The 60948-nt window shown below is 38.5% G+C and overlaps 5 protein-coding genes across 12 annotated transcripts; 3 read left to right on the top strand and 2 right to left on the bottom strand.

Annotated features, from left to right (window-relative positions):
• Window positions 1-1666: 1666 nt before the first annotated feature.
• Chro (chromodomain-containing protein chromator) lies at window positions 1667-16743 on the top strand. 8 transcript variants are annotated; one of them, XM_028305585.1, is made up of 21 exons: window positions 1667-1770; window positions 2176-2279; window positions 2658-2791; window positions 2876-3070; window positions 3164-3259; window positions 3334-3426; window positions 4228-4421; window positions 6833-6968; window positions 7588-7667; window positions 7747-7889; window positions 8336-8485; window positions 8643-8761; window positions 8845-9054; window positions 9722-9868; window positions 10492-10719; window positions 10945-11034; window positions 11446-11580; window positions 12595-12729; window positions 13130-13216; window positions 14248-14404; window positions 15135-16743. In XM_028305585.1, the coding sequence occupies exons 2-21, from the start codon at window positions 2180-2182 to the stop codon at window positions 15242-15244; spliced, it is 2739 nt and encodes a 912-aa protein (XP_028161386.1). In that variant the 5' UTR covers window positions 1667-1770; window positions 2176-2179; the 3' UTR covers window positions 15245-16743. The 8 variants fall into 8 exon arrangements, with proteins under 8 accessions (XP_028161386.1, XP_028161393.1, XP_028161372.1 ...); XM_028305592.1 differs by having other exon boundaries at window positions 8842-9054; window positions 11449-11580; XM_028305571.1 differs by having other exon boundaries at window positions 8842-9054.
• Window positions 16744-18928: 2185 nt separating this feature from the next.
• Bet1 (blocked early in transport 1) lies at window positions 18929-19624 on the top strand. The gene has a single exon (XM_028305635.1). It carries the CDS (start codon window positions 19186-19188, stop codon window positions 19522-19524), a length of 339 nt encoding a protein of 112 aa, XP_028161436.1. The 5' UTR covers window positions 18929-19185; the 3' UTR covers window positions 19525-19624.
• Window positions 19625-30275: 10651 nt separating this feature from the next.
• LOC114353582 (zinc finger protein 628-like) lies at window positions 30276-38494 on the bottom strand. The gene is made up of 8 exons (XM_028305643.1): window positions 38442-38494; window positions 38153-38287; window positions 37280-37353; window positions 36834-36971; window positions 35705-35812; window positions 33252-33367; window positions 32650-32886; window positions 30276-32097 (listed from the first exon to the last, which is right to left on the bottom strand). Exons 1-8 carry the CDS (start codon window positions 38492-38494, stop codon window positions 31861-31863), a joined length of 1098 nt encoding a protein of 365 aa, XP_028161444.1. The 3' UTR covers window positions 30276-31860.
• A 3031-nt stretch (window positions 38495-41525) lies between these two features.
• Window positions 41526-43219, top strand: LOC114353916 (uncharacterized). The gene is made up of 6 exons (XM_028306095.1): window positions 41526-41779; window positions 41862-41971; window positions 42045-42270; window positions 42372-42510; window positions 42600-42693; window positions 42776-43219. The coding sequence occupies exons 1-6, from the start codon at window positions 41729-41731 to the stop codon at window positions 42942-42944; spliced, it is 789 nt and encodes a 262-aa protein (XP_028161896.1). The 5' UTR covers window positions 41526-41728; the 3' UTR covers window positions 42945-43219.
• A 103-nt stretch (window positions 43220-43322) lies between these two features.
• On the bottom strand, window positions 43323-46240 carry LOC114353911 (putative nuclease HARBI1). Its single transcript, XM_028306081.1, has 4 exons — window positions 45753-46240; window positions 45085-45117; window positions 44718-44999; window positions 43323-44268 (listed from the first exon to the last, which is right to left on the bottom strand). The coding sequence occupies exons 1-4, from the start codon at window positions 45981-45983 to the stop codon at window positions 43759-43761; spliced, it is 1056 nt and encodes a 351-aa protein (XP_028161882.1). The 5' UTR covers window positions 45984-46240; the 3' UTR covers window positions 43323-43758.
• Window positions 46241-60948: the final 14708 nt, after the last annotated feature.

Here is a 60948-nt window from a genome sequence, read left to right as displayed (position 1 = left end):
ACAGGAATTTGGTAAAATGGTCCCTCATGACTTAAAGGTTAAGAACCACTGCTTTAAAAGAATTGATTGATGATTATTTAAAATTGTCGAGAAAACAACTAATTAGCAGTTGTTATACCATGTCATAAGAGGTTAACTGGTGGTAAAACGCCGTATTGGCTTTTTTAACAGTTTTAAATACATAAAACAGTCCTCCCCACCTCATGCTGAGTTTGTTGAGGCGGAGCTGCGGACGAATGTCCAACTAGGACAATAACTCGCGGCTCCGTTTCTTTGGGCTCTGGTGGAAACCGTCGGGTTTTAGTGGGTAGGTCCCGCCTGGCCGTCCCCCCCATAGACCAGTGGGATGCGCAAAGCATTTCCCGACGAAAAAAAAAAGGACTGTATTCCATGAAGCTAATATCTTTAGCATAGATCTTCATGCTGTATTCGCTGTGTCGCTCGCTCGCTTGGTGTAAGTTTAAACCGGTTAACCGGTTAGGTCGCGGGTTCGATATACTAAAGTGCTAAATATTATTTTATGTGCATGATGAACATTACATAAATTAAATTAATCGTAAGATTTGTTTGGCAATAAATTGCGCAGTGTAAAATTTCCAAGAAAATCAATTAAATAAAAAATCCAAGTTTCAGTCTTTTATCTTTCATGTAGACAGCGATCTATTAGTTTAGATAGATTTTATATAATATCATTGGCCTATACGATATTCTGAGTTATAATAAACAATAATACTGTAAAGTTTCATCAAAATCCGTTCAGTAGTTTTTGCGTTAAAGAGTAACAAACATGTTTACATCCAGACATCCATACCATACAAACTTTCGCATTTATAATATTAGTAGGATTAGTAGGACAACCAAAACAAAATTTACGTAGAGATGGTAGGGATTGTTTTACGGGATAAAGTAAAGGTATTAGATTAGTTATGTTATAATGTCTGTTGTATCGATGATGGGTTTTTTTGTAAAATAGCATCTATTACAGCATTTACAGCTAAATAATACAACAGTGTTTAGCTTGATACGTCATCTGTACATCTTTTATCTTTGTAGGTAGGACTTAACCCTTTATAGGGCACTGAATGTTAAAAATGGTTTACATTGCTTTTCGACCTTATCACAAGTCGATAAGGTTCAAAGTTAAGTGGCCTTATGTGCCAAATATGGCGAATGACGTTAATTGTTTCTGTTTGTACATTCTGTGCTCAGACCAATATTTTAGGTATTTATCAGTAGTAAATTTAATAGCAAGAGCTAGTTAGCTAGCTAGCTTTTCATCGGTCGTCAAAATTCCTTCCATTGAAAATTATCGTTACCTCTATTCATCTATTGTAGAAATAAATATATTCTTTAATTGCTTTATAGCTGCCTGAAATTCAAAGCAAAAAGTCAAAAGAAAAAACATTATCCTCTTTTATGCAGTCAGTCAGTAGCCATTTTTACAATAATTGGAATGTCGGTGTAATTTGACGGCCTAGGTATATTTGTCGGTATAAATTGACGCCGAATTAAACACAGCAAGTCTGTTACGTTATGCCACAATTTTGCTTAATCGTGATTGGTCGAGCGGTTGCTCAGGCTCCATTCTTATTGGCGCATAGAAAAAATATTGACAACGAGAACTAGAAATGTCGGCAAACGCCAGGAGATGGTGAACGCATGTCGGTGACGCGTTTTTTTTCGTCATAAAATATTCGATTCTTCAAGTGATTTGTTCCGTTTTGAGTACCATTCTGAGATATAAAATTACAGAAAAAAAATATTGTTTTGGTAAGTGACATTGTCTTCATTTATCATCAAATAGATCGAATAAATTGGTGAATTTGTTAATTAATTATGTTTGATTAAACCAGTCTTGTGGTATTATTGCGGTAACGACAACCAAACCGAGCAAGCAAAGCTGTGAACTTAGTTCCATTCAATCTGTGTGACTTCTGAGTTCTGACGATTATTACCAAGTTTATAAATAACACGTATATTCAGTGAATAAAAAAGAAATAATGCTAATAACAATGCACTAAAAATCCCATGCATTTCTAACACGTAAGTCATTTCTAGCTATGTGGTATTGGTGATCATTGAGTTGGCGGGAAGACGCCGGCCTACTTAAAGGTTATGATTTTGGTCATACGATGAAAAGAAATTGATTACCAGTTTAGTGTCTGTTTATTTTAGATAGATGACCATGACTTCCATGGAAGAAGATGGGGTGTCACCGGCGGAAGAGGTACCAGCTGGTAACCCTGAAGAACTGGCTAAAAATCCTACAGCACTAAAAGGTTGGAATAAATGCTAAAATAATAATAATAATTTATCATCATGGTGATATTAGTTTAGTACTATGCAACATAACAACAAAATCTAACTAATTAAAGTCGGCCGTTTGGTGTAGTGGTTCTAAAACGGACTACTATGCCGAGAGGTCCCGGGTTCGATTCCCGGCCGGGCAGAAATTGAAATGATGAATTTTAATTTCTGTGACGGGTCTGGGTGTTACTATGTATAATATGTATGTATTTAAAAAGTATATAATATGTAGTATATCCGTTAAACTAGCACCCATAACACAAGCATATTAATTGCTTACTTTGGGGCTAGATAGCGCTGTGTGAAATTGTCGAAAGATATTTATTTATTTATTAATTAATTCTCCTCAGAGGCTCATGAACAAATGGCAACTCTTGATGTTCTGGTTTGTGGCCAGTGTCATTCAGCGTTTCACTTCGTAGAAGAGTTCAAAGAACACAAAAGTGCAAACAATTGTACTGGGAAATCACCAGTACGGGATAGTGTAAGTATTTTTACATTGTGATTAAGATTTTGTTTTTGTGAATTGTGATTACACTTAGTATTTGGTAATTATTTCCCAATCTAGAATGAAAGCAAAGCACAAGTGTGGGCATTCCTCCTTTGGAAGTGTTCCTCAGTACGAGATGGATCCGTGATATCTTCCGATAATAGTTGGAAGCTGTACCAACAATGGTGCCGTATGGCAGAATCGCAACGGACTGCTTGGATTACTGCAGGATCTAATGTTCAGTCCTTATCCAAGTTCTCTCATGCTAAAGTGGTAAGTTATTTACTACATTTCTTTTTTTAATACTCCTTTCAATGGATTTATACAATATATTTCTCCTCTTTACATTAAAATGAATATTTTTAGATGGAAGTTAAGACTGATGATCAGCTTGTACCTGTCCAAACTCCTGTATTACAAGAAACTAGGAGAAGAGGAAGGCCAAGAAAACAAGTTAAAATTGTAAGCATAATTTGTACAGGATTTATATCTTATTAACTGATGAATTTGTTGACAATGATTGAATTAATTTGTAGGAAGATGAAACACAGCCCTCTGGTGAAGAAAGTGATGGTATGGCTAAACAAAAAGTGATTATCAACAAGACACCTCTTCAAAATGTTAAAAAGGTATGCTTCATACATTTCATTTGCATTGCATTTGGTGCAATGAATGGTGGTATACCACCGGGGTATTTTTGCCACATTCAACATTACTGCATACTTTCCATATTTTTGGTAAGGTGCAAATAAGTAGGACTTGATGTGCTAAATAGATGGATTTTCGAAGTTTTGGTATTTGCTAATTCTTCTTAAACTTAGGCAATGGAGACTATGATGGAGGTATAAATGTTCAGCAATGGACATCCTGTAGCTGAACTGAAATGATGATTTTTTCATTTTTTTTTATTGCATATCACATTACAAATACTGATTTTATAATAAAGAGTAGTTACTAGCAAGAACCTAGTATCTAACTCTAGAACCATAACGCTCAAGAGCGCGTTCCGCCTGAGGAGCGCATCACACGGCGCACGGAGCGCGAGGGTGCCGACTAATTAGATGCTTAAAACATAAGAGTAGACGCACACCGTTGATTTTTCGTCGGCCGATAGTTTAGTCCGGCAGTTAATCAGTATGGGCATGTATGGGAGTGCGCACACTACGCCGATTCGATTTGGCCGATTCTTCATACAAATTAAAATCGGGCACAACTATCGGCCAACTAAAAATCAACGGTGTCCGCCTACTCTAAGCAATGGAAATGAGCATATAACATCATCCCGATTTACTATTCTATTCTGTATAAAATAACTTACAAGAACCTAGTATCTAACTCAACCAAGCATATAAGTTGCTTACTTTGGGGCTAGCTGGCGCTGTGTGAAATCGTCCAAAGATTTATTTATTTATTTTTATCTGCATCCATAGGACCTGGACAAGGAGTCGGTCCGCAACGCGCAGGAGCGCGTGCCGCCCGAGGAGCGCATCGCGCGGCGCACGGAGCGCGAGGGCGCCGACCCGGCCGAGGCGGGCGAGTACGTGGTGGAGAAGATCCTCGCCAAGCGGTTCAACCCGCGCCGCAAGCAGTACGAGTACTTACTCAAGTGGGAGGGATATCCGCAGTAAGTGTTCCGTGCTGTAGAATTAGAATTATTTATTTGATAAAAAAGGTTCTAGCATAGTTCTAGCCCATAACACAGTGACTGAGGTATTGGAGCAGCACGGGAAAGTGGTTTTTGTTACGTCAAATGTCAGTGAGACTTATGATTTTGTATGATTGAAGACTGTCATAATATTATGTCAAAATCAGCCCTCCTGTGCCGCTTCCGTACCTCAGGCACTACTAGATACTACTACTGATACTAGACCTTTAGTATCATAAATTCGAAAGTAACTGGTACCTTTGTATGTTTGTTACTTTTTCAGTCTTAAACCACGGAACTCATTAAAACGAAAAGTTTTAAATGTATGAGGTCTATCTAAAGCCTGGTCCGTGAGCACGTAGAATCCCGTCCAATGACCCCAAGCTACCCATCCCTATCGCTCGCGCGTAATTATGTTGCTGTCGCGACTGTGCGACGGGCGCCCGCAGTGAGTGTGCGAACGCTCGCACACTCACTGCGGGCATTGGGGTCATTGGACGGGATTCTACGTGCTCACAGACCAGGCTTTATACTTTTAACTGAACTATCTCTACTACACCAAATGTTGATACTTTCGCCAGAATAGTACCTATAACTGACACAATAAATGCTTTATTGATTGATTGATTGTGCGAAGTCGATATTTTTCTTTATTTCGAGCTCCAATATCGCGATTTTATGTAGGCCGCCTTGTAAAAATAGGTGGCCACAATTTCTGTCTGTTCCTTGCACAACATGTTTAAATATTTTTCCAGTCCGCCTGCCTCAATTTTATCAGTCACATAACTAATATCAGAAACTTGATAATAAATGGCGTAAATTCCGATATGTTTAATTCAACAGCCAAATGGTAGCAAAATATCTTGGACTGAGATTCCATTATGCAACAGGAATGCATTACTATTGAGAGGTTCATCAATTCAGCTGCTTAGGATACAGTAACAAATGTTTACACACTGCTTCAGTAGGGTAAACGAACCATTGTTACTACTACATTCCCAATATTTAGTTCAACATATCCTTGGGCAGTTTTTCTTATTTATGTTATTATAATTGGCCAAAAAGATATTAATTAGTGATGGGCCGACTATGGTCTTTGCCGACTAACCGACTAGCCGACTAATCGGTTTTCAAATTGCCGATTAGTCGGCCGACTAATCGGCAATGCCGATCATTGTAATACCTACTTGTCCGGAGAATAATATCTAGATTTCTCAAAGAGAAATATAATATACATAATAATATAATAGAAAAATTTCTTGAGAAATAAGATTTCTTTAATAGAGAAAAAATAAAAAGCAACATTACAATCACCTAACAGTACCTAAGGTAGATGTCATAATTTTCGACGACAGAGGGGTCAGGGGAGGTGACAATATGATCGCCTCCTGCTGGGCTAGGATATTCTTATCGACGTCAAAATGTATGGGAAAAATTTACAAAATGTAGTGAGAACAGCTTATCGCGGCGCGCATCCTAGGCCCACTGATTCCTCTCCACCCTCCACGGTGATGGTCAGCGAGCTGAGGGCGTGGGAGTAGGTACCCCCGCCTGCATTGCACGGACTACCACCACCGTCGGGTAGGCAGGGCCCGCCATACAGGTGGGAAATTGCCGGTACGGACTGTGATAGTTGATGGCTTTGTCCGGATTCCCATAGTTCTTCACACTAAGGCGATCGACGGAACTCAGGGATTATATGTGGGTATTCCTCATCCTTCCGATGAGATGAGCCCCACATAATCTACCACTTCCCCGCAGGATAGGTATGCAATTCCTTGCATTTTTTCCCCGAAAAAAAAAGTGTCATAATTTTTATATGGACAAATTGCATAAACTTTACACATTTGTGATGATGTCCTGGTATTTTTAACATCTTAACTTTGTATGAATTTAGACCGATTGCCAAAATTTTAAATCAGGTGAAACCACTTTTTACTGATTTTTGCAGTCGAAAGTGGTTTAGATAAACGCCCTTGATCTACCTCATAATCATCTTGGTGATTATGAGTTTTATTTCATTCACTTATTTAATATTGTAATGCGCCGATTATAATCGGCATATTTTGCCGAATAGTCGTCACTAGTCGGCCGACTACAAATGATGCCGAATAGTCGGCTTTCCCGACTAGTCGGCGACTAGTCGGCCCATCTCTAATATTAATTGCTTACAAGATATACTTAAAAGTTTATTCACAAAAGTGTTAAAACTTCTAAAGATATTCACCGGCATTCTTTTAAGGGGCCAACATCAGTGACTTTACCCTACTATGGCCTGAAAAACAAGAATTTCATATGGGCTGCTACATTACAGTCTAGAAGTCTGAAAGGATAAGTCTTGTTCACAATAGTCTTAAAAAATTGCTTATAAATATGTTTGACTTTGACAGTGAGCAAAACACTTGGGAGCCGGTGGAGAACATGGAGACGTGCAAACATCTGTTGGAGGCGTTCGAGAAGCAGCTGGCGCGCCAGAAGGAGCTCAAGGCCTTGCGAGCGCAGCAGCAGCAGCAGCACCCGGTGCAGGTTTGTTGCAAAATAGATCCTATTACAACCACATAAGAATTTTCAATGGAGGGAAGTCAACCCTTACGCCCGTATTCACAAACATTACTATGAGGTCTCACAGTGCGCGTGGACGCACAGGGTGACGCACGAACCAATCACAGAGCTCTATTCAACGCTATGTGTTTAATTTGCTGCTTCACTTAAGCAAGCACCGTTTGTGAATACGGGCGTTAATTTCGAATTCCTCCTATGTTCTCCTGATTAATTTTGTTGCGGGTCCAATGATAGTTTAACTTTCCCCTGGGACAAACTTGACCTTCATTGGTTGGGTTTTTATGACGTTCAAGCTGTAGATCCTGGCTACACAGGAGTGTAGCGGTGGGAACGAGAGGTGGGAATAGTCCCGTAACCACATAAGAATCCATAGCGTTTATCGTGATTATGCTGTCTGTACATAGCAACTAATAAGCGCTCATTACGTCTCTGATAAAATGATGACAAAGTGTAGTTATTAGCAATAATTATCAATATTATTGTTGTAGGATAGGTAACAAAATTTAGAAATAAATTGACTTTCGTACAGATATCTTAAAAACAACAATTAATTACACAATTAACTTGTTTTTATACTTTTTAGGTGAAACAAATCAGCACACCTATTCCGCAAGTTGTGAAGCAAATTAAGAAACCTGAGAGCCCAGCATTGACGCCAACCGGGTGAGATTAAAATTTAACTACATTAGCAGAATATTTTTGTACCAAAAACCATTATTACAATGATTATTGTGTATCGTAGACGCCTCCAACGCACTAGTAAAGTGCGCGCTCTAGATCAAGTCAAGGCGTGGTGCGGCGCAGAGGACGAGCCAGCAGCCAAGAAAGTCAAGAAGGAAGTCTCTTCGGAAGATGAGGACTACTCAGATCCTGAAATACCTAAGAGTAAGTTTTTTTTATCTAATATAATTGCAGTTTCCATAATCTGCTAGTGCAGTTTGAACACACGCAATGTTATTTTTCTATTTTGTGTACTCATGGACAATTACCAATTCAATTAATGAAGTCGATAGAAACAAATTAATGAATTAAAAGACCAACAAACGCTTTTAGTCGCTATCAAACTTTCGACAAATATTTTGTGGATGGACTCGGACTTACGCGTCTACACTTCAATTGTTCCGTTCTCGGCTCCTCTGTTCAAATTACCAATTCAATTAAATGAAGTCGATAGAAACAAATTAATAAATTAAAAGACCAACAAACGCTTTTAGTCGCTATCAAACTTTCGACAAATATTTTGTGGATGGACTCGGACTTACGCGTCTACACTTCAATTGTTACGTTCTCGGCTCCTCTGTTCAGTTGCTCATCAGTAGTCCTAATTTCAGCCGAGAAGAAAATGCTGAACGGTCAGTCGTCACCCAAGTCGGCGCTTGACCCTGAGCTGGTCAAGTCGCTCGGCCTCAGCGGGAAAGGGATGCCGAACATCAAGGGCGTCATTAAAGTCGATCCTAAGCACATGCCGAATCTCTCCACCGGTAAATGTCCATTTTTGCTGGTAGATGTATTTTTATTGCTAATGTAAAATTCCGAAATAACTTCTTAAATTCCTTTACATGTTTGAGTGTGTTTTGTTTGCAATGCGTAGATGAAAGTTCGTATCGATGATAACCATTGTGTATTGTTTTGTTGTAGGGGTATACATAATGTCCAAGAGCTCAGGAATAATGAAGATTGACTCGCCAGGAAAATTAGGCCCCGGATTAAATATAGACCAAGATGTGATCAGGAAACAAATTTTAGCTGCTAAACAGGTATGTGATCTACTGTATCATGACTAAATAATAACATGACTAATTCAAATTACCAATAATAACACACTACTTTGTTTTAGCAGAAGACTGAAGAAGTTAAGAAGTCGCCAGTTCGCACTCCAAACACGCCACAAATGAGGAAAACTTACGGCTCGGCTGGACAGCAAGTCACTGAGAAGACAATAATCACGCCTTCGGGACAGAAGATCATTCAGCGCACAATACAGAGACCCTCCGCCGTGAGCCAAACGTCGGCAGACAAGTCGCCTGTTACCATATTAAACAAGAAACTGGTAAGTGTTTATTTTTTAAATATTTCCAAAGCTTTTATTGTCTATATATGATTTGTATATTGAATTGACATTCGCAAATGGGTTAGAAATTACGTTTGACAGTATAAATATTATTCCTCGCGCTCACGAGACCAAGATCGATGGTTCCACTTTCGAAGTGCGTATTTTGTATTCATGATCATCAATAGCCTGCCACTTTTGCAATTTCCATAACTTGTGCAAACCAAAGCTATTTGTGTTGTCGTTATCAATGTCAATGAATGTCGTTACTGATTTGATAGGTATATGAATGTAATTTTGCTTCATAATGCAAGTATGTTGGGCTTAGTTTGTCCCATGTGGTCTCTAACAAAATAATGGAAATAAAAAAAGAACTGGTTTTTTCATCACTTCAGCATTCTCGTGTCTCTTTAAAAATTCGACATTGGCGTAACCACCATTGAGGCCATTAAAAAAGAATAACGCCCGTATTCACAAACGATGCTTGCTTAAGTGAAGCAGCAAATCGAACGCACAGCGTTGAATAGAGCTCTGCTTCGTTCGTGTGTGACCCTGTTCGTTCCAGAGCACTGTAAGACCTCATAGTAATGTTTGTGAATATGGGCGTAATTAGGTTTTCCACCCAACTTTTTGAAATTCATTAGTATGTCTGTTATCGTTACCCCAGCAAAGCCAGAGCGGCGACAGTTTACTCCGGCGCGGCGGCTCAGTGCGCGGTCGCGGGCGCGGCGGCTTCGCGTCCGTGTCCACGGCCGCTGGCAACATCGTGCGCATCCGCGACAAGACGCCGCAGCAGCTGCTGGACTTCGACCAGGTCAGCCGCGCGCTGCAACACTCCCCGCGGACTACAGGCTTTTAGTCGCCCGATAGTTGGGCCCGATTCTAACTTGTACGAAGAATCGGTGTAATGTGCCCACTTTCATACATCTCCACACTGATTGACAGCCTGATCCAACTATCGGCCAACTAAAAGTCGGTGGTTGCGCCTAGGCTTACACATACCCCATGATGATGTATCACGGCGAAGGCGCGAGCGTTTATACCCGGACATGGACGTTTATTGTATATTCATTTTGGTTGCGGACCTGCGTCATTGACATTTATGTTTTGCTGGTTTTGTTTAGTTCGGAGCTAGGTAATTAGAGTGATCGATCATTTTATGTTTATGTTTCGCTCAGTTGTAAAGATAGATAATTTATTATTTTGAAGAAGCTTTTTTCTCATTCTTCATTCACTATCGTATATCATAAACGTCAACGCATACGGGAAGGTAAAAGCTTTGCGGTACACTCCTATTGCCGCGTGGCGGGCGGGGAACGCGTCATCCGTAACACACAAAGCGACGTGTCGAAAAAACAAACGACGACGTGCCTCGCGCGCCCCGCGTCGATTCGAGCGTACCTCCAACCGCCGCTACAGTTTGATACATCATCACAGTCGGACGCGTCGTCGGAGACGTCGGACGGCATCGAGGACCCGTTCCCGCGGGACCTGGGCCCCATCCCGCCCACGTCGCCCGAGCGGCCGCTGTCGCTGTGCCCGCTGACCGGCAAGCGCCTGGCGCGCGCCGAGGGCGAGCCCACGCCGCCGCCCACGCCCAGCCCGCCGCCCACGCCGCCGCCCGCGCCCACGCCGCCGCCGCACCAGGGCACCATGCTCATGAAGGTACTATTCTCTTTTTATTAGTCTTTGGCGCACTTCACAATCGACAAAAGACACAAGAGGACTATGCTGAAAAATGTCTCCGTTAGTGAGACCCTACAGTTTCAGGACCGGTTTCGACTTTTTTTCTCTCAAAGCTACACAATGTATGAACATTAAACGTTCTATTGGTATACTCGGTATAGAAGTCCGACTTTAAAGTTCAGCGTTTCTTTTTGTCACATTTAGGTGGAGATGTCACCGGGTGGCACCACCGGCATGCTCGTGCAGGGTGACGGAGCGCAGCCGTCGTTGCCGGTGCTGACGGATGACGATGGAGTAAGTAAATAGATGGAAAAAATTAATATTGCATGACACCATACAAGTTGGGTTCTATACACACTTGGAAAGTATATCTTCTATCTTCACCTAATCTGGAAATAAATGTGTCAAACTCAAATCAAATCTAAGCTATAATAGAGTTCTTCATCGCACCTTGCGCTAAGAGGGAATCACGCACAATCGAGTTATCAGACTGCAGACTACAGCAAACCGCAAGAAGATGATTAATGGCAGCGTGACATTTCATCTTTAACACTATTCATACTAACAAAGTTCGTGTACGCATTTTTCATACGAAGAGTGTGCACGCGTTAAGCCATTCCAGCGCGTGTTTTGCCCTACACAACAAAAGCGTAGCGTAAGCAAAACACGCGCTAGAGACTTAATACTTACGAGACTTTTGAACAGCAGGAGGTGAAGGTGGAAGCGAGCACCGTGAAGCAATTACTGGAGGAGGGCGGCGACGAGGGCGAGGAGGTGGGGCTGCTGCACGCCGCGCACCCGCCCATCATGATCCGCGGCGAGGACGGCGTGCTCTACCAGGTGCGCACACGCCTTTACTTTCATCATCATCATCATTTCAGCCACAGGACGTCCACTGCTGAACATAGGCCTCCCCCAATGACTTCCACATCGCACGGTTGGTAGCGGCCTGTATCCAGCGCCTTCCCGCTACCTTGATCAGGTCGTCGGTCCACCTTGTGGGTGGACGTCCCACGCTGCGTTTTCCGGTACGTGGCCTCCATTCCAGAACCTTGCTGCCCCATCGGCCGTCAGTTCTGCGTACTATGTGCCCAGCCCACTGCCACTTCAGCTTGCCTTGCCTTGCCTTTACTTTGACTTTCGTTTATTCTTTATTGATGTTGGCAATACACGTCGAGGTTGACTTGATTTGTGCCATTTTCAAGTTATAAATGAGACGTTACAAAATGGGACCAAATGGGATTGGGTTAATGATATAATGAAGGATGATAGATGATACCCCTTCCCACCCTTTGAGTCTCAGTAAAGTTGTGGTGCTTTACTGAGACATCATATGGACTACTTGAGAGAATCCGAAGAATCACGCTGCACTGTTTTGTTTCATTTGCCCACACTCATGCACGTTCACGAACACTAAATGGTTAATAATCCACATTAATAGTCGCCCAAACACGAATTTTATAAAATAAAACAAAACTGCTAACATGACGCTTCACATTCCCGCTAAGAAGTCAGACTTTCGTTTTATTAGGCTACACAAATGCAGCGTAGGACGTCCACCCGCAAGGCGGACCGACGACCTCATAAAGGTAGCAGGTAGGCGTTGGATGCAGGCCGCTACCGGCCGATCATTATGGAAATCATTAGGACAATGTTCAGTGGACGTCCTATGTGATTATGAGGCTATACATTATAAACAGAGCCGGGCGGTAAAATCGAATAGATACTAGCTAGCTTTTTTTANTTTTTTTACCAATAATACTTGCCGACGATTGACACAAAATTATCGAGCTGTATCGGTTGCTAGCGTGGTATTATTATTATAATCACCAACAATGTATTATGTATTCATAGGTTGCGGGTGAAAACGAGGCCGGCCAGACGCTGCTAGTGGCCGCGGAGGGCATGGAAGGCGCGGTGGAGGGCGTCGAGGGCGCCGTGGAGGGCGAGGGCGACGGCGTCATGTACGTCACCAGGGACGACGGACAGGTAAACTACATTTTCACGCGCCGCTGTGTGTTACTACCAGGTTTTTGTGCCACGAGAGATGCGCCCACTTATAGTGGACCGGTTTTGACATTCCTCCCTCAATAACATGCATAGATTCCACCCACTGATTAATATTAGTTTTGTAGTGACACTAATAACGCGAGCCCATTCCAATTAAGCCACGTCTGGAGAGCTGGAAATGTTTTCATCTCACTCAGTGTGCCTCATCCACAGTAGTGCACAAGTTGCGATGCTCGTTTCGGCACTCGAATCATTGGACACTTTATTTGAAATTTATTGTATTCAAAATTGTATTGCATTTCGCTTCGCAACTTGTGAAAACATTTCGCGATTCGAATGCGTCCTGGAGGACGAGGCTTAACGTTAGAGACGATCGCAGACGCTGCTGGTGGCGGCGGAGGGCGCGGAGGGCGCCGTGGAGGGCGAGGGCGACGGCGTCATGTACGTCACGCGGGAGGACGGACAGGTATGACACGTTATATTAGCATCTGATCCGCTAGTGATCTTGGTATGTCAAAGTTTACAGCATGATGATCCTGATTAAGTTTTTTATGTCGATTATTTGGTCACAAAAATGTAACTTAGCATTCAATGTAATTTATAGTAGTTTTTCAAGGCCTGCTTTATGCGAATGTGAAATTATTTTTATTTATAAATTGGTGTATTTATGTATTTGGGTTCTATGAGAAATGCACGAGGCTTCACAAGATTATATGGGTTAAGTTTTAAAGATGTTTGAGGAATCTTTTGGATAGCAATATAAAGGATTAATAACAAATTGAGGAGATTAAATACATACATAATAACAATTAAATCGCATGAAATGTCAAATGAGTAAATTAATGATACAGGTTAATTTCAATGTACCGTTCATGCAACCGTTTCTGTTATGGGGGTAGTTCACTGTTTGTTTGCGCTGGTGTCTACCTCACCTCTTTGCTTTTAAGTTCATGTTGGTGAAGGTATGATGGTCAACAAGGGACTGATCCCAAAATCAAAAATCCAAAAGTAAAGAAAAAATATTTTTCTTATTGTTCTATGAGGTAAAAAAATATGGTAGTATGTCATTAATCAGACCTCGCAACTCTAGATTGTTATAATGTTTGGTCTAATCCAGATCAAAAGTGTGCATGTAATCAATTCTATTCATAAAAAATGTTGTTATCTCGTACTTGTACCCATTTGTCGAATGAATATTGAAGTCGTATTCCGGTACACGGTATTTTTTGCATCAAAAAGTAAATTTTTGACATTAAAGCTAAGCGTCCACATGTCGGTATCGTACGCATCGGACGTATCGCACGCAACGGATCGTAGTATTATTTATATGTAAACTCATATAAGTGCGTCCACCTGTCCGCATCGTACGCATCGCACATCCGATACGATGTGTTTCGTACGATGCGTCCGTTGCGTACGATACCGACAAGTGGACGCTTAGCTTTACCGTACAGCTGTATCATTGTCAGTGTCATTGAACCGTGCCGTTTGCCGCAGGACGTGCTGGCCATCGACCCGTCGCAGCTGGCGCAGCTCATGCCGGGCGGCGCGGCGCCGGCGCTGCAGCAGGTGGCCGTGCAGGTGGAGGGCGAGCCGGGCGAGGACGCCACGCAGGTCATCGCGCAGCTGCTGCAGGCCGACCTGCCCTCGCCGGGTACGATACAAATAGAGATATAGACAGAAGCCAACTAATGCGCTGAGCTAGAAATGAGGGTTTTCGCGATTGGAAAATCCGCCAGATGGCAATACGTAGACGCGAGGTCCAAATGCTGCATGATTGGTTATTTTTGACATGACATTGACAGATATGTCAAAATCCACCAATCACGCAACATCTGGCGGATTTTTCAATCGCGAAAACCCTCATTCATACACAAAGAAATCAAAATATGTGCTCATTATCCACTGTGGTATCAGTACTGAACGTTCCAATAATCTTTAGTACTACGCAAGCAATGTTAACTGTTTGCATTATGACGTCGCTGCTGTCATCATTGCTTTCACGGGCAATGTGTTCTGTTTTTGGGCATATTGCTGCGATCCGACCCCGCCCCCTTGTCACTTCTCCATGTGATCTGTGGCCACAACACTATCTTAGCACCTACGGGACTATTCCCACCTCTCGTTCCCACCGCTACAACTCCTGTGTAGCTAGGATCTAAAGCTTGACAGTCAATAAAACCCCAACCACGGGGTTAACAGTTAACTAGACCTAGAACTAGACCTAGATCCTATTATAGAAATTATAGATCCAGTTAAATTATTATTTTAGTTTCCTTTGAACAAATAAATCACACCTCCTCTGAATAGTCTGTCGCGTCTGCTGGACGCTGACGAGCGTAATATGCTAGTAGAATGTTTTTACAATTAAAAATCTGTTGCAGGTGGCACACGGCGGGTAGTGCTCCTACTACCAGATGGAAGTTTAACGATGACTGAACTGGACAAAGAACAGTACGAGTCGATTACGGAGGCCGGTAAAGCGCAAGAATGAGACTCAATTTGAACCCCAGTCAGTTTGTGTATTTGCGACTGACCACCTGAAAGTGGTATGATAATAACCGCAAGCATATCCAGAGCTTCGAACGAGTTCACGTGGAACTCAATGAAAAGAAGGAGATCTTCAGAGATGATGCGGTTTCCACAATTCACACCATAAAATTAAATTATTATAAGTTGTGTAGATACAATTGTTAATACGACTTTAGTCTTACATAGAATTTTAATAAATTTACAATATCTCTAATTCGGGATATTGTAAATGTAACTAAAAATGCATCAATTAAGGTACTTAGGCTGAATTAAGTGTCACGCTGAGACTTCGGCACTTAGGTTGTCAATAAGAGTCGTTATGTATCGTGCTGACGTAAATGCGACAGCATGATGATATTACGCCGGTGCTTGAGCTCTACTAAGCGGTAGGTAGCGGTTTTCTGTAGGCAACAGCGCTCAATGGCGTTCATAGCAAGCAACTATACTTGGCTTGTCAATGCCAATGCTCAGCGTGTCACTAAAACAAGCCTTAATTCTTATCTTTTAATGGATATAAAATTAATATAGACTATTTGTATATAGGTGTGTTTGTCCTAGTATTGAGAGAAATGTGTAATGTACAGATTCAAAAACATGGATGATGGTGGAAGGGCATGTATTGATGAAGTAGAATTATGTTTTTATTATTTTGATGTAATTAATATTAATTGTAAAAGATTCTGCCAATTCAAAATATGTATATGCAAAACCTCCAAGGAGTGGTGCAGCAATCTTCGTCTAACCAACATCTCAAAAAAGCATCAACTTCCCCAAATGATTTTTAATTCAGTATCGTTTTATAATAGGTGGGAATTATTAAAAGGTTGTGTTTGCGTCAATTTAATTACAGTTGTGTAATCTTTACAACCGTGTTTGTGGCTACGGGAGGCGAGCATTTTGTTTCGTTATCCTCCTCATGACATATCAATGTATGGAGAAATGTTATCACCAGTCGTTCACAAAATCCGGGATACAGAAGTACTTAGTTTGCTGTAGCTTGACCTACTGTCGTCTGTACACATTCAACTTTGTTCTAATTTCGTGTAATATTATTGTGAAAAGATTTTAGCATAGAATTAGAATAGAATGCATAATTATCTTTAAACCATTATCAAAAATATAGTCCTTATTTATTTGTGTCAAAACAATGCAAAAGCCTCGTTTGAATTCGTTAACATAAACAGAACTAATATAAATATAGTTTTATAAGTACATTCCGCCAAAAACTCATGCACAAAGAGATTATTGGGTTCAGGGTTTCTCAAAGTTGGGTACGCGAACCCCTAGGGGTTCGCCATTTGACGTCAGGGGGTTCGCGACAAGATTTACGTAATAGTGGCAGAATTTAGGTTGAAATATTGGCCAAAATTACTCGTAAAATTGACTCCATTTGCAAGAAACAGGCACACCAATCACATATTAAAAAAATACATTTCTTTGGCTCTTTATTGGTAGTTTTTTTATTGAAATTAAAACCTTATTACCAGACTGCGCGACACAAAGGAGTGGTAAGGTGTTTATTTTTCTTCAATAGTTAATTTTATTATTTTCTTTGGGCTTAAATAGCTAGTTAAGGGGTTCGCTGTCTCTTGGAAACTTCAAGGGTTCGTGGAGCCGAAAGTTTGAGAAACCCTGGGTTATGCTATGCTATTGTTTGGTACCTACTGTATTACATATTATGAAAAGTTATGTTCGGTCGCACTGTCTCTGTAAAGCCGGGTCTCCAGCGCGTGTTTTTCCCTGCACAATCAACAAAAACGGCTTATTCCACTATTCCCCGTTGACAATCCCCGTCAACGTTACAATAACGTTAACGCCAATTGGAGCTTATAAAACTTATAAAAATAAAATTCTAATATAACGGGGATTAATGAACTTGTTAGTTCATTATTCCCCATTATAAGCTCCAATTGGCGTTAAAGTTATTGTAACGTTGACGGGGATTGTCAACGGGGAATAGTGGAATAAGCCACAAAAACGTCTCAACATTAAACAAACTTGTCTACTCAAAACATTGGTTTACTACACATTTTAGTTTGCTTCAACCATGTTTTTGCTTTCCATACTTGGTGGAAAACACATACGTAGTGAAACAATGTTTTGTGTAGACAATTTTGTTGAATGTTGACATGTTTTTGTCGATTGTGTAGGGCAAAACACTCGCTGGAGATCCGGTCAAGTATTAAATTAGCATGTTCTTTTACGTCAAACGGCTCTACACGGCCCCACGGTCAGTCCTAAATGCCGCTTCCCACTCACATAATTTACTAGATGAAAAACTAGACAGTGAGTTGTCACGGTTATTACAGACAGTCTGCGCTCATTCATGAATCAGTGTAGTGTAGTTATAATCATTATTATTAATTTTTAAGACTTGGTTCTTTTATTTTATGTGTAGTTATATTATAAATAAACTTTATTTACTATAACAAAGCGTTTTATTTACTTACATGAAATACCTTGTATGACTAAGATTATGAAATAATAAGGATAGCAAAATCTGATACTCTCCCTCCATCTTATAGATGGGTAACTTATGATGCTTGGCTGAGGCCCGCATCATAGATTAAGTACACCCATCTTTCAGATGGATTGAAACTTAATAATTATAATAAATATCCTTGGGTACTGGATAAGGAATTTTTTTTTAAATACATAAAGTATGGCCAACGAGAAGCGATATAGTTCCAAAATACTGGACTGTCCTATAGATGACATTGACAGTGGGGCGCCACCGTCAATACCGGATCGCTGGTTCCGATTTTTGCCATGTTGGAAATCATATAGTTGAACGATGGTAGCGCCCCCCTGTCATTGAGTTTGGTGGGACAGTTCAGCGTGGGTCATCTATACCAAATGTAAACAAACCCAATGTCATGGATGGGTGAACCCGTCTGACTTTGACATATTTTATTTTGGTGGGAGACCGAGACATTAACACAAGATGGGAAGAGTATTGTCAACTCGAAAGTCGTATCGACCTTTTGTATCGCTGCTAGTTGGTCGTACTTTACATTATATTATACATAGTAACACCCAGACCCATCACAAAAATTAAAATTCATAATTTAAATTTCTGCCCGGGCCGTGAATCGATCCTGGGACCTCTCAGCATTATAGTACGTTCCGAACCACTAAAGCCTGGTCCGTGAGCACGTAGAATCCCGTCCAATGACCCCAAGCTACCCATCTTTATCGCTCGCGCGTAATTATATTGCTGTCGCGACTGTGCGACGGGCGCCCGCAGTGAGTGTGCGAGCGCGACAGCAACATAAACATAATTACGTGCGAGCGATAAATATGGGTAGCTTGGGGTCATCGGACGGGATTCTACGTGCTCACGGACCAGGCTTTACACCAAACGGCCGTCTGGGCCTATATTGCGGCCATGTTCCTTTCCCAACATCGTGTACCTAGAACACCTTTATGTATGCCCGGTCCATAGTATATACGTCAATGCTAAAACTGATGATTTGTCAGATTGTTGTCAAGAATGTCAAGTGTCACTTTCAAAGACTAGTGTTTTATGACCTACGATGTTTGTGGATTTTACTCTATTGACCAATAGTAAATCGTCTATCTAATATTATTACCAATAGTGAGTACTGGATGTGTCATGTTAAAAAAAACCCTCAGGCCATAATTACACCCTAAATTTCATCATAGTCAGCTGGAAGAAAAGTTGGAGAAATTACAAAAACAAATCTTTCGAAACCTAATGTGAATTAATTTTGTAAGATTAATTCATAATTGATTAAAGTTGGTTGCCTTTTTAACGGAAGTCGTCAAATGTAATGTATAATCATTAAATATATCTTTATCATTCAAGAAAAACCAATTAAGCATCCAGTGTAAATCTTGAAGAGTAGAGATCTAGACAGCAAAACGGCAGGCAGAAGCAGTATGCGTCGAGCCCGCGAAGGCTACCAGTATCAGCCAATACCTCGTGCTCCTACCGACGATGTTCTTGAACACGAAAATGAAAGGATGGCAGAAGAACTCAGTGGTAAAATAAGTACACTAAAGCATATGTCTATAGAAATAGGCAATGAAGTCCGATACCAGGATAAAATATTGCGAGGCCTCGACGACGATGTTGACAGGAGCTCTGGCTTCCTTGGGAAAACTATGGGCAGGGTGCTGAAGCTGGGAAAGGGCAATCATAATTACTACATATTTTATCTGTTTTTGTTCTCAATTTTCGTTTTCTTTTTGCTCTATATTGTTTTGAAGTTTAGGTGATCTCAAAAAATGTTACAGTATGAATATTGCCCCGAATTTTCATTCCTTGATTATGTATATTTATTATTTACTTGTAAATAAAGTGTAATACATTTAACTACTTAAATTTTTATTATAAAATATATCATTTAATAATTACCTAGATACTTACTTTACAGTAGTCAAAAGTTGTTCTCTACACTAAGGGAATAATATGAAATGAGAGGTTTCTTTAAATGAAATCATTTATTGTCCACATGGTATGCTATATAATTCCTTCAACGTATTACAATAATCTTCTCCAAGTGATTCATTTATTGATATTCTTATCCTGCAAGGTGACTTCAACACTGATGCACAACTTATAGCAATATGTTTCAGTAGTGCAGTAACACCGCAAGCGTCCTGCATTTTGGGGCAGTATGCATTTATATCATCTAAAATTATTGTAGACGGAATATTCTGCCAATCGGGTAGAGATGACAAACTTTCTATAAGAGACTCAATAGATTTTACATATAGAAAACTTATCATTTTCATGTAATGTTTGTTAACCAAATTCAAATCTTGAGATAATTGAGGCAGCTCATCCCATTCGTCGTAAAGAATGTATAGTACTTTTCCTTGTTTTGCATATGTTATTGCATCTCCAAACAAATGTTTTCGGTTTGTAACTGAGTCGGCAACGTAAAACACAATATTAACACTGTGACTTTCCATGACACTGAGGTTTTAATAATTCAAAGCAAGCATAGTAGTATGCTTCCTTTGTATTGTAATGTATGTAATTTCGTTGTTTAATTATGTTTTTTTTTTGTTGTTTATAAGTACAAAAAAAACTTAATCACGTAATTTCCCTAATCTGTTAGGTTCCAGGTCCACTGCTGCTTTGAGCAAATTATCACAATTTACTTTCTGCACTTTCTGGCTGATAGAAACGAAAAAATACAAGTTTGTTCGTTTTTATTTGCATAATCTGAGTTACACCGCTTCGACCAAAGAATACTCATACTCCAAGAGGCTTCGACCGTAACTAAAAAAAAACTAATAAATAACGACGCCAACTGATGCTTGTTGTTGTTGTATGGAGTTTGATTGACAGATTTTTGACGTTTGTCAAAGTTAAAGTAAGATGGTGCAACCCAGCCTTAGTGATGTACCTAATGCCTAACCTAGTCTTGGCTATCGATAAAATAGTAGGTACTACATCTCAGGGACATTCAGGGGTATTAAGTGTTCTGTGTTCAGGGCCTCCTAACCTAAGACCCAGACTTGAAATAACAAGAAAGCCGTCAAAACATGAACCGTGTTTTATATTGTACGTCCTCAACTCAATAATTATGCAGAATGAAAGAAAGTTAACTATGTGAAGCGACCGATGGACATCATAATGTGTGCATAAATAAAGGCAGGCTTCCCACTAAGTGGACCGACGAATCTGGTGATGGTGAAGGTCATGAGAAGTTATACCTGGATGCATGCAGGCAATGCAAGAACGGTATTTGTGGAAATCGTATGGGGAGGGGCCTTTTTGTCGGCCGTTTGGTGTAGTGGTTCGAAACGGACTACTATTCCGGAGGTTGCGGGTTCGATTCCCGCACAGTACAAACATTTGTGTGCATGAACATATTTGTTTGTATTGGACTGGGTGTTTTCTATGTATAATAAGTATGTATTTACAAAAAAAAAAAAAGTATTTAAGTATGTTTATATCCGTTCTCTAGTACCCATAGTACAAGCTTTGCTTAGTTTGGGACTAGAAGCGCAGTGTAAAATGTCCAAGGATATTTATTTATTTATTTATTTATTTATTTTTCCAGCAGTGGACGTGTCATTTGGCTGAAAAGAACGAACGATTTTGAGTCGTCCAAATTCATCGATGCGTCTTTCCGTTCTATACATGGCCAGAACGCACCCATAGGAAACTGCTCGTGTATATTTCGGAGTGCCTGTTTATAAATCTGTGACTCCAAACTATACACGAATTTTGCGTACTGATCGTGTATAGTTTGGAGGAGCTTAGTAAAAAAAGTCATCTCCAAACTATACTCGATTAGTTTCTACTACACCACTTACACTTGACTAGAGTGTGTTTAGTTGATATTGATTTAGTAAAATTCAGTAAAATATGGAACTATATTTAAAATTACATTTATTTGATATTATTACATAAAATATTATTATTTTACTGAATCTATAATAAATCTAGATTTTTAAAACTATTGTAAGTGGTTTTTGAAATTAAATTGATTAGGTAGATTTCAAATTAAATAACAATTTAATTAATATGAGAGAGAGTGAGAGAAGAAAGTTCAACGCGCATTAAATACAATATTATGCGAGACTTTAAATGCTAGGTTTGTATTGTCGGCTTGCCGCAGTAGTGTTCATACTGTTTTTTTACAAAACGACGAGTCAAAGTGGAGTGTAAGTAAAAATCGTTCAAAATTTTAAGGAAATATCATATTTTGATTAACTTTTGTGTAAAAACTGCAAGGATTCTGAGGGTTTTAAGAATTGGGGTGGACAGCAGCACTACTTAAGTTGCCGATACAAACAAAAAAACTGAAGTATTTGAAAAATTGTAGTCGTGGTAATGTAAAATATCATAAGGGGTGTCAATTTTCGACGAATTTCGTAATTTATTGTGTAACTTAAAAAATAATTGAGATAGATTTTTTTTCTTATTTTTCCTAAAGCAGTCATGACTATGTCCACCCTGCGGCGCCGGCTTATCCTTGAATTTTGGGACACGTTGTATATTGATGTATTTATGTATTTGGGTTCTATGAAAAATGCACGAGGCTTCACAAGATTATATGGGTTAAGTTTTAAAGATGTTTGAGGAATCTTTTGGATAGCAATTTAAAGGATTAATAACAAATTGAGGAGATTGACATTAAGCCTAGGCGCAGACCACCGATTTTTAGTTGGCCGATAGTTGGGCCTGGTTCTAAATTGTATGAAGAATCAGCCGATACCAAATCGGTGCGCACTTTCATACATCTCCACACTGATCAACAACCCGACCCAACTATCGGCCAACTAAAAGTCGGTGGTCTGCGCTTAGGGTAAAACGTAGTTTCGCAACGCAATTCAATCGCATGAAATGTCAAATGAGTAAATTAATGATACAGGTTAATTTCAATGTACCGTTAATGCAACCGTTTCTGTTATGGGGGTAGTTCACTGTTTGTTTGCTGGTGTCTACTACTACCTCTTTGCTTTTAAGATAATTAAGTTTGTGTTGGTGAAGGTATGATGGTCAACAAGGGACTGATCCCAAAATCAAAAATCAAAAAGTAAAGAAAAAATATTTTTCTTATTGTTCTATGAGGTCAAAAAATATGGTAGTATGTCATTAATCAGACCTCGCAACTCTAGATTGTTATAATGTTTGGTCTAATCCAGATCAAAAATGTGCATGTAATCAATTCTGTTCATAAAAAATGTTATCTCGTACTTGTACCCATTTGTCGAATGAATATTGAAGTCGTATTCCGGTACACGGTATTTTTTGCATCAAAAAGTAAATTTTTGACATTAAAGCTAAGCGTCCACATGTCGGTATCGTACGCATCGGACGTATCGCACGCAACGGATCGTACCTTCAGGTTCAGAATGTCCAATTCCCAAAATGTCCAACGGTTTCAAAATGTCCAACTCCCGGAATGTCCAATTCCCAAAATGTCCAATTCTCAAAATGTCCAATTCCCGAAATGTCCAATTCCTGAAATGTCCAGTTCCCGAAATGTCCAATTCCCAAAATGTCCAATCTACTATTATGATGGGTTTGTTAAATAAGTCCTCATAGGCTTTCTTAAAAATGTTTCATAAATAACCATAATAATATTTAAATTTAAATAATAACAAATTATTATTTCCTTTTTAGGCCAAAATAAAAAAATATAAATAACTATACATACTTGTACGAGTATAAAGTGCAGTAGCTACAAATTTTTTCTACGTACTCTTTGCAAATAATACAATTTTTTTATGTTTATATGCCGATTTTGCAAAAACTAAACGCATTTGTACAGAAATATATTATTAATTACTAATTTTTAAGAAAGTCTATGAGGACTTTTTAAAAAAACCCATCATAATAGTAGATTGGACATTTTGGGAATAGGACGTTTCGGGAACTGGACATTTCAGGAATTTGACATTTCGGGAATTGGATATTTCGGGAATTGGACATTTTGGGAATTGGACATTCTGGGAATTGGACATTTTGAAACCGTTGGACATTTTGGGAATTGGACATTCTGAACCTGAAGGGGATCGTAGTATTATTTATATGGAAACTCATATAAGTGCGTCCACCTGTCCGCATCGTACGCATCGCACATCCGATACGATGTGTTTCGTACGACGCGTCCGTTGCGTACGATACCGACAAGTGGACGCTTAGCTTTACCGTACAGCAGTATCATTGTCAATGTCATTGAACCGTGCCGTTTGCCGCAGGACGTGCTGGCCATCGACCCGTCGCAGCTGGCGCAGCTCATGCCGGGCGGCGCGGCGCCGGCGCTGCAGCAGGTGGCCGTGCAGGTGGAGGGCGAGCCGGGCGAGGACGCCACGCAGGTCATCGCGCAGCTGCTGCAGGCCGACCTGCCCTCGCCGGGTACGATACAAATAGAGATATAGAAGCCAACTAATGCGCTGAGCTAGAAATGAGGGTTTTCGCGATTGGAAAATCCGCCAGATGGCAATACGTAGACGCGAGGTCCAAATGCTGCATGATTGGTTATTTTTGACATGACATTGACAGATATGTCAAAATCCACCAATCACGCAACATCTGGCGGATTTTTCAATCGCGAAAACCCTCATTCATACACAAAGAAATCAAAATATGTGCTCATTATCCACTGCGGTATCAGTACTCAACGTTCCAATAATCTTTAGTACTACGCAAGCAATGTAAGCTGTTTGCATTATGACGTCGCTGCTGTCATCATTGCTTTCACNTGAGCAAATACGCGCGCTGTTCGGGATTCCTTATGTTATTGTTGAAGGATACACTGTTTCATGTTTAAAACGGTTTACTGTTAGATAAAACAGAAATACATTAAATTTGCGTATAGTTGCTCTGAGGTGGACGAAAGAGAAAGTGACAGAGACGCGAGGGGCGACGGCGGGGCCGAGCGGGCGCGGGCGGTGGGGCACGCGGTAGTGATGTTCTTGTGTGAACACGCGCGATATTGTTTTTCTGTAACAGACAAAATTCCACGCGAGCGAAGCCGCGGGCGCACACTGGTTCAAGAAACGATAAAAATGGAATTAGCGATTTACTCACTTTTTTCGATGGTATCATGACGTGTAGAATGTTATAAAAAACGTTTTGTTTAAGTTCTATTTTTCTGAGAAATGCATAGTTTTTGCTATATTACATGTTTTGTGTTTTATTTGTATGAAACGTTTCCTTCACGAGGCTCTTATTCAAAATGTTAAAATTTGTTAAAGATGACTACTTATAGGTTTTAAAGAGTTATGCTAATAGAAGCTAATACAGTAACAACTTTGTCCCAGTGCGTCCCCGTTTAGGATATAAGTGATATTTTCTAAGGTACGAAAAAGTATACAAAATATATGGATATAAGGCAACTTAATGATAATTTATTGATTTTCTAAAATAAAAAGAAGCTAACAATTCTTCCAATCTTAATCTTTTATTATTCAACATCATCATCAAGCTAGTTCATTAGGAAGAGGAGATTTTGGACTCGCACTCATTTTTGGTCTTATTGTTGATAAAAAATGATCCGAAGAAATAAGTTTATTATTTAAAATATCACGATTGGTCACTTTTCGGTTAAATTTACGCGTATGATTCTCTCTGATCTTTCTAAAATCTTTGTTCTGCGATTCTGTAGCTTCTTCCGATAGTGCTCCTATTGGCATAATATCTAAGTGCTTTATGATGTCACCTCCATGTATAAGAAGCTTATGCATGCTGGATGGTATGTAATACCAACCGTATAAACTGACGAACAACTCAGCGGTTTCCCATCCACATTGAGTGAGGTTTTGGTGGTTTATTTGCTCACCGGAAGCCATAGCCCATAATAATACAGACAACCTAGCGATTAGATCTTGACTAACTCCAGTGATGTTGGATGTTTTTTCTGGATCTGCAAAAAATCTACCCGCAGTATTTCCGTCGTTTGTTGTTCCAGCCCCTTGCTGCACAATATCCTATTAGCAATCTAGTTTCATCGCTTCTCGTTTCTCCATAATTGCTTTTTTATTTCCTCTTGCTGTCCAAGTTTTAAATTCTAGTCTATAAGCAATGTGTACTATAGTCTCCATAGCCCGTATCCATGCGTGCAATGAAGATAGGCCATACTTGTACATATCGATATTTAAAGATCAGTTTTAATTTTGTTAAATTATTCATGACAGTTGGTTTTGCTTTGCACTTAGATATTATGCCAATAGGAGCACTATCGGAAGAAGCTGCAGAATCGCGGAATAAAGATTTTAGAAAGATCAGAGAGAATCATACGCGTAAAAGACAATGCCGGAAATTGGCGTCTTTTTTTTTTCGCGCGGCCATCGACCAAACTTTGTTTTTTGATTACAAAATAGTGTAATAAACCAAACTTACTATGACATGTATACCTCTAAACTCAGTCTGAACTGAGTTACGAGCATTAGAAGTTTGATGATTTTCATACTAGATTTGCATTTTGCGCGCAAAGTTCTCTAACAAATTGCAACAAAATAGTGAGATTGTATGTGTAAACAAACAATACCATCCATTAAAGGCTCCAGACATCAATATGGAGCAGAATCAGCGCAATAAAAAAATAGCGCAATATTTTGTTGCAATTTCTTACAAAACTTGCGCACAAAAAGCAAATCTAGTATGAAAATCATCAAACTTCTAATGCTCGTAACTCAGTTCAGACTGAGTTTAGAGGTATACATGTCATAGTAAGTTTGGTTTATTACACTATTTTGTAATCAAAAAACAAAGTTTGGTCGATGGCCGCGCGAAAAAAAAAAGACGCCACTTTCCATACAAAATCTGGCATTGCCATTTAATCGAAAAGTGACCAATCGTGATATTTTAAATAATAAACTTATTTCTTCGGATCATTTTTTGTTAACAATAAGACCAAAAATGAGTGCGAGTCCAAAATATCCTCTTCCTAATGAAGTTAAAAATTTACTAGCTTCAAATAATGATGAAACTTTTGAGTTTATAGATGTTGATGATGATGTTGAATAATAAAAGATTAAAATCGGAATGATTTTTAGCTTCTTTTTATTTTAGAAAATCAATAAATTATCATTAAGTTGCCTTATATCCATATATTTTGTATACTTTTTCGTACCTTAGAAAATATCACTTATATCCTAAACGGGGACGCACTGGGACAAAGTTGTTACTGTATTAGCTTCTATTAGTACAACTCTTTAAAACCTATAAGTAGTCATCTTTAACAAATTTTAACATTTTGAATAAGAGCCTCGTGAAGGAAACGTTTCATACAAATAAAACACAAAACATGTAATATATCAAAAACTACGCATTTCTCAGAAAAATAGAACTTAAAAAAAACGTTTTTTATAACATTCTACACATGATACCATCGAAAAAAGTGAGTAAATCGCTAATTCCATTTTTATCGTTTCTTGAACCAGTGTGGGGCGGAAAGCTAATATGTAATAGAAAGAGAGGTCAATAAGTCAAAATGACTAGCATGCAACTACTCACGTATAAATTGTAATCACGCACTTATTACAATACATACATGATTAGTCCGTATGCGTACTGGCGATGTATATTTTGGAGGAAGATCACTACAAAGTATACGCGAGCAGTACGCAGCGTATGCGTACTGGTCGTGTATAGTTTGGAGGAGCTTAGTAAAAAAAGTCATATCCAAACTATACTCGATTAGTTTCACACCCTTGCGTTCTGGCTATGTATAGAATGGAAAGACGCTTCATCGATACTCCTATTACAGCACTACACTGTGACAGCTAATAGTGCTGTCAATGGTACGTGTTTTTGAAAGGTCATAGATAATGTAATGTATAGGACTAGCTTTTGCCCGCGGCCTATTTTGTGCCGCGGCACACGTTATAAAGCAAGGCTGCTCAAGTCCAGGTCCACAGCCACTGCGGGGCGTTTGCCCGGGCCCATTCTTTGGAGGGCCGCTCTCGGTACTTCTCTGATCAGCAGCGGCATGGAGCAAACCGTAACCCACTACGGCGGTCCGGGGGTCCTGTTGTTTGTACCAGGGCTACGAGGAGAAACATCTATAAAAAAATCTGGAGGAGCTGATTGGGGGTTCCTTCCAGTTCCCTCTAGCACAGAGCACGTAATAGCCCTCTAGCTTGAGGCGGAGCTGCGGACGAGGCAGAACAATAACTAGCGGCTCCGTTTCTTTGGGCTCTCTGGTGGACACCGTCGGGTTTTAGTGGGTAGGAGGCTTCACCTTTAGTGAGCAGGCGGGGAGAGTCCCACATAACCCACTGGCCGTCCCCATCGACCAATGGGTATGCGCAAAGCATTTCCCGACGTTAAAAAAAAAGGCCGGCGGGCCACAGTTCCCTTCACTTTCACCATGGTGTTTGGTAGTCCATAAATGTAGTGGAGTGGGTCCTAGACTAGATGTATTTTAAAATAAAAATCGCTTAATACACGAAATTAAACAAACAAATTATTTGACTGCTTTATTGCTTAGGTAAAACATTTGGTTACATCTGAAAACAAATAGAAATGTTGGTGTACGTTGCATCATTTTTATATTGCGATATTTTATGTTTTTAACGGAGTAAAGGCTTTTGATGACATTTGAGTAAGTTAAAGTGTCGTCGATTTTAAATCGGTTTGGAAGCCCACAATACAAATCAAAGCTTGTTTTGCTTTGCTTTCGTTTACAATCATGTCATATCTTATTTATTTTACCTAATATCGTTACAGGCAGTTGATTGTTAATACTATGGGCAATAATTTTAATAAACAAAAGCTTAACATATTCCAAAAATGATGTTCTATTTGATTAATGTACATCATAATTTATTTTTATTTCACTTCTATACAAGTAAAGGAAATAAAAAAAAACTTCTTCACAAATGTACACTCAAGACATAATCTACTATGCATTTTGGGGAATGTCTTATTGCATTTTGAACTACGTACAACAATAAACAATGTAGCTACTTTAAAGACGATTAAAGGATTGAAATAATGCACAAGGTGTAGGAAAACTTCCGCCACCTTTTCATGGCACATAATTATGTTTTTTCTATAGTCATTAAGAGAATTAACAAAAGTGGTGTTGGTAAACCCCAAAATATACAGTATTTTTGTACTAAATAAGAAGATCTTAAACCGTAGTAGATATTTCTAATTAGATACATACTTTATGTACAGTATTATACTAAAATGTAACAATAATATACACGAAACTAACCGATAAATCAGTCAATTAGTAAAATACATTCAATATTCAATCAAACGTCTTAACATACGAACAATCATACAAGGCTAACATTGTAGTCAAATCAGTTTCTAAAATACTTCGTTAATACAAATAATGTATAAAATTATTTTTGAAAACGAATATTATATCAGTTTATAAAGACTGTCCATTTTTACGCAACTTCGCGACACAAAGGAGGGTTATAAGTGGTTGATATAGGACTATTTTGTAACAATTGACAACAGTTTTATGAACTCTACAATGTCATTACTACCATAAAATACATTACCCCATAACTCCGCTCATTCTTATATTACTTAACAAATAATAAATTTAAATCATCCAAACATAAAATGTTGCACAGAAATGTATTTGAAATTTTTATTTATTTCCGTATGTTTTCAATGTTTTCAATAATAATTAAATCCGGATATAAGGAATATCTTTGACGCTTGGTTCCACAATAAAAACTAAACAGAATCTGTAAAATAACAATAAAAAAGAATCATCGAAATTCATTTTTCTCAACAATAACAAAAGTAACTAGCAACTTTTTGCTGTACATTGCTATCTGATGTGCATCATTGTATAGGACATTAGTAGAATCTTGGACCAACGTAAATATAAATACTTTTACTGATTTCAATAAAAACTTGAGATAAAACATTTTTAAGAGTTTTAACAAAGGCTTTGACGAGTGGGTGACGAATCAAGCCCATTAAAAACTGAATATCTAGCGTATCAACACAAAGAAAGCAAGATAACAGTCTACAGTGATCATCATGAGACCATACAATTATCACAACATTAAGTATAAGATATACAGTCATAATAAGACACACAAAAAATAATTTTAAAACAATAATTAAACCTATTTACATTGTAGTTTTTCTTTTAAAAGAACGCTAGTTTTTACATAAATATTTTTACTAATGTGGGTAGTTTAAACGATTTTTATATGCAACATTTGAAAGATGAGGTGTGTCGCAGTACTGTCCAAGTCTTCTAGGTACACTGACGTAAATAACTATAAAGTTGTGGAACGATTGTTTTGAGATAAATTTATCATGACTGATTTTAAAGTAAGTGATAGAAAAAGTGGATTCCGTAACAAGTGGGTTAATGTGCCACATTCAAATAGTTGTTTTAAGTTTTATAAGTGATGATAGGATGAAACTTGTCTTCTGGTATTCTTCGATTGAGGTTGAGACAAGAACTTAAAAAATTAGGCAATGGAAATAAAAATACATTCACTAACGTTTGGTAATATGAAATACTCGAGTTGCGGGAAATGAAAATGAATTATTATTTTTAAATATTTGACACCAGTTATAAAACGACGATCTTCTTTGACCGACGAAGTATGGATTTAGTTTGGAATCGTATCAAAACTGTCATTCTATAAATATGTAGTACAACAGTATTATTTAAAACACAAGTAGTCTTCATTTCATAAATAACAATGATAATATTCCTAGATAGCATATTTTGTGTGGATATTCACATAGGGTGGGGTGGTCGACAGTGAGCCAGAGGTACTGAATGAACCTGCATATTTTATTGGTATTTATACTGACACACTGCTCTACGAGTAGAAGAGATTCACTATTATTTTGTTATACTATTACATAATATTATATTTCCTAATAGGTATATTTTACTTAAGAAATTTACCCGATTTTTATATAATTTATTATTGAATTGCGTTGCATTTATAAATATCTTAATTAACGAGATGAACACAGAATTTAGGCTGACATTGCTAACAACTCTAATACAATTTTAGATGTGCAGATCGAATTAAAGTAATAATATTTTGTAAGATGATTACAAATTATGTCTATAATTTTATGTTTTAGCTTGTGTAATACATAAAATATCATATAAAATGATGATATAATAGTTGATTTTATTATTAGTATGGTGCTAACTTTTACAGAAACCTAGTAATGGAACAAGCACCTCCTACCATTAACTTAGACAGTGCCAAAGCATGATTGTATTACTTGTGCCATAATATAAGAGAATAGGCCTAGCGTATTGGACGAAAATATAAAATACCTTCTCGCCCTTAAAGTTTTTTTTTATCCATGGAACATTTGCAGTAAATGGCAAATTGAAATTAGTAAACAATAGACTTCGATTGCACTTCTATTCACATCCTCAAAAAGTATGAAGGAAAGGATACAATCATTTCCAATAAGTGAACAATATATAGTTCATTTCATTCAAGTTCGACTTATAGGTTATTATCCATTCAGAATGCCCTAATACTGAGATTACAAGAGTTGTATAGCTGTTAACGTGAAATTGTGAACTCTGTCAGTTTATAATTTAATGCTTTAGATTGTAAACTAACAGTGGGTTAGGTTAGGTTAGATTGTAATTTAACTACGTCAGATTATAATCTGACGGAATTCTCAATTTTACGGTGACATAGCCATCAAGTAACAAAATTTTGGGAGTAAAAAAATAAACAGAATTAATATTAAATGTAACAGCAACGGTTCAGGAAGTTAGTTCACAATATAGTCCAACAGAGCGCCCGCTCTGATACTCGGTGACGCTATGATCCTCCGTGATGCAGTCAAAAAAATGATTGGTATTAAGTCGATTAGTTTGCGGCAGTTTACATCACGTTTGTAGTTGCAGATTAAACCAACATAATTCCAAGTATCAACATCTCGAAAAGAGTATTTATTCTACTCAAGCCCTAAAAACAAAATTTAGATTTTCAGTTGCTGCAAAATTGATGAATAGTCAATCGAGGTTTTGAAACAGTGACGAAAATAAAAGGCAGATTGCTAATCGGCAGCTCATAAAAAGTATCACCGCTGCTGCGGTGTGAAGTAAGTACCTACTCTATTACCTGCGCTCAGCGGCGTCGCCTGCGCGCGCGCGCCTTCCTGCGTCATATGTGCACCGGCACGTGAAGTAACAGGTCATCGCGGCGCGGGAATTCCAGCGAGCACATCTCGCACTTGAAGGGCCCGGCAGCGGCGGGCGCGGGCGGCGACGAGGGCGGCGGCGAGGGCGACGGCGCGGGCGAGGGCACAGGCGAGGGCACCGGCGAGGGCACAGGCGAGCGCGGGCGGATGGCGCGCAAGTCGTCGGCCGGATGCCGCGGCGGCCGGCGCTGGCGGACCTGCTGTGAACGCAACGTTAAAGTTTCCATTCTGAGCTGCTACGTAACGTAACGAGTCATTAAAAAAAACGCATACAACTTGATCCAAAGCAGTCTTCAACCATTCACAGATCCCTGGGCTATCACAGATCAAGGGGGTGTTTTTGCTGTCAATTTTTTTTGTTTTTGGAAATTGCAATAGATCAGACGATATGGAAAGAGGCGACGGCAAAGAGGGCGTCTTTGCCGTCGCCTCTTTCCATATCGTTTGCTCTATTCTTCTACTCTTTCCATATCGTCTGCTCCGAGCCACCTATCATGTACACCCAGCATATAGCAAGTCACAACACTTGTGTACTTCACCTGCTTAGTCCTAAGCCGGGGGTCCTCTATGTGGATTATCTTGGGCCGCGGCGGCGACGTCGACTATGAGCCACTTACCGTGTACACTTAGCACTTGCAAGCCACAATACGTCAGCTTCGTGCTTAGTCTTGGGCCGCCTTGTGAGGTGAGGGCGTAGGCGACTGTGCCACCTATCGTGTACACTTAGCATATAGCCACAGCATGCACGTCACCTGCTTGGTCCGCGGCCGGGGGTCCTCGGTGTGGATCATCTTGGGCCGCGGCGGCGGCGCGCGGCGCTTGCGGCGGCGGGGCGGCGAGGGCGGCGGCGAGGGCGAGGGCGCGGGCGAGGCGCGCGGCGAGGGCGACGAGCGCGCCGGGGACTCGGAGCCGCGCTCCCATTCGCGAGGTGGCGTGGACTCTTCGGTCTTAATTTTCCGTCTCCGCTTGTACTTCCGTGGGCCAGTCTGCTTGAGTGGTATCGGAAGGTTAATTTGGATAGAAAAATGGAAACATTCGTCGCGAATGGACTAAGTTGCAACTTGCAATGTAATGAAAAAATTCTAATAATATTATACAAAGCAATATTTAACATCCGCATTGCAGTAGCATAGCTATCGGACCACTAGACGCTGCCGTAAACCTCGTACTGAAGTAGCCAAAAATTTACCCGCCTTCGTAATGTAAATAAAATAGGGTTGTAACAGTACATGTCAACTTATAAAGGAATACAGGAAAATCCCTACAAGTTTCTACTTCTGTTTTGATATCAGTCAACAAGATTGTCTTTTATTTTAGCACATTAATAAAAACTATTTACGTAATATCTACCAACCTGTGGTTGCCGCTTGAGCGCCGTGTTGGCGTCGCAGTGTTGTATGAGGTGCTGCACCAAGTCCGCACTGGAATGTAGGTTCCGCCCGCACACCACGCAGCAATATGAAGGGGCACCTAAACATATACAATTTATTGACTTTATCTTACCGTATTTAAAACCGTATTAGTAAACTGCAGTCAACCCTGGTAAACAATCACAGCTTTCAATCTATGCATCTGGTGACGATCTTTTCAAAGTGGTACCACAGAATAATTAAGTGGTACCTACAGAATAGCAGCGTCATGTTCTGTAGAGCATGGACACACGCTGAGTAGGTGACATGCCATGCCATGCCATCTGATATGTCTTAAACTGTGTTTGAACCAATAAATTATTTTTCTTTATTTTTTTTTTTCTTCATAAGTAGCTTACGCTATTGTAATTGCTGCAATAGCAATACCGTATTAGTCTAAAATAAGCCGCGCGACGTTTTACACCTTGCATGTATAGCACTAAAGTTCAAATTGGCACGCAGCTTATTTCCTACTAAAAGCGATATTCCTATGGCACTGACCGTTGGAACGGCGGTCAAGCGCGGAGTATTGATACACACACACACTATAGTCATATTAGTCTAAAATTAGCTGCATGTCGTTTTACACCTAAAACGTACAAACTTAAAGTTCAAATTGGCACGCAGTTTATTTACATCTAAAGCTATATTCCTACGTCACTGACCGTTGGAGCGGCGGTCAAGCGCGGAGTATTGATACACACACACACACACTATAATCATATTAGTCTAAAATTAGCTGCATGTCGTTTTACACTAAAAAAATATAGCATTAAAGTTCAAATTGGCACGCAGTTTATTTACTACTAAAGCTATAGTCTGGTCCGGGAGCACGTAGAATTTTGTCCAATGACGCCAAGCTACCCATCCTTATCGCTCGCGCGTAATTATATTGCTGTCGCGACTGTGCGACGGGCGCCCGCAGTGAGTGTGCGAGCGTGACAGCAACATAAATACGCGCGAGCGATAAGGATGGGTAGCTTGGGGTCATTGGACAAAATTCTACGTGCTCCCGGACCAGACTATACAGTGTGTCCGGGCTTGTAGTGATCAAACTTTAATGGCGTAATCTATAGACAATTTTATCGATGAAAATACTTCAAATTTGGGGCTTGACCCATTTGTCGCAAAATTAGGAGGATTTAAGTTTTTAATTTTTAGTTTTCACCTCTTCCTTCAAAAACAAGTGAAAACGTGGGTAACTTAACATTAATAAGCGAATATTTGATATCATGCGATAGTCAATAAAATTATCTATTAGTACAAGTAGAAAACGGATACAAGTTTCATACATTTTATGGAAGTAAGAATAGATTGAATTAGAAAAAGACATGATTTTTTTCACTTCTTTTTCAGTTATTTTCCAATACAAGAAAAACCAGGTCGTTAAGGTATATTTTATTTGCATTGTATTATTAGTATTTGAGCTATTCTACAAAACGAATGTAAATTTATCAGTCTACGTCTATTAGTGTTGACGTAATTATTGAACAAAGATACCCCTTCCCAGCCGGTTCCATAGCGCGTCGGAATAGGCTGTGTGATTCTTTTAGGCAGTGCAATTTCGCATGTTAGCAGCGCTATGGAACCGGCTGGGAAGGGGTATCTTTGTTCAACAATTACGTCGAAACTAATAGACATAGACTAATAAATNGTCACGTGACCAAAATACCGTGCTACCATTGGTCAATCAACTTTTAGAGGGTTTTGAAAGAAACGGACGGCGTTTTAGCGGAGTTTGTAACACAAACCTAATTTTAAGTGCTAGTTTAGTAGTCTTTTAGTGTATTTTGATCGAAAATGATTGAACAGTATGATGAAAAAATTGCAGTAGCATCATTTAGAGATATAAACAGAAATTAGTTGCAGGAGCATTTTAGCGGGTTTTGAAACTAGACGACTCAGTTATTCTCAATTTTCGTTTCAGCCAAGGCAGTCATTTTCTTCATGTAAAAAATATAATACTGTAAAACGGTATAGCATTACATTTTATGTGATTTTATAATGGAGGGAAATGACTCTTTCAACTTTTAACTATTTGTGAGTCAAGCCCTATTAAATTTTCAATTAATGTGCCTAGTTAAACTTTCNGCTGCATGCCGTTTTACACTCAAAAAATATAGCATTAAAGTTCAAATTGGCACGCAGTTTATTTACTACTAAAGCTATAGTCTGGTCCGGGAGCACGTAGAATTTTGTCCAATGACGCCAAGCTACCCATCCTTATCGCTCGCGCGTAATTATATTGCTGTCGCGACTGTGCGACGGGCGCCCGCAGTGAGTGTGCGAGCGTGACAGCAACATAATTACGCGCGAGCGATAGGGATGGGTAGCTTGGGGTCATTGGACAAAATTCTACGTGCTCCCGGACCAGACTATATATTCCTACGTCACTGACCGTTGGAGCGGCGGTCGGGCGCGGAGTGGTGCGAGCGCACGTGCTCGCGCAACACTACGCGCTGGTTGAACGCGCGCGGGCACACGGCGCACGCGTACGGCTTCTCGCCTGGGGAATAACGACCTTAATTAGTTGAAATAGGTGCTATTTTGCAACAAATGTGAATGAAAGGATAAGAGGTTTTTAATGATGTTATGATTATGATCTTATTTAGTTTTAATAGGTTCTGTTTTGCAATAAAAAATAGTTTCATCGGCAGTAGAGACAATTTTTAGATGAATGGATATTGCTCACTGAGTTTTTAATTACTACAAACTACGGCTTTACTTAGTTGTAAAGTCGACAGCACATAAGATTTTGTTAAGATATTTACAACTCATTGAGCATTATTTTCAATTCAACCAAAACTGATTGGCAGAGGCTTGAAAACAGAAGTTGTTTGAAAACATGAACAAATTGTAGGTATGCAATTGAGCTGAACTGACAGCGGCCGGATCGACGATGCACCACCTGGCGGGATAAATTCGGGAACCTTCCTAAAGCCGCGTATCGCCTCGGGCCGAACGGCTGCCTCGGCGACGCAATTTGCCTCGCAAGGAGTCCTGCCTCAGGTTGAGGCAGCGTCTCCATTTGAGCAGCCACGGGTCGAGGCGGCCGCTCGACCCGAGGCCCTCTAGTGGAGATCCGGCTTTACAAAATGCCAACATAACAACAAAGAGTACAGATAATAAGGTGCAACTGGGACTTCTTGGCGGGAATCTGAAGCGTCATGTAAGCGGTTTTGTTTTATTTCCTCAAATTCGTGTTTGGGCGACTATTAGTGTGTAATAATGGTAGATTATTAACCATTAAGTGTTCGTGAACGTGCATGAGTGTGGGCAAGTGAAGCAAAACAGTGCATCGTGATTCTTCTGGTTCTCTCAAGTTGTCCATAGGATGTCTCAGTAAAGCACCACAACTTTACTGAGACTCAAAGGGTGGGAAGGGGTATCATCTATCATCCTTCACTACTTTACTTGATCTCATTTTGTAATTCGTATCACATAAATACTTGAAAATGGCACAAATCAAGTCGACCTCGACGTGTATTGCCAACATCATCAAAAAAGAAGAAGAAGGTGCAACTGACCTGTATGTATACGCTCGTGCTTCCTCAGCGTGCCGCCGTCAGCGAACGCTTTCCAGCAGAAGCGGCACGCGTACGGCCGCTCGCCCGTGTGGATCCGAATGTGAATTTGCTGCGAGCTCCGGGAACCGAACACTTTACCTACAAACAATAGACCACTTAGAAAGAAAGAAAGAAAGACATTTATTTGGTTCCAACTTAAAATATAACACACAGAATCAGACAACAAAAACAAGTACAAGTTAGAACCAAAATTGGCCACCGCTCAGCATGTGTCATGCTCTGGAGTGGTAAATAAAACCCAGAACACGACGCTGTTATTCTGCGGTGACCATTAGATTTAGAAAAATATTTGTGACCTCAGATGAATGAGAAAGCATATGTTTTGAGGAGGCTGTATCTGTATATTTCTGTCAAATATGTTGTTGAAATAGGAGAACAACACTTACCACATTCTCTACATGGGAATTGTCTTGAACTACTTGAAGACACGTTATTTCGACCTCGAGACTGCTTTTTTAATCTGTAACAATATTTCTTGGATTAACAGTTTTCAAATCAATCATATCATAATCATCTTGTTAGATTTCGACGAAAGATAGATGTTTTAAACATCAACGGCTAGGGCAGGCCTTCGTCACTCGCACGCGTGAAGGAGCAATAGCGATCACTGTGTGCATAGATCGCCGGGACCAATGACAGGACGCGTTGATGTGAACTCATTGCTACAAATTCATACACGACATCTGATCGCCATCGCGCACGCAGGCAGCACGCGTTGGTTTGGTAGAACCCAGATAGAGGGGCGCCATAAATGGATTTGTTACATAGTAACTTACTAACTTATTAGTAATCTGTGGTTGGGGGTTATTTATAGTACAACTAGCTTTCCGCCCGCGGCTTCGGCCGCGTGGAATTTTGTCTGTCACAGAAAAACTTTATCGCGCGCGTCCGTTTCAAAAACCGGGATAAAAACTATCCTACGTCCTTTCCCGGGACTCAAACTATCTCTATGCCAAATTTCATCAAAATCGGTTCAGTGGTTTAGGCGTGAAAGAGAGACAGACAGAGTTACTTTCACATTTATAATCTACTATATAAAAATAAGTCGGGTTTTCCTCCCTGACGCTATAACTCCAGAACGCACGTACCGATTTCCACGGTTTTGTATTCGTTGGAAAGGTCTCGGGCTCCGTGAGGTTTATAGCAAAGAAAATTCGGGAAAAGGGGGTAAAACAGGATCCACACGTACGAAGTCGCGGGCGGCCGCTAGTATTAGTATAGATTTCTTTTCTTGACGTCAATGAGCAGCTGAATCTGACCTGGGAGTGGTGTGGTGGCGCTCGGCGTGGCCCTCCGCGTGTGCCAGGAGTTGCAGCGCGTCAGTACAGCTTTCGCCACACACGTCACACGTGTGCTCGCCCCACGCGCTACTCGTGCTGTCGTGGCGTTTGTAGCTACACAAATGATAATGTTTAGATATTTTGGAAAATTTAAACAATTTCCGATCCGAATCCGTGTGAAAATACGAATCTAGGAAACTACTACAGAAATTGAACGAAGGAAATTTGCTCTAGCGCGTAAAATGCAACATACAAGCTCTAGAACTACTCCGGACCGAGTGCCAGCGCTAAACCTTGCGGATTTTCGCCCCGGTCTTCCATCGCGGGTATATGTGTACGACTATTTATTGGACACCCGCAACATTAGCTTGCCTATCTTGGCGTCACGCGTGCGCGCGCTTGCGCGAGTTTTAAAGCAGGCCCTTATAGGATTGGATTCTGAACGTGTAATGCGAAACCGCTCTAAGCAATCAAAAGACGTTTTCAACATCGACTTAGGCTGATTGCTTGATTTGCGCCATCTAACTTTAACTTTATTTATCGTCAAAAATCTGTCAAATTCCATACAAAACAGCGGTTATTGAAGTTACTATGTAAGTAAGTTGGTGTAACTCAGGCTTAAGCCCGTTTTCTCCATCAATCCCTAATTTTTAAGTGACCCCTTTGCAAACAAAATTCCTGTTATGTGTTACCATAGGGGTCACTTAAAAATTAGGGATTGATGGTGAAAACTCGTATTAGACTTTTAGATCCGTATCACCCACAGTATCACTGCTCCGCCTGCTTTAGGCCTCAGCCTCGAATTTAGCGGGCACCGGGGCGGCGGCGGTAGCGGCGCTTGAGCGGCAGGATCTTATGCGTTAAATCAAATAGACCGGTTGTCGAAAACAGCGGCGCGGGAGCGGGCATCGAGCGGGCAGCGCACTCCTTTTGCCCACAATAAATCGAGCGTTAGGAATAAATTTTAATCGAAATAAAATTGTCGCCGTTATTCAGACATTTCGTTTGCGAATAAAAACAAATATCTCGACAACACAACCCCGAACACAACACTTCGCCGCTAAAGCGCCGCGCGAGCTGCCCGCTTGTTTCGAGAACGGGTCTGCGNACATTTTTTAACATAGTAACTAAATAAGACGCAATATAAAAATTTCATCCGTTAAAAGCCCTCAAGTTATTTCTGAACTTTAGTTTAGTAAAAGATTTAGAATCTCAAATCGCTTATTTTAAAAATAAAACCATAAATAGAAAACGAATAGAGGTAACTTTGGGAATATATTCTATCGAGTCAACTTCATTAAATCGTGTTTCCATCCGTTAATAGCCCTAGAAAATATCCTCAACTATGCCCAATAAAAATCTTAGCCTTTAATTTTACTGTTTAGTGCCTCAAAAATGAAAAATGAAAACCTCATTTTCGCCATTTTCTCTGCTACCCGGCCTTAACCTTTGCAGTTAACTGTGTGTACGTATTTTTCCATGAACGAAGCAAACTATCCACGTGTGCGAATTTTCAAACCGCGCGCTGGGAATAAAAATAATTAAATATGAAAAAATAAATGTTATCTTTACGTAAATCAATTATGAGAAAGTTACTGATTTTGAGTCCCTCCTAAAATTTTGGATACCGATAGCAAAATCACCGTGTGTAATATTCCTGCCTGATATCCTGAATATTCAAACTAGCTAATAGTTTCGTGTTTTTTTAAAATAATATAATGAAATTTAAACGGGTAGGTACATACTTACACACAAAAATATAATACTCGAACATACTTACGAGTAGGATTTAATTTTTTTTAAATAAAACAAAATTATTCTTGGAAGTCAAATATTAACGGATAGTTGTCTATTAGACATTCGACATCCAATTAGGAACTTGATCTAGATTATCTGCTTAGGCCTATTTCTAGAAACGCCTTTCAAAGCTCAATCTACTGTCAATACACAGAATCATGAATTTGTAAGTATGATCTCCAAAGTTCAAAAGCTTTTAGTTTCCAACAAAACTTGGCTCATTGTTTACCAAGTCTTTGAACTCAAGGATTAGTTAGTAAGATGAATGTTATTAGGATTAGTCTCTAAGCTTCTCGATTTTCATTTTGAAATTGGTTTAAGGTATTTTTGCAATCTTAATAATATAATTTGAGCCATTATCTTTATAGTTTACAGAGAAATATCCTTTTCGAAAGTGTAACATCTTTAGTATAAAAAAAATCCAATTTCCTCGTAGAGTTAATGAAAGTTACAGATACCTTTGATAAGATGAGGAAAATCATTAGAAAAATACACATCAGTTTTCGTCTGTCAGTAAAACGACAATGTGAGAGCAATTCTGAATTATTCTCAATTTTCGTTTCAGCCAAGGCAGTCATTTTCTTCATGTAAAAAATATAATACTGTAAAACGGTATAGCATACATTTTATGTGATTTTATAATAGAGAGAAATTACACTTTCAACTTTTAATTATTTGTGAATCAAGCCCTATTAAGGCGATTAGTGTCCTCAATCCGCGCCAAATGGGCATTTTGTAAAGACTACTCCTCTTTTACTGCTGGACAGAAATAGTTGAAAAAAATATATGTTATACAACATTTCAAGGACTACATTTGTGACGTTTGAATTTTCGCTACGTCTCTTTGTTTTGGATTAAAAAAATAAATACGGGACATCGATTTTTTACTTAAATTCCCTACTCCTCCAAAACGGCTATGTTAATTTAAAAGATTTTTGCACGAATAGATTGGGAATTCTTTAATCTTTAAATGACACGTTGCGTTTTTCAATCGAACATTACTTTCATTCATAAATTTTACTTTTGATAAATTCCGAACGTTTTGCTGTTGAGGGGGCCTTCGCGGGGTGCGGGCGGCAGTCGGCCGCTGGCCTTCAGACGGGGAGGTTGTGTCACTCGCTGCAAACTGACATTAGCGATCAAAATGAATTTTTTCTTTGGCTAAGTTGCACCACCTGACGTGACCTAACTTTGACACCGTCTTATTACAAAAAAATGGTTTAGAACGGTATTAAATCAGGTACTACCAAGTTCTAGAACTAAAGTTAGTACTAGTATCAAATCGTAGTCTTATTACAAAACATGGTTTATTCGAAGATCAGTTAGTCCGAGGATTGCTCTATGATTACACAGATAAAAAATAAATAAATAATGAATACCATTCATTCATTCAATTCATTCTGTGGAACGTTCCGATTCTCGAAATATGTATTTTTATTTCATATTTTAAAAAATGTTTATAATACACAGGTATGTCGTGAATTTATTTAAATTTAGTTTTAAAATTCTTTATTTCTTTCTTATATCATAAGTATTAGCACAATTAACAGTTTTAATGCTGTTTTTTATTGTTGAAGTTCTTTTATATTTTTCACAAATTTGCAGCGTGAAATGAAGAATGTTCGAATGGCGCGTAAATGATGGCTGCTATCAAATTATTTTGGCTAGATTAACAACTTCATTGATACCTACCTAAATAAGTGCAGTTGGGTTCGGTGTTGTTTTTCAATTCTTGTAAGTTATTTAAATAAAAACAATATGGCAGAACAGAAGAAAAAAAGGGGTGAAAATTGGAGTTCTGAAGAAAAAGTAGGTAACATTTTGGAAATACTTTTTATAATTTTAACCATCTATTACTATTTCTACTAATGTAAATATTTGGTTATTATAGGAAATATTGCGTCAACTAATTGGTCAATCTGCGCATATAATAGAAGACAAATCTACAAAAACTTCAGTAAATATTCAAAAGATAAAGGAGTGGAAGAACATTTCAAATAAGTAAGTTAAGAATAAGTTTTGTTACAATGATAGTATGAATTTTATAACAAACATTCACTTATTATTATTTTAGATTCAATGAAATAACTGGCAAGTTAAGGTCATGTGCAGAAATGAAATTAGCTTGGAAGAGGATGAAATTGTCTGCCAAATTAAATTTATCTTCGCACAGAAGGGAACAAACTAAAACCGGAGGTGGCCCAAAACCATCATCACCCTCTCCAGAGGACTTAGAAATAATGGCTATTGCTCCTCACGACTTCGTCATTGAATTAAATGACTATGATAGTGACGCAGTGGTAAGTGATTTAAAAAATAACTGTAATATCATAAAAATACTCTGATAAATCTTGATGATAATATCATGTAAAAAACAAAACATGTAATTTTTATGATTTAGATTCCAGTTACCAAACCTACTGCTACCGCAACTACTGCAGAGATATTAATTGACACTCAATCTGGTTCTGGTATTGAAAGGAATGAAAACAGCATAATATTCATAAATAATTCAGAACACACCATTGAAGAGGTTCAAGGTACAAGAATATGAATTAACTACAGGGTATTAATAAAATTGATAATCTTAATTTTGCTAAATGTTTTGAACTTTATTAATTAATTTCAGTTAACAAACCTAAAAAACTTGCTCAGAAGACAGACATTGATATTACTAATGACACAAAGGCTAAAACTAAAAAGCAAAAAGACTTAAAAAATAAGTAAGTGCATCTACTTTCGATATAATTAAACATTTTTTGTAATACCTAGGTATTTTATATACATTTTATACTTAACTTGCAGATATGATGGAATGCGCCAGTCTATTGTAGACAGCAATGTACATTTTAAAGAAAGACACTTGGAAATGATGAAAGTTGAACATGAGTATAATATTAAAATAGCAAAGTTAAAAATAAAAAAACTTGAATTGGAAATAGATTTATTAGAAAGCAAGAGAAATACCAATTAAGTTTTAATCTTAAAATTAACATCATTTTTTCTTATTCTGTTGATTGTTTTAAAGATTTTATTATAATAAATATTTTCTATAACTTAAGTTTGTACATGAATTTTTAATTAGTATCTTCCCTTAGCCCTTTTGAAACTTGGTAACACATTAGTCTACAAATGAATTACGAACTTTATACAACAATACTGTTCTGAACATGACTGTTCCCAACCAGTAGTGAAACATGTAGCAGAAGTTTTCTCACAAATATCACATTGTCTGCAATATTAATAGAACAAGAGGAGGCTTTATAGAAATTCAAAAGTATAGCTGGTTTCCCACAGTAATTTTTGCAATAGACAAGCCTCTCAATTGAGCCATTGTGCGTAATTTGTGGTTTATCTTCCTACTCCAAATAACCCAAAAAGCGAGCTGCCTGTCTAGGCCGCTGTAAGCTTCCGGCAGTGAAGCTGGTGATTGGAGAATTTGAGCCCGTTAATGCACTACTGTTGATGAGGTTAAGGCTGATGCATTGTCTGTTCCATATTTTATGTCATCACTGGCAACACACAGTGGTCAAAACTTTCGTCTTGATGAGACACTGCGGTATTTGGGACGTGAATGTTCGCGAAGCTTCCAGAATGCTGCCCAGCCAATTCAGGTCCATATTAATTTTGAAAACCATTGTTGAGAGGCAATATCGTCCATGAATCGGAGGTGGGTGATGTACTAGCTGTTGATACTTATTCCAAATCCGGTCCAGTCCAGAAGCTTGTGATGAATTATGTGAGACAATATAGCACATTTATTCATTAAAATACATTTATTATGTATTTCAATTAAAATGTGTTTCTATAAATTGTCTCCTTCTAATACTTCCTCTTACAGTATTTCGAATAGCTGCCTGCACCACTGGCTCTTGCGATGACGTTTGTTCTTGGGGATCTTCCTCCTCAGGAAACACGTCTTCTCTCATGTCAATCGCGAGGTTGTGCAGGACAGCACAAGCAACAATAGTTTTTTTGGCAGTTTCTATATCACCAAACATACCTCTAAGAAGGCAACGAAAACGTTGCTTCCAGAGTCCAAAACACCTCTCCACAGTATTCCTTGTGCGGATGTGGCAGCGGTTATAATTTTCTTCCGCCTGCGTTGAGGGATTTAGCAAAGGAGTAAATAAATAAGATGTACAAGGATACCCACTGTCGCCCAGTAATAACCCAGAAAACGCACCAGCCTCAAACCTTTCTTTTAGTCTGCATTCCCTAAAAATCCGTGAATCATGCACACTGCCACGCCATCTGGTAACAATGTCCATGATTTTCAGGTCAGCATCACATACCACCTGCAATACAATAACATATTCATAATAAGGTAATCATTGTCAGTTAGAAAGAGGTTATGTTAATTTCAGTGAACAATATGTAAAAATTACTGTTTGTTTAAATAGATAAATAATAATCAGAGTTTATTTTTACGATAATTATATTAAAAGACTAAATATGCTGAAATTGCAAAGTGTTATCATATTGTTAGGAGTAACACAGCTTTTTTTAACAGCAAAAGCATCATAAAGTGAATATTAATATTTTTCAAAACATATTACGGCCAATAATAATTAATGATGAAATCTATTCTTAGGTTATATTGTTCTATAGAGGTTGTTATAAAATTTTGGCAACTTGCAATTGTAATGTAAACATTAGCTTGCAATGTCACACTGTTTACAAACGAGGAAAAGGTCTATGTATAAAGGGAAATGATGGGAAAAATTGTAGTAGTAATATTAATTACCTGTACATTAATTGAAGGGTATCCTTTCCTATTGATGTACAATTGACCCCCATCGGCGCTCACTTTTTTTATTCTTATATGAGTGCAATCTATTGCACCTATTACCATAGGAAAGCCAGCTATGCTTCGGAATTTCCTCATACTCTCTTCTTGATCTATCAATGTTGCAGGCATTTTGATAAATCTTCGGGAAATTCTTGAGAGGCATTCTGCCACCTCTTTGCATGTCTTGCTGATAACTGGTTGTGATACACCATGCAAATCAGCTGTATCATCTTGAATCTATGAACAAAATCACAAGACAAGACTGTAATTTAAGTTTCTCGACTAAAATATCTATCAATATTAAAGTTTGAATAGCACTTACTTCGTGGCGAGCCCAGTTGCGTAAGGCGCAAACCCAGGGTTGCCAACTCTACGTATTTTTACGTAGATCTACGTATTTTAAGCCTTCCTTGCAAACCTACGAACTTTAGTCCCAGAATCTACGTATTTTCTATCAAATTTGCAAAATAGGCTGAATTGATATCGTTTCCTTTACTTTTGCGATAAAGTTAATAATAACATCGCGCCAAAACATTACTCATGTATGTCAAAAGGGTTATTAGTCCGATCACGGTTATTTGGCATGTGGCAAAAGTCGGAACTAATGTTATTTTGACATTTCCCCATAGAAAAAATGCTGTACAGCGCCCCCCTGTAAATGTCACTGAAGAGCCTTGATCTGATATGAAATTTGAAATCTGACGTGACTTGACTGTGTATGTGTAAACCGTCAAACGGTCAAAGTGAATCTTCACTATAAAAACATTTCTGAAAATGATACACAATTAAATAAAAGTGTACTTTACTACTTTTAGGGTAATATAAATTGTCGTTTTATTACTTTTACCTACCCCTACTCTCTTCATTTCACTCAGAAAAAAAAGTACGTAGATCTACGTATTTTCTTTAAGGAAAATGTACCATTTCTACGTAATTTTCTAATCTGTCCTACGACTTTTTCAAAATCCGAGTTGGCAACACTGCGCAAACCACCTGCAGCTCAGGGCTTAAGGGGCAGCCTCGAGGATCGTGTGCCAAATCCTCTCGTAACAAATCCAACAATTTTTGCCCAAAACTTTTCGAAAAACGGTATTTACTTTTGAAGTCAGGTTCTTCTAGTAAAAACGGATTTGCTCGGCGACGGTATCGTATGGTTTGCCGAGACGGTTCAATAGAATCCATGTCCTCAAAATCCATCAGATCCATGTCATTTATATCCATTTTAGATCAAAATTGGAAACGAATTAACCACAAATTAACCAATTCACAAAAGCGATTTGACATTTGACATAAGATAAAGACGTCAAAGTCAAATGTTCACAGATTACTAAAATTTGGTCCAAGCTTAAACTAGGGGTCTTGCGGTTTTATCTTTAGTACCACACATAGTTCCAGAATTAGTGCTAAAACTTGTTTTGTAATAAGAATTTTTCTAGTCCATAGTTAGGACCAGGTTTAAAACCAGTTTTAAACTTAGTCTACGTTTTGTAATAAGACGGTCATAGTCACTAACATTAGAATAATTATTATTACGTAGGTATATGGTAGCAATCCCGTAAATAATAATTATTCGTGTACCTAGTTTCCGAAAGAGCATGTAGGTAGGTATTCGTGGTATTACGGAGGTCACCAAAAATGTGGATTAATTCCATAGAAAAGAACAAAAGAAGGTAACTCATTACTGCATGCATTGGTAAAAGGAAAAAGCTCATTTTTCGCTTTGACTGTCCATAGACAAGAACATTACGTCCTCTGGTATCAAAAGCCGATTTCCCGTTGCAGTCAGTCGCAGTTTCGTTTTTTTGAAGCTGGGACACATGTGACGAACTGACTGTGAATGTTATTGTGTTGTGTTTTAGTAAGATATCTTATGGCTAAGGAAGGATTGGATTGATTTTCGAAATTTTTATGTTGGAATGTCATTCCAATCATAAACTACAAAATCCATCAATGTTACAAGCTATATTACCTACTCACTCTATTGGATTTGTTGTTACTCAGGAAGAGATATGGCCACTGGCTATTATCTATTACTTTTCTATTCAAAATGTATTTCTCTGGCCAAGTATTTTTTACACTTGCGGCCGTGTTCACAAACATTACTATGAGGTCTCAAAGTGCACGTGGACGCACAAGGTGGCATACAAACCAATCACAGAGCTCTATTAAACGCTGCGTTCGATTTGCTGCTTCACTTAAGCAAGCATCGTTTGTGAATACGGGCGTTAGGTACTTTTCGACTTACCGTACTTCTTTTTTTATCAGACTTATGTTGTTGTTTTGGCAACGGCAATCTATAAAATGAGATCCCAGCCTTGCTCCGATCCGAGCTGATCGAATGCACTGTTTCTCACGGGGCTCTTGCGTATTGAATGGAAACGTAAAGGACTCGCACATGTCACTTTATACTAGGGTTGTCAAACTCACTTACATAAGAGTAGGCGCACACCATTGATTTTTCGTCGGCCGATAGTTTAGTCGGGCAGTTGATCAGTATTGGCATGTATGGGAGTGCGCACACTACGCCGATTCGATTTGGCCGATTTTTCATACAAATTAAAATCGGGCACAACTATCGGCCAACTAAATATCAACGGTGTGCGCCTACTCTAAGAGATGAACCATGAATACCATGATGAGACCATGTGACATGCAATAAATATTTGAACCATGTCTATATTGTCACGTCTGAAAATACTAATAACATTAGAAGTCTATCAACTGTTAAACAAAAAATCATCGTATACAACAATTTGACTGACTTGGCACACTCATCAATAGTAAAGTTAATTTTTTCAGCTGGATTGACATTGAAAAACTGACGTTTGACAAGGCAAGGACGACGTGATGCCTGCCAACATTGTACTTTTGTCTTTTGAAAATTTCTGTCAATTGTCAACCCTACAAAACTTATGCACTCACCTTTTTCGTGGCTCTCCATGTTATGAATAATGCCAATACTTTTTCTTTTTGTTGTTTTCAGTTAAAATTAGGCCAAAAAGCGGTTATCTACGTTTCTGAAAACTTTCTAAGCGATCGCAGCCCTCAGCCTACATCGTGTTATCGACGAGCAGGCGAAATGAGCCTCGAAGGCTTACCCTCAGCCCTCCGTTATCCTGAGAATGGAATATCTAACATTTTCCATGTAATTGCATTCGATTATTCGTAGCAAGCAGTTGAACGGTTAAATGATTTATGTTGATAATTAACATTAACGATACCTATTTGAAATGCTGTACGGAAACTGAAAATAGCACTGTTTTGAAGACTACGTCATGGTTTTGTGACAATGGAGGTGGTTCATCATCATCATCATCATCATCACCACCTATAGGACGTCCACTGTTGAACATAAGCCTCCCCAATGATTTCCAAGTTGCCCGGTTGGTTGGTAGCGACCTGCGTCCAACGCCTTCCTGCTTTACGATGTCGTCGGTCCACCTAATGGGTGGACGTCCCACGCTGCGTGTAGTTTATTATGTAGTTGGTTCCAGATGGCTATGACTAATACAAATTTTATAGTGCGGGTTTTTTGCTTGCTAAAAAATCTTCAATCTATCCCTAAGTCACTAGATGCCTTTCAAGTAATTCCTGGAAAATTTCAGAATAACAAAATTCTTGTTGGCATGGATTTCGCAGATAAAGCTCTTAGCGTGAATTTAAAATAAACTTTGAAATAAGTAACCTTGAATTAAGTAGCGATATCTTTGAAACCCGAGTATTAGTAGTAGACACTAAAATTGCATTTTAATTTACCTTATAATCTGGAATTTGGATAATCTAGATAATCATTATTGTGACCCCAGTAACCCCCGGCCATTTATATAAAACAAAGCCAATATTAGGAAGGCCTCAAGAAATATTTTTTACAAATATTTTCACGGAAAGCACCTACCAAAATTATGTAAATTGTCACCATTTCTGCCTCTCTTTCTTTCGCATTTCTAGCTTTTTCTTTTTGCTTACGTATTTGAGTGTCCGTGGAATTTATGTTTTACCAAATTGCGGTAGACCGATGCCATTTTGAACGTTTTATGTAAAGGGTAAGAAAATTTGTCTGGAAATCAAAATGTTAAAGTCTTTGTAGAGTTTATTTTGGTTTGCCTAATAGTTCTTTACTTTACAAGATCAAATAATTATAAGGGTTCTAGTTTTGAGACTCTTATTATCAAGCCTTTTAATAGGTATTATTATCTTAGATGATAATATAAATAATTAAAATATGCAGTAAATATTTATTTGAGCTAATTGTCTTTGCATAGTAGTATCGTAGTTTTGAACATGAATTACTTAGTGTGGCTATAATTCAAGTTCAAAATACGATTACTATAATTATGCATAGGTCCATATGAATAAGAAACTGAATTTGAATTAGTTTCTTCAGACGACGGTCCTAAGGTCAAATTATATTTTACCATTTAGGTAAGTATGTAAACAAAACAATAATTAATTCAGTCATGAACTTTTAGCAGATGTATTTGCTGCTATATTTTGATATAGGTACGACGTATTAAATAAATGAATAAACCATCTTGCATCTATTAATAATAAAAACAACTGTCAAAAACCTGTTTATTTCTTATTTGAATAATAAAGAGCGATGCAGACATAACAGCTAGTAGATTTTCCCATAACCCTAAAAACTAAAAGCCGCATTTCCGCAATCAGTCTCCCGTATACCTGCAATAAATATGCTGCGATAAACGTTGAAAACCCCGACGATCGTACGTCAGCAGCAGCCATCTAACTTAACGGACGACTGGACTAAATTGATTAATAAAAGTGGATCCGTCCCGTGAAAACTGGATCTAACTTAGAATTAATTTTTGAACGCTTTCGAGCATGTGCGAGGTATTAATAAACTATTTAGACGTAAATATAGCCCGTCTTTACGAGGTTCTAAATGTGACTCTTCATTTAATGAATTTTAGTAGTACTTCAAGTTTTTAGGTAAAATTGATGTAATTTTTAATGTCAATCCGATTACCTTTCGTTCGTTCGTTTCAGCGGAATGACGCCCACTCACTGCTGGACAAAGGCCTCCTCCAAGGATTTCCACAAAGACCGGTCCTGCGCCGCCCGCATCCAGGCACCTCCCGCGACCTTCACCAGATCGTCGATCCACCTAATGGGAGACCTGCCCACACCACCTCTTCAGGCTCAGGGTCGCTCGAGAACTTTTCTGCCCCAGCGGCCATCGGCTCTGCGAGCTATATGCCCCGCCCACTGCCACTTGATTTTAGCGATTCTGCGGGCTATGCCCGTCACTTTGGTTCTCCTGCGGATCTCCTCATTTCTGATTTAATCACGCCGAGGCACTCCGATTATTATCCATGGTATCCGATGGTAAATCCATTAAAAATTGCGAGACTACGAGTATTAAGTGTTCATTCAATTACCCATCCACTCCCATTCTCATTCATTTCATTACACAAAAACAATATAGGCTTTCATAAACAACTTTGTTGTTTTAAAAGGTTGTTGACATTTTTAATAATGGATAGATTAGTTTCATGTTTCGTGTTGCGTAGTATTCATTAATTTTATACAGATGAATTTAGAAGGTAAGTAGGTACTATAATTATTTACGCAGCAGGTAATATATTCTATGTCTATTACCTACCTACAGCAAACTAGTAAAAAAATTGTAAATCTGTTAGGTCGCTAGTTACTATTAGGTAATAATATTCATCCCGTGGTATAGCGAAAAAAGAGTTTTATTTTGTTACATAAACTTCCATTCAAAACTAGTCTCAAATTCGATGTGGCAGTCGCAACATGAATATATGAATTCGTATGAAGATTGCATAGTCGACGCCTCGGGCTCTTTCCACAGGCTAAAAATACGCGCCATCTCACCTACGAGGAAAAGTATTAGTATGAATGTCGTACAATAAATCTATTGTTGTTTACCTAAACAATATAAAGGTCACGAGGGCTATTCTGTACAGGTACGAGAACCTGATTGTCCTTAAATAGGTACAGGTACAACCGACCATAAGAAGGGTATGAGTACCGAAATTAATATGTTTACCGCAACCCAAATTACAAAGCCGTTTATAATAATAATAACAAATATTACAAAATGCGTTTGAAAGTAAAAGTCAATTTACCTTTATCTGCATAGATTGTTAAATATTAAAATAAAAGACTAAAAACACTGTAAAGTTTTGCTCTTATGGAGCCTTTAGGTACATGTCTCATAATCTTATTGCCCTCCAGCGCTTCAAGATCAACATTTGGCAAGTGCTGAGATGAAGCGCCGCTAAAAAATCGTTCTTAATAATTGATGTACAATCTCCACCCTTTTGTTAATAAAGACTAGCATCTATTCCAACAACAAACGCAACAAAGTCTCCAAATTTCTAAGAACGGCGCAGGTGGTCCATCAGGAAACGTCCCTTCCTTACAACGATGTGTTATTATCTACACCCACTCCAGTTCCGGATTCCAATCGGATCCATTATGTTATTATTCCGTGCGTAAAATGAAACGCGTCACGCGAATATCCGGAACATTCCGAGAGTTCCTTCAGGCCTTATCATTGTGACCTTTTCTGTTACTATGTTTTAATAACTACGCCGGCGCTGTATTGGTTGATAATATTATGATTGAATAAGTCATATAATAACATATTAGATAACAGATTGATGAATCAGTGTGAAACGATGTAGATAAAATACTATTTCTTGTTATAGAAAAGTCCATTATGCATTACAGTGAAGCTGTTTATTTATTTAATTAACACTAGAAGGGCCGGGCTGCATACTATACCTTCAAAGACCGCAGCGGTCAATTTGACGGTACTAGAGATTAAGTGAGAATACTTATGAAATTATTACAGATTTAAAAAAAAAATTAAATAAAAATAATACAAATTTATTTTTTAATAGTAGTAAACAATTTAGCATTAAAGTTAGTAACATTTGTAACAAGTAATAGTTTTTTTAGACTCTTTTGCACATTTTCCACAAACAGCTTTTTTACATGTTTCATTTTTTTACAATTACTATTGATTTGACATTGCCACCTCTTATTGTTTGTAGTACATGGTTCACTTGTTTCAGAATTAGTTTATTGTCTCTGAGTCGCAGTTGAAGTGGATTTTTTTCACAAATACTCTTCACTTAGTTCGCTCACTAGTTGAAGGATAAAATCATGCTGAGAAATTTTTATTCCTGTGACTTTTTGATATAGAACCACGAGTTTATAGCTGCTAAATCAAGTATATTGTAAAAAAAAAGTCTCCGATTTCCAGCTCTTACGGTGTATTTGCGTGCCATTTGATCGATGATGTCTACACCAAATTTTGTAGCATTATAAAATTCAACTGTTTCAGGCAGCTTTTTTTATCAGTACCTATGCTTACGTTGGGGTGTAGAATATACTCAAAATAATAACAATTTTTACTGGTTTTCCTTGATAGGTAGTAAGGGTTATATCGGTCTCGGTTTTCATTATGAAAGTTTCATATCTTATAGTAAGAATACCTCTACAAATCGGTGGTACTTCTCTTTTGCACGCCGCATTGTTCCAACAATTATACTAGTCTTTTCGACCATTAGTTTTTTAGCCAAATTTAGAGACGTGAAAAAGTTGTCAGTGGTTACGTTTCGGCCCTTTTGGAAATAGGGTTGTACTAGTTTCGAAACCACATAACCACGACTGCTCACCGAACGAAACCAATGTCTACTGTAAAATGTAAACAAGCTAGGCAGTAACAACTTACTCAGAATTCAATTCAACATAAATAAAAACAAAAGTACCCACATTAGTTTGAAAAAATCGTTGTTTACTAATCTTATCGCCGCCTTTATATGTATGCCGCCACATTGACGGTGCGCGGTCTTAGTAGGTATTTGTCATCGAAACTCATATACAACATACTGTTATTTTCTTTTTCATATAGATTTAGCTTAACAATAGCAAATTAGGAAAAGTCATAAAATATGAAAAGAAACAAAAACATAGTTTGTGAAATATTTAACAATGAAATTGCTTTGCCGCCAATTTGACTGCCTTGGTCTTTCTAGTGTTAAAATGCAAGTGAGCTTACAAATAGATCCAAAGCGTTCACATTTGAAAAGCTGCAGTTACGAATTGCAACAAAAATTTATGATGTACTGCCATGTCAACTCGACAGTGCAATTTAAGTGCAGTGGCACAACTTTTTGGCTACTTTGGGTGTCGGGAACTATTTGATGCTGATTGTAACTAGCTAATCTAACCTAATATGCAGATCAGGTAGTAATTAAACTACCTGGTAGTTTATTTCAGAGCCAGTCTGTCGGAGCAAAATAAACCCTAATTCAGGATTAGATAAATCATCGTAGAAGTGATAAATAAAGTAAATAAACTTAAACTGAGCTCAATAGAATTAGTTCCACTTGAATAAGGCAGGCCGCTACCAACCGGGTAACATAAAAAGCATTGGGGGAGGCTTATGTTTAGCAGTGGACGTCCTGTGGCTGAGATGATGATGATGATGATGATGATAAGGCACAAAACTGAGTTTAGTCTAGTACTTCCAAATACAGTCGGTCACTACATTTTGGTTGCAAAACAGCTACTGTTACAACCAAATAAGAGTGACGGGGAAACTTGAAGTGCCAGTCTGTATAAAGGAATGTAGTTTAACATTACTTCTCTGGCTGAACCGCAGATGCTTCGCGCAGCTCTCATTACCCTTCTGTCCTGATTTCCACTTAACCTAATCCGCTTACCATGGATACTTTTATGCTGGATAGAAAATTAGGTAAGTATATTACTTTTAGTTTTTTTCTTTGATTTTTCACACACCAGCTTCGACAACCCGAGGCCGTCAGTGTTCTTTGTATAAAAGCCTCGTCTCACATCGCGAAAGGCGATACAGTGTTGATCCCTTTCCGAGTTGATAAGTCTGCTAAGAACTTAATAGTTATTATTATTATTGGCTTTGGGCCTTCATTTGCGCCATCTCGACCAGGTTTGATCTATTGTGGCAGCCCTTGTCTTTAGAGTTCACTGCTTAGTCCCGTTGAGTCTATAAATTTCCAGATTCTTTGGAGCGTGATATCTGCTAATAGTTAATAATAGTTACTTACTAGTGGTTTCTGTGAACTCTTTACACGCCAAAAATGAATAACTTAATCTGAACGCTAAAAATAAACAGATTCAATTATTATTCCAATCAGAATCCATTAAGTTATTTTAAGCCCATTGAGACTGTGTTATTTATAGCAGCTGTCCCAACTTAGTCTATACTTAGTTAGAACAGCGTAATGTGTTTTTGGAACAATAGTAATTAGTTAGAATTAATTACCGTTAACCCTTTGACTGGTCTCGAAAAATATGTTTTGAACCTTATCCCATGGTAATAGAGTTCAATATACAGATAAAACAGTTCAGCCACTAGTAAAAGGTTTGACCTTTATGTCAAAGTCCTACAATAGGTCACTAGGGCTAATTTTCTACTGAATTTGCTTGTAGGAGTGTAAAGGGTTTTAAAATTTTACCGGGAACAGCTGAAAGTTGTGATTCAAATCTAATATCAAAGCCTGCAGAAATATAATTAAAACGCCCAATTCTCGAAATCGCAGGGACTAATTAAAAGATTGCGAAGAAATATACCTTTAAAAGTCCCCTTCTCAAAATCGAGGGAAGTAATTCGAAAAAATACGCTTTGCCACTTTTGGAATTCTCTATAAAAGTTAATATTGAGTTGAATTTATTTAAATTTTAAATCGGTAAATAAATTAGAGTTTCAAATAGGTACAGTAAAAACTTCCAAAAGTACCCAAAAGACACTTTTGTGGTGACTGTTTGAAACCATAGCGCAAAAGCTAGTTTATATTATTTTACTTATCATACATTTTTAATTGATTAATTTAGAACTAGTTACGAGTAGATGGTGTTGGGTGAAATTACCAACCAAACGAACCTAGAATGTCCAGCATGTAATACAATAGGATAGGATGGATAAGCACGCAAAATGATTTTTAGACTCTTCGTGCTCTCACCTAAAGTACCTAAACCCAAGTCAAGGCTAACCACCGCAACGGAAGTAAAACACCATGTTAAACATACATTATCTTCATTCTTATCCAGCTATGTACATTACATACAACGCTTATCTAGATTATTTATGTCTATGTCTCAACACAGGTGTCGCCCTACCGGCGCGGAGACCGATACCTCCTTCCATAAATCACTAGCCAGCACTTGAAGTAATGGAATGGACCCAGATTGTGCCAGCCAATAAATATTCAGCCGTATTTAATTAGAACTAAATACTAAAATCCTAGAAGAATTACTGTTCAGTACCTCTAGTACGAAAAACTTTCGAGTTCGTTTCGTTGCGTATTCAAAGCACGGTAATACTATCTATACCTTNGCGAGATACTAGCAGCCAATACATTGCGTCCACAAGACACGCGCGAGTTGAAAATACGCGCGTAAATCGCGTCATTCATACGCTCGTGTTCGCGCGAAGACATTCGCGGCGAATTCGCCCTCCTAAACAAGGCCTTATCTCAAACAAGCGGTCTCATCAGAAAAACCCAGGGAGGAGGCAATTTTATAATATTTTATAGTATTTTGTTACTTTTGCGACTGACTGTACCAGTCCCAATTTATACAGACGTGTGCCAGCTATATTACAAGGATGCCCGTGGTTTCGGCCATTGTCAGTAGGTGCTTTGTTTCCAAGTTTCTAGAACATATTAGATGTACGGGTATCAACGGGCTTGATGAAATTGATTTCTATCATCGCCTTAAGCTTCAACCACACCAACGCGTGCAGATCGCCATCGCCGGCGCGATCATAGGCCAATGACAGGTCGCGCGACCCATGACAGTCCGCGCGACCCATGACAGTCCGCGCGACATATCATAGTCCTTTGATTGCGCCGGCGATGACGATTTGCACGCGTTGGTGTGGTTGAAGCTTAAGATCGGACACTATTGGACACTCTAAATGGGACTATTCTATTCCCACCTCTCGTTCCCACCGCTGCAACTCTTGTGTAGACTGTAGACTAGTCAATTGACATACATTTTATCTGTCAAAATGCGACTCTCCCATGGATGGCTATAATATCACAAAATCAGTTTTTTTATACACAAAGAGGAAGTTCTTAACCTGCGGAAACTGATGATCAGGCCGAAGGGGAATGCGAGTTCGCCCAGAATCGTCAACCACAGAGGAACTGGCTATCTTAACTCCTACTGTTGGAACACAACAAAGCGAACTATATTTATTAAAATATTTCAATTATTGATTTCAAATAAAATCAAATCAAAATAAGAAAATCCACACTAAAGACACTTCAATATTATCTCTTGTCATTATTCATCACATTGTACAGTCAATTGTTTTTAAGTATTTATTTTCGAATTCAAGTTTGAATCGCAAAGATTTTAAAGATATGCAAAAATGTTACATTGTTACACATTTGATACGTTCCCACGTTGTCCGTCTTTGTTTTTTTTTACAATAACACATCCTCCTTTTGTGTCGAATTCAATCCAACAGTAAAATGTAAAAGAACTGCAACAGCACGTATTGTTTTATAAAGGAACCGGGTTTTTTCGGCTTGTTATGATGTTTTCTGAAAACACTGGAACAACAAAGAACTGAGTGAGTGACACTAGAGCAGTGGTTCTTAACCGGTGGTCCGCGGCGCGGACCACTGGTGGTCCCTGGAGGCATTCCAAGTGGTCCACGAACACATCGTAATAAATAAGTGACGTGACGTGATGAGTCGAGTCAACACAACGCAAACGGCGCACAGTGGGCGAGAAATCGACCTCCCCTTTCATAGGATTTTGAAAAAAAAAGTGGTCCCTGACAAGACAGAAAGGTAAAATGGTCCCTCGTGACTAAGGTTAAGAACCACTGCACTAGAGTCACTAGCAGCAACACTGTGTGATAAAAAGAGTTGCGTGATATTGTCGCCGTCACGTCTTTTTTTGCAACTATTTGACAGTTCGGACACAAAATAAGATCATCGGAGGCACTTATTGTCACGCTAAAAATGTGAACTCTTGAGATATTTTCAGATTTTACGTGAGTAAAATCGTGAATGTTTATGAGAAGTAGTGCTTCAGGAACGTGGTGACTGGTTCAGTGATTGATTTATTGTACAAAACAGTGAAATAATCCTGACCCTGACACACAAATGATATCCAGTGTCATCCAAAACCGGTTTCGTTTGACAGCTCGTGGTTGTTGCTCTATTTTGAAGGAATAATAACTTTATGGTGTAGGTAGGTATTTTATGTACACGCGGGTCTCTTTGTGGACTCTAGCTGGTGTTTACAAGACTATTGGGTTTCCTAAACATGGTCTAATCCACGTATGTCATCTAACGTACTTGGCGGTCTTTACACTGTACGATTTTAACTTGTTACATGATGAAGATGACGTGCGTGTATAATAATATAAGTACTTAAATTACAGATTATTATTTACTAGCTTATACCCGCACCGCGGCTTCACCCGCGTGAAATTTAGTTTGTCACAGATCGTCATAAATTATAGCACATTCTGGGTTATAAACAATAATACTGTAAAGTTTCATCAAAATCCGTTCAGTAGTTATTGCATGAAGGAGTAATAAAAATCCAGACATCCATACAAACTTTCGCATTTATAATATTAGTAGGAAGTAGGATAGTGGGATTCGAGCGAAGCGGAGGGCATAAGCGTCCAAAAAAAAATCTTATCGATGATTTTTAGACTACAAATTTATGGGCTTATCCTAGGCCTACTGGTACAGTCAGCGTCAAATAGTCAGTGAATCTTCTTCTTAGTCGGGCTCTCTTGCCAGAGTGGTCGTGGTGGCGCTGACGAGTTACACGGTGGGGTGTTCGATGTCATCTCCGAGGGTAGCTCTCCTGGCGATGTGCTTCCATTATTTCTGACGGCTAGAGGCGTCTCGAGTACACTGGACTCAGGTGTGATGACTATGGTGGACTCAGTGGCCTTTGTGATGGCATCTATCCGGCGGGTTGGCGATCGACCGCGTGCTCTCTTGCCTTCCACCTGGCCCTGAACTACCAGTCTGTCCATCGAGTTCTCAGTTCTAGAGACGTGACCAAAGAACTTCAGTATTCGGAACTCAGTGAATCAAGACACCTAAAATGCCCAAAAAGTTGACAACAGAATCTTTTTTTCTACTTTGGGTGTTGCGAACTATTTGCTGGTGATTGTACGTGCCATGTAAATCCCACTATACAAAGCAAATAACGGCAAGTGTAAAGACCAAGCAACAGTATACGGTTACAATACACACATGTCAAATGTTATGTCAATTGAACTGTCACGCGTAGGCCGAATTACCGCGTCGTTAGCGCTAGTGTTGTGTTTAATTAATATGTTAATTTGATATCGATTTCGTTTGATGTATGCTAAATTAGCTTTTGGTTAATGTCTTATCCGAATTCAATTAGAGATTAACCCCCTTCCTAATAATGGTTAAACGCTTGTTGAACGTGACGTGATAGTGACGTTTAGTTTAATGTCATTTTACGAGTAGAACAGTGTTCAACAACGCGTGTAACTTTTTATTAGTAGGGGGTAATCCCTAAGTCTTGTTTTGCTAATTTATTGTTTTTTTTTTCAGGTACTGTTTTCATAAGTATTTTGTGGAACGTATTAGGTAAGTTTAGCACGTAAATTGTTTATAATGTAATCTACATAAATACGTATCAAAGTTATAAAAATAGGTATAATCATGCCAAAATAAACGTAGTTAGGTATTTCATATCATCTACTTTAACGTAGTTACTATTCAGCAACTGATGGCACAATGTATGAGACTTTATTAAATTGGATTAATTATACTGAATATTCCAAAGCAGGTCATCATAAACTTTTGTTAATGTTTCAAAATTAGGTATACTGAATAATAATTACACAAAGTGGAACAAACTACACCACCCGTAGAATTGAAACTATCACTTTATAATCCAACTAAAGTAATAAAACAAATATCGACATTAAACACAAAGTGACATCACTACATCACCCTTTCTTCCACACGGATATCGTGTTACAAAGCAAAATTCCCGCCATTTCGCGCACGCTAAAATGTCCATCCGTCTCTCTCGCACTTACCATTATACTATATGTGTAAAAGAGACAGATATAGTAAGGATATATCGAAAGCTGACAAGTGTGTGCCCTGATTTAAAGGATATGGGAGGTTGATTTCTTTTTGTGTGACTAAAATGTTATTAATTTGATGTCAGATTGTTGTGTAATGGTTTTATAAGGCATCTGACAATTTAAAATGATACAAAGATTAATGAGAATTGTTTTTGAAGTGATTAATTAGATAAAATATGTCTGTGTATCTAGTAAAACTCCTATGTTCTTCTGATTAATTTCGTTGTGGGTTCAATGACAGTTTAACTTTCCTCGGGACAAACTGGTCTTTTTGGTAAGTTTTTATTGGCGGTCAAGCTGTAGATCCTGGCTACACAGGAGTTGCAGCGGTGGGAACGAGAGGTAGGTCGTAGAAATAGTCCCGTATTCTAGTAAAAAAAAAACTAGTCGGTAATAAACTAGATATTATTTCTTCTAGAAATCTGTCCCCTTAAGATTTCTAGAAGAGATCACTCCCTAGTGAGTGACAGGACACATTATTATAAGAGGAACGCATCAAAAAAGCTAGATTATAAAAAACTAGAGCACCATAGGCCTTATACAGAAGCTCAAAGTTGTACAGCGTGCTATGGAGAGGGCTATGCTCGGTGGTTCTTTACCAGATCGAATCAGAAATGAGGAGATCCGTAAACGAACTAAAGTCGCTGACATAGTCTGACGGATTAGCAAGCTGAAGTGGCAATGGGCAGGGCACATAGTACGCAGAACTGACGGCCGATGGGGCAGCAAGGTTCTGGAGTGGAGATTATCTTAATTAATTTGATCTAAATTAGTTTTTTTGTTGATATCATTTGGTTCCCAATAAATATTTTTTCTTTCTTTCTTTCAAAAAGAAGTTGCTAATCTAACTTCTTATGCGCTTTAATAAATTATTTTCATTCTCTTTGGACATTATTCAACACCGGACGAACAAACAAGTCGGAAATTTCATTAGATCCAATTAAAATACAATGAACTTACAAACTGGGTTAGGGCCGAGCCACACCAACTGTTCTAGGCGACTACTGATTCAGTAAGGAGAATAAAAATAAAGTAATAAAAATAAAACATTAAAAAAAAAAAGAAAAATAAAAATAATAAAAATGGAGAAAAAATAACATCTCCAAGAAGCTGCATGAAAAAAAAAACTGAATAATTAGGCGAAGGAAATTTGAGGTTGAAAAAAAGGCTTGAATTTGGTGGAGAATGAACCCGTATGACATCTGGCACATAATAAATATAGTATTAGTTATCGCTGGAAAAATAAGCAATAAAAGGACTATTCCCACTTCTCGTTCCCACCGCTGCAACTCCTGTGTAGCTAGGATCTACAGCTTGACCGCCAATAAAAACCGCCAATAATTGTAACCTGAAAAAATCTATACTAATAATATAAATGCGATAGTAACTCTGTCTTGCTTTCACGCCTAAACCACTGATCCGATTTTGATGAAATTTGGCATAGATAGTTTGAGTCCCGGGATTAAGGTTTTCTATGACAGACAAAATTCCAAGCTAGTAAATAATAAAGCCAAGTCGTTTTAAAGCAAACAGTGTAATCTGACCCTAACCAACGCTTTAAAATCCCCCCAAATAAGTTTGTAATCAAAGTATCTCTAAGATTGATTCACTTCCGTCAACTTCGGGGACAATTGATTATTCTAACCAATTTCGCAAAGAAGTTCTATTAGAGAGACAATAAGGAACTGCTGGGAACAGTACCTAATTGATTTATAGGAAGTATTAAGGTTTGTCTACACGATGCGTATAACTGTCATTATTTGATAGTAACTGTCAAAAAGCTGGATTGACAAAGAACTTTTTTTGGCATTAAAATATGTATTACTAAGTCTCTTCATAAGAACCTGGAGAATGGATTTAGTGTCCGACCGAAACTAGTTTTACGACCGAAACCGAAACCGAAAACGAATTTCGGCAACGCGAACGGTGTCTATTTCGGCCGAAACCGAAACCGAAACTTCCTTACAAGGCTAAATGGATTATGCAAATAGCTCGTAGATTTGGTGGTAGGTACTTAGGTAGGTCCCAAAATCGTTG

The sequence above is a fragment of the Ostrinia furnacalis genome, unplaced genomic scaffold, assembly GCF_004193835.3.
Source record: "Ostrinia furnacalis isolate ACB-3 unplaced genomic scaffold, ASM419383v2 OfSCF0183, whole genome shotgun sequence".
In the NCBI taxonomy this organism is placed as follows: Eukaryota; Metazoa; Arthropoda; class Insecta; order Lepidoptera; family Crambidae; genus Ostrinia; species Ostrinia furnacalis.
This window is presented reverse-complemented; position numbering and strand designations above follow the sequence as displayed.

What these genes read in the sequence shown, in the direction of transcription:
- LOC114353916 (XM_028306095.1), top strand. Translation starts at nt 41,729, where the DNA reads ATGGCAGAACAGAAGAAAAAAAGGGGTGAAAATTGGAGTTCTGAAGAA. An exon ending in ATTGGAGTTCTGAAGAAAAA is followed by an intron (nt 41,780 to 41,861) that starts GTAGGTAACATT and finishes TGGTTATTATAG; the next exon opens with GAAATATTGCGTCAACTAAT. An exon ending in CAAAAAGACTTAAAAAATAA is followed by an intron (nt 42,694 to 42,775) that starts GTAAGTGCATCT and finishes CTTAACTTGCAG; the next exon opens with ATATGATGGAATGCGCCAGT.
- Chro (XM_028305571.1), top strand. Translation starts at nt 2,180, where the DNA reads ATGACCATGACTTCCATGGAAGAAGATGGGGTGTCACCGGCGGAAGAG. An exon ending in CATGCCGAATCTCTCCACCG is followed by an intron (nt 8,486 to 8,642) that starts GTAAATGTCCAT and finishes GTTTTGTTGTAG; the next exon opens with GGGTATACATAATGTCCAAG. An exon ending in TCACGCGGGAGGACGGACAG is followed by an intron (nt 13,217 to 14,247) that starts GTATGACACGTT and finishes CGTTTGCCGCAG; the next exon opens with GACGTGCTGGCCATCGACCC.
- Bet1 (XM_028305635.1), top strand. Translation starts at nt 19,186, where the DNA reads ATGCGTCGAGCCCGCGAAGGCTACCAGTATCAGCCAATACCTCGTGCT.
- LOC114353582 (XM_028305643.1), bottom strand. Translation starts at nt 38,494, where the DNA reads ATGGAAGACCGGGGCGAAAATCCGCAAGGTTTAGCGCTGGCACTCGGT. An exon ending in CGCCACCACACCACTCCCAG is followed by an intron (nt 37,354 to 38,152) that starts GTCAGATTCAGC and finishes ATATTGTTACAG; the next exon opens with ATTAAAAAAGCAGTCTCGAG. An exon ending in ATTCCCATGTAGAGAATGTG is followed by an intron (nt 36,972 to 37,279) that starts GTAAGTGTTGTT and finishes TATTGTTTGTAG; the next exon opens with GTAAAGTGTTCGGTTCCCGG.
- LOC114353911 (XM_028306081.1), bottom strand. Translation starts at nt 45,983, where the DNA reads ATGGATATAAATGACATGGATCTGATGGATTTTGAGGACATGGATTCT. An exon ending in GCAACTGGGCTCGCCACGAA is followed by an intron (nt 45,000 to 45,084) that starts GTAAGTGCTATT and finishes TTTTGTTCATAG; the next exon opens with ATTCAAGATGATACAGCTGA. An exon ending in ACCCTTCAATTAATGTACAG is followed by an intron (nt 44,269 to 44,717) that starts GTAATTAATATT and finishes ATTGTATTGCAG; the next exon opens with GTGGTATGTGATGCTGACCT.